The sequence below is a fragment of the Syngnathus floridae genome, unplaced genomic scaffold (genome assembly GCF_059516105.1).
Source record: "Syngnathus floridae isolate MCC-2025c unplaced genomic scaffold, RoL_Sflo_1.0 HiC_scaffold_32, whole genome shotgun sequence".
Classification (NCBI taxonomy): Eukaryota; Metazoa; Chordata; class Actinopteri; order Syngnathiformes; family Syngnathidae; genus Syngnathus; species Syngnathus floridae.
In genome coordinates, this window is record NW_028284061.1 from 297,458 (window position 1) to 369,546 (window position 72,089).

Genomic DNA, 72,089 nt, shown 5'->3' on the forward strand with positions numbered 1-72,089 from the left:
GTTGTTCAGTGCGGCATGGTGTTGTTCAGTGCGGCATGGTGTTGTTCAGTGCGGCATGGTGTTGTTCAGTGCGGCATGGTGTTGTTCAGTGCGGAATGGTGTTGTTCAGTGCGGCATGGTGTTGTTCAGTCCGGGATGGTGTTGTTCAATGCGGGATCGTGTTGTTCAGTGCGGGGTGGTGTTGTTCAGTGCGGGATGGTGTTGTTCAGTGCGGCATGGTGTTGTTCAATGCGGCATGGTGTTGTTCAGTGCGGGATGGTGTTGTTCATTGCGGCATGGTGTTGTTCTTGTTTAAATTGGGCACCATCATGTGGTGAAATTTGGAATTGCATCACATCCAATTTTGCCTGGGAACAAACAGATTAAATAAATCTTAGTTTTGAATAAGCCACTCCTTCTCAAACAAGTTTGTGTCTATGCCTAGTATTTAAACAAAATCATAATTTAAACGACTTCTTTCCTTCATTCACTTTGGAAATTTGGAATTGCAGCAAATCGAATTTTGCCAGGGAACAAAAATAGATCAATTAAACTAAATAAGTCTTCTTCCCATTAAATAAATTAAAAAAGTCTGTCTTGTAACCAGTCCTTTTCAAACAAGTAAAGTCTGCCCATTTTGTGCCGTCGATTTTGTGTTAATGCCTAGTATTTATACAAAATCATAATTTAAAGGACTTCATTCCTTCATTCACTTTGGAAATTTGGAACTGCAGCACATCAAATTTTGCCTGGGAAGAAAAGTAGATTAAATAAATTTAATAAGTCTTACTACTTCCCATTAAATAAATTAAATACGTCTTACTTGTTCCCACTCCTTTTCAAAAAAGTAGTTTAAAACGAGGTCCCTTCACTCAACCTTTAACCCTATTTATTCACCTTCTAGGCTAAGTGTTAAAGGCTAAGTGTTAAAGGCTAAGTGTTAAAGGCTAAGTGTTAGAGGCTAAGTGCCAGAGGCTAGGCGCCAGAGGCGAGTTTTTGTGGGCTGAAGTTTTAGTGGGGTTAGTGTGAATACAATCCAAAAGAATACAACAGAATACAATACAATAGAATATAATACATAGATTAAATTCAATAGCTCTTACTACTTCCCATTAAATAAATTAAATACGTCTTACTTGTTCCCAATCCTTTTCAAAAAAGTAGTTTAAAACGAGGGCCCTTCACTCAACCTTTAACCTCAACCCCGCACGTCACATTGTGTTGTATCTGTGAATGTTGGTTGTGGCCAAATGATAGTTTTCTTTCATTCGTTTAGGTTCCACGGTGTTTGTTGGCTATGTTTTCCACTGTCAGAAGGATGAAAATACAAAGTACAACGCTTGGACGTGGGCGAAGACGTCACCGGTGAGTCCTTCCTTCCTATTTATTTACCTTCTAGATGCTAGAGGCTAAGTGTTAGAGGCTAAGTGTTAGAGGCTAAGTGTTAAACACAATACGAACAACACAACGGTACTGCACTGAACAACACGATACCGCACTGAGAAACACGATACTGCACTGAACAACACGATACCGCACTGAACAACACCATGCCGCACTGAACACCATGCCACACTGAACAACACCATCCCGCACTGAACAACACCATGCCGCACTAAACACCATGCCGCACTGAACAACACCATGCCTCACTGAACGACACCATGCCGCACTGAAAGACACCATGCCGCACTGAACGACACCATGCCGCACTGAAAGACACCATCCCGCACTGAACACCATGCCGCACTGAACAACACCATCCTGCACTGAACAACACCATCCCGCACTGAACAACACCATGCCGCACTGAACAACATTATGCCGCACTGAACATTATGCCGCACTGAACAACACCATGCCGCACTGAACAACACCATGCCGCACTGAACATTATGCCGCACTGAACAACACCATGCCGCACTGAACAACACCATGCCGCACTGAACAACACCATGCCGCACTGACCAACATTATGCCGCACTGAACAACACCATGCCGCACTGAACAACACCATCCTGCACTGAACAACACCATTCCGCATTGAACACCATGCCGCACTGAACAACACCATCCCGCACTGAACAACACCATCCCGCACTGAACAACACCATGCCGCACTGAACAACATTATGCCGCACTGAACAACATTATGCCGCACTGAACAACACCATGCCGCACTGAACAACACCATGCCGCACTGAACAACACCATGCCGCACTGAACAACATTATAACGCACTGAACAACACCATCCCGCACTGAACAACACCATGCCGCACTAAACAACATTATGCCGCACTGAACAACATTATGCCGAAATGAACAACACCATGCCGCACTGAACAACACCATGCCGCACTGAACAACACCATCCTGCACTGAACAACACCATCCCGCACTGAACAACACCATGCCGCACTGAACAACACCATGCCGCACTGAACAACACCATGCCGCAATGAACAACACCATCCCGCACTGAACAACATTATGCCGCACTGAACAACATTATGCCGCACTGAACAACATTATGCCGCACTGAACAACATTATGCCGCACTGAACAACATTATGCCACACTGAACAACACCATGCCGCACTGAACAACACCATGCCGCACTGAACAACACCATGCCGCACTGAACAACACCATGCCGCACTGAACAACACGATCCCGCATTGAACAACACCATGCCGCACTGAACAACACCATCCTGCACTGAACAACACCATCCCGCACTGAACAACACCATGCCGCACTGAACAACATTATGGCGCACTGAACAACATTATGCCGCACTGAACAACACCATGCCGCACTGAACAACACCATGCCGCACTGAACAACACCATGCCGCAATGAACAACACCATCCCGCACTGAACAACACCATGCCGCACTGAGCAACACCATGCCGCACTGAACAACACCATCCCGCACTGAACAACACCATGCCGCACTGAACAACACCATTCCGCACTGAACAACACCATGCCGCACTGAACAACATTACGCTGCACTGAACAACACCATGCCGCACTGAACAACATTATAACGCACTGAACAACACCATCCCGCACTGAACAACACCATGCCGCACTAAACAACATTATGCCGCACTGAACAACACCATGCCGCACTGAACAACACCATCCTGCACTGAACAACACCATTCTGCATTGAACACCATGCCGCACTGAACAACACCATCCCGCACTGAACAACACCATCCCGCACTGAACAACACCATGCCGCACTGAACAACATTATGCCGCACTGAACAACATTATGCCGCACTGAACAACACCATGCCGCACTGAACAACACCATGCCGCACTGAACAACACCATGCCGCACTGAACAACATTATAACGCACTGAACAAAACCATCCCGCACTGAACAACACCATGCCGCACTAAACAACATTATGCCGCACTGAACAACATTATGCCGAAATGAACAACACCATGCCGCACTGAACAACACCATGCCGCACTGAACAACACCATCCTGCACTGAACAACACCATCCCGCACTGAACAACACCATGCCGCATTGAACAACACCATCCTGCACTGAACAACACCATCCTGCACTGAACAACACCATGCCGCACTGAACAACACCATGCCGCACTGAACAACACCATGCCGCACTGAACAACACCATGCCGCACTGAACAACATTATGCCGCACTGAACAACATTATGTCGCACTGAACAACACCATGCCGCACTGAACAACACCATGCCGCACTGAACAACATTATGCCGCACTGAAAAACACCATGCCGCACTGAACAACACCATCCCGCACTGAACAACACCATGCCGCATTGAACAACACCATGCCGCACTGAACAACACCATGCTGCACTGAACAACATTATGCTGCACTGAACAACACGATCCTGCATTGAACAACACCATGCCGCACTGAACAACACCATCCTGCACTGAACAACACCATCCTGCACTGAACAACACCACCCCGCACTGAACAACACGATCCCGCATTGAACACCATCCCGCACTGAACAACACCATGCCGCACTGAACAACACCATTCCGCACTGAACACCATGCCGCACTGAACAACACCATGCCGCACTGAACAACACCATGCCGCACTGAACAACACCATGCCGCACTGAACAACATTATGCCGCACTGAACAACACCATGCCGCACTGAACAACACCATCCCGCACTGAACAACACCATGCCGCATTGAACAACACCATGCCGCACTGAACAACACCATCCTGCACTGAACAACACCATCCCGCACTAAACAACACCATGCCGCACTGAACAACATTATGGCGCACTGGACAACATTATGCCGCACTGAACAACACCATGCCGCACTGAACAACACCATGCCGCACTGAACAACACCATGCCGCACTGAACAACACCATGCCGCACTGAACAACATTATGCCGCACTGAACAACACCATGCCGCACTGAACAACACCATGCCGCACTGAACAACACGATCCCGCATTGAACAACACCATCCTGCACTGAACAACACCATGCCGCACTGAACAACACCATGCCGCACTGAACAACACCATTCCGCACTGAACAACACCATGCCGCACTGAACGACACCATCCTGCACTGAACAACACCATCCCGCACTGAACAACACCATGCCGCATTAAACAACACCATGCCGCACTGAACAACACCATCCTGCACTGAACAACACCATGCCGCACTGAACAACACCATGCCGCACTGAACAACACCATGCCGCACTGAACAACATTATGCCGCACTGAACAACATTATGTCGCACTAAACAACATTATGTCGCACTGAACAACACCATGCCGCACTGAACAACACCATGCTGCACTGAACAACATTATGCCGCACTGAACAACACGATCCCGCATTGAACAACACCATCCCGCAGTGAACAACACCATGCCGCATTGAACAACACCATGCCGCACTGAACAACACCATGCTGCACTGAACAACATTATGCTGCACTGAACAACACGATCCTGCATTGAACAACACCATGCCGCACTGAACAACACCATCCTGCACTGAACAACACCATGCCGCACTGAACAACACCATGCCGCACTGAACAACATTATGCCGCACTGAAAAACACCATGCCGCACTGAACAACACCATCCCGCACTGAACAACACCATGCCGCATTGAACAACACCATGCCGCACTGAACAACACCATGCTGCACTGAACAACATTATGCTGCACTGAACAACACGATCCTGCATTGAACAACACCATGCCGCACTGAACAACACCATCCTGCACTCAACAACACCATCCTGCACTGAACAACACCACCCTGCACTGAACAACACGATCCCGCATTGAACAACACCATCCCGCACTGAACAACACCATGCCGCACTGAACAACACCATTCCGCACTGAACAACACCATGCCGCACTGAACAACACCATGCCGCACTGAACAACACCATGCCGCACTGAACAACACCATGCCGCACTGAACAACATTATGCCGCACTGAACAACACCATGCCGCACTGAACAACACCATCCCGCACTGAACAACACCATGCCGCATTGAACAACACCATGCCGCACTGAACAACACCATCCTGCACTGAACAACACCATCCCGCACTAAACAACACCATGCCGCACTGAACAACATTATGGCGCACTGGACAACATTATGCCGCACTGAACAACACCATGCCGCACTGAACAACACCATGCCGCACTGAACAACACCATGCCGCACTGAACAACACCATGCCGCACTGAACAACATTATGCCGCACTGAACAACACCATGCCGCACTGAACAACACCATGCCGCACTGAACAACACGATCCCGCATTGAACAACACCATCCTGCACTGAACAACACCATGCCGCACTGAACAACACCATGCCGCACTGAACAACACCATGCTGCACTGAACAACATTATGCCGCACTGAACAACACGATCCCGCATTGAACAACACCATCCCGCAGTGAACAACACCATGCCGCATTGAACAACACCATGCCGCACTGAACAACACCATGCTGCACTGAACAACATTATGCTGCACTGAACAACACGATCCTGCATTGAACAACACCATGCCGCACTGAACAACACCATCCTGCACTGAACAACACCTTTCCACACTGAACAACACCATGCCGCACTGAACAACATTATGCCGCACTGAACAACACCATGCCGCACTGAACAACACCATGCCGCACTGAACAACACCATGCCGCACTGAACAACATTATGCCGCACTGAACAACATTATGCCGCACTGAACAACACCATGCCGCACTGAACAACACCATGCCGCACTGAACAACACCATGCCGCACTGAACAACACGACGTCGCACTGAACAACACGACGCCGCACAGAACAACACGACGCCGCACAGAATAACACAATACCGCACAGAACAACACAATACCGCACAAACAGTTTTAGATAATATTACGTCGCAATCATGTGACGCGGACATGACGTCAATAGGCGGAACTCACGGCAAAATTATAATCCGTGGGCGTGGCTTGCAACAGGAAGTAGGAAAGCGGCAGTTCTGGCAAACAAGACACAGCTGTTAGTAACACGATGACTAACAAGGCAAATATTTTTGTTTTCAGCTTGCAACTTGACCGTCTAGAGCGTACAAGGTAATTACAACTGTTTTTTTTTAGCCCTGAAAAGCAAGGGAGTGTGGCGTTTGGGAGGAATGTCGAACTCGGCGTCTGCTTCCAGCCACAGACGCCAAATTTCGACGATTATTTCGACTGGTCAACGGTTGTAAATTATTGCGTTGACTAAAAACTTTATTTAACTCTACTCTTAACTTTGCCGTTTCAGATATGCGGGTATTACACCGCGGAAATGACGTCAATAGGCTGAACTCTCGCCAAAATTCAAATCTGTGGGCGCAATGGCCTTGAGCGAGACACCGGATACAAACACGACGATTATCAACAGAAATATCTTTATTTTCCGCTTGCAAGTGGACCGTCTAGAGCGTACACGGTAAGTACAACTCATTGTGTTTAAAAAGATTTACGTTTGTGTAGTTTGCGTTGCGTTGTATCTGTGAATGTTGGTTGAGGCTAAATGTTAATGTTTAATTTCATTCCTTTAGGTTCCACGGTGTTTGTTGGCTGTATGTTTTCCACTGCAAGAAGAGGCTCGTATCATTGACCAGCAGGAGCTACAATGGTGAGTACCCCTTTCGTCTTCCATTTATGTTAAACACTTCCTATTTCATGTCTAACAGTACTCGATTTAACAAATAACCATAAATAAATACAGTGTGGGCAGTCACGTTAACATATGTGATTATCCTGCCTAATATGTTTATCACAAATATGTCACTAATCACTAATATGTTTATTTGTTTATCACAACACCTTTGGACCTTCAGCAATCGATTATTTACCTTCATCTACATAGAGACAGAACGATGGTGTCTTAAACATCTCATTCATTTCACCAAATAACTTCACGCAGGTGGATAACGGCCGTCTCGGTCACGCTATGTTGCGTGATGCAGTTTTGAAGAACCAAATGCATTTATTCAATGAATAAGTCAAGCTAGTTCTATGTTTATGATGTTGTAAGTTACGGTACCGATTGAAGTTGAGTTCGAAGCCAGTGGAAAACAGCGCTGCGTTTGTGCTCTCCAGGTACAAATGTTGTGATCTCTGACTGACGACCGGGCGAGACTCGAGTAAGAGATGTCCAAACGAGCTCCGGCAGGGCGGGCCAAGGCGGAGCGAACGGACGCCCTTCAGGCCGCCAATGACGAGCTGAGAACCAAACTGATGGACGTCCAGTTAGAACTTCAGCAGGAGAAGAACAAGGTGAAAACCTCAACAGACAGACACTGCCTGCCTCCCTGCCTGCCTCCCTGCCTGCCTCCCTGCCTGCCTCCCTCCCTCCCAGTTTTCCCGATGTAGATTAGACATGCGTGTGCCATGACTGTGTCAGCCTACATCAACAAATGCACCGAGGACGTCAGCACCACTAAGAATATCATCACCCGGGGCAAGCAACGACCCTGGATGACTGAGGAGGTACGTCAAACGCTACGAGCGCGGAACTCTGCCTTCAAGTCTGGCGACAAGGAGACACTGAGGACAGCGAGAGCCAACTTGAACCGTGCCATCAGGATAGCGAAGCGAGACCGCAGTCGAAAATTTCAGGATCGTTTCCACGACGTCAAAAACATCAGGAGTATGTGGCAAGGCATACGGGCGATTACAGACTACAACTCACCCTCCCCCCCCCCGGTGGGTGTAGTTGATGCTGACTTTCTAAATGGTCTAAATAACTTCTTTGGGAGGTTCGAGGCACTAAACGGCACTCCAGCAGTTAAAACTGTCCCCCATCAGGAAGAGGAGGTACTCTGCCTTGACTCCGCCGATGTGTTGAAGACCCTGAGGAGAGTCAACCCCTGTAAGGCCCCTGGCCCCGACAACATTCCTGGGCGTGTGTTCAGGGAATGTGCAAGTCATCTGGCTGGGGTCATCACAGACATTTTTAACACCTCGCTGGGCCAAGCCACAGTGCCGGCGTGCTTTAAGACTGCCTCCATCATTCCGGTGCCGAAGAAACCTCAAATCACCTCATTTAATGATTACCGGCCTGTTGCACTGACTCCGGTTATGATGAAGTGCTTCGAAAGGCTGCTTAAAGGTCACATCGTTTCCAGACTCCCCCTATTATTTGACCCGTTCCAGTTTGCCGACCGGCAAAACCGCTCCACTCAGGACGCCATCTCCTCCGTTCTTCACCTGAGCCTGGCTCACCTGGAGGAGAAGAACACCCATGTGCGGAGGCTGTTCCTGGACTTCAGCTCAGCGTTTAACACCATCATCCCACAGCATCTGGTAGGAAAATTGGAACACCTGGGCTTCAACACCCCCCTTCGCAACTGGCTGCTAGACTTCCTCACCAACAGACCTCAGTCAGTCCGGGTCGGACAGAACACCTCTGATGTCATCACCCTCAGCACAGGCTCCCTTCAGGGCTGCGTCCTGAGCCCCCTGCTGTGCACCCTGATGACACACGACTGCGTCCTCAGGTTCACCACCAATCACATCGTGAAGTCAGCAGACGACACAACGGTGGTGGGGCTCATCAGAGACAACAACGACCTGGACTACAGAGAGGAGGTGGAGCAGCTGGTGGGCTGGTGCAGAGAAAACAGCCTGATCCTGAATGAGGAGAAGATGAAGGAGATCATCGTCGACTTCAGGAAAAAACAGCCTCACCACGCTCCACTGATCATCAACAGCTCAGCTGTGGAGGTGGTCAGCACCACCAAATTCCTGGGGGTCCACATCACAGAAGACCTCACCTGGACTATGAACACTACGGCACTGGTCAAGAGGGCACAGAAGCGCTTGTACTTCCTGCGGAGGATGAGGAGAGCCCACCTGCCCCCACCCATCATGAGGACGTTCTACAGGAGCACCATAGAGAGCATTCTGACAAGCTGTCTCTCTGTGTGGTGTGGAGGCTGCACCGCCTCCGATTGGAAGAACGTGAGGAGAGTGGTGAGGACAGCAGAGAGGATCATAGGGGCTCCTCTTCCCTCCATTCAGGACATTTCATCTCAGCGCTGCATGTCCCGTGCCCGTAACATCATCAATGACCCATCACACCCCCACCATGGACTGTTCTCCCTGCTGCCCTCTGGGAAGAGGTTTGCAGCATCCGCTGCAGGTCCACCAGGTTCTGCAACAGCTTTTTCCCTGCTGTCATCAGACTGTTGAACACTAGAACTGTTGAGCTCTAAACTGAACTCTGCATCACACATTCACAGAACTGTACTTTATGACACTACGGACCTCTATCTTGCACTATCTCGCACTACCAACTTTACTGAACTTGTATAAACCCTTTAAATAGAAGTTTAATACATGGTTTAGCATTCCTCTGCACACTCTTGAATACTGTTTTGCCTACTTGCACTATTGCATAATTATCACTGCTGCACTTTATACTTATTTTTAATATATATATATATATATATAGTATATATGTATATATATATATTTTCATAGGGTATGTTACTTCTATTCAACTGCAATATCACTACTTTGTTGTAAGACGTATGCAACGGAATTTCGTTTTGTATGCACCATGTGCAGACAAGATGACAATAAAGTTTGTCTAAGTCTAAGTCTAAGTCATGTCAGGTCAGCTGTCTGGAGAGAGAGAGAAGTCAGGACCTGCGGGCGGAGCACCACCGTGCCACCGCCGCCATGACGGAACTCAAAAGCAAACTCCATGAGGAGAAGCAGAAAGAGTTAGCCATTACCAGGGAGACATTACTGCGGCAGCATGAAATGGAGCTGATGAGAGTGATCAAAATCAAAGATGGAGAGATCCAGCGACTGAATGCCTTGGTCCTCAGCCTGAGGGACGGCTCCATGGACAAGGTGATCCGCTCTATCCGTGTCTGACTATCCGCACGCCACGTCGGGCTTCGATGCGGCCGCTACCGTATTGTGTAGCTTGTCCCCAGTAAGCGTCGCGGCGCTCCGTTGCGGTCTCAACGGCCCGGTGTGGCGCAATGTCTGCTCAGGTGAGGAGGGGGGGCGCTTTGCTGGCGGAGGTGGAGGAGACGCGGCGGTGTCGGGAGACCGAGCGGTGTCGCCTCCACCAGGAGCGCGGAAGAAGCCCTGGCAGCGGCCCAGCAGGCCTGGCAGTCCCGAGCGGCCGAGCTCCGATCGGCTCATCACCAGCATCGGGAGGAGCTGAGCCGAACCAAGAGAGACTGCGAGAGGGAGATCCGCCGACTGGTAGGACTGATCAGATGCGCGGTGCGTGGCTATGTTCCCAATTTCGTTGTATACCTGCAGTGCAATGACACCTAAGGCATTCTATTCTATTCTATTTCACAAGAAGAAAATGTCCGGTTGCCCGCTTCGCTTTTGTCACAGCAAAGGTGTTCTAGTCGATTCAAGAAAAAAATTGGCCGGTTGCTCTCTTTGTTTTTGTCACAATTCTGGCAAATGAGTTTGCCCGCCTGCCTGAGCGCTCCCCGTTTGTACATCCAGACGGATGAGATCAAGCTGAAAGACAGAGCGGTTAGTGTTTTGGATGAAGCCCTGGGGCCGGCCACGTCCACCGCCTTCAGCTGCAGACTCAGGCTGCCGAGCAGCAGATCGCTGCCCTGAGGGATTCCCAAAGGGCGGGCCTAAACTACCCTGGAAGTGGGGTCAACGCCGCTACTAGCAATCCTCTTCATTGCGTAAGCCACCTCATCACACACTTGCAGTACGCATGACTTAGTTCGTTGCTGGAGGAAGGTAGCACAAAAACAGTTTTGAACTTTGAACGAGTGCTTGTGTGTGTGTGTTGCGGGGCGTTTTCAGTCTCAGGAGGATCGGGACACGCGACGGTTTCATCTGAAAATCGCTGAGCTCAGCGCAGTCATCAGGAAACTGGAGGATCGAAACGCCCTGCTTTCTGAAGAGCGCAATGAACTGGTAATTTATTGACGGCACGCTTGAAGGTTTGCGCTACGTTTGATGCGCGCCATCCAGCGAGGCACCCATTGCGCTTGCTTATTAGTTGAGCGGCGCGGCGAGTCGGTTGCCTGGTAGATGTCTTTTATTGGGAGCCAAAGCCACGATTCCGTCCAAACCGATGCAAAAGGAATGGATACGTTCTGGCCCGCGTGTTGTGCGTCTTTCACATCCCGCACTTCATGCTTGCAGCTAAAGCGACTGAGAGAAACAGAAAGCCAGTTTCTCCCACTCCTGTACAAAAACAAACGCCTGAGCAGGAAGAATGAAGAACTCTCGCTGGTGCTGTGTCGCCTTGAAAACAAAGTGCGCTTTGTCACCCAGGAGAACGAGGAGATGGCAAGCTTGGTAAGTCGACGCGGACAACGGCGGCGTGCCAACAGAGTCCACTGCATTTGTGTTCCACAGAGAAGGCCTAGTTCGCTCAATGACCTGGACCGCGGTTGCGGCCAGCAGGACGGTGAAATGGAGTTCCTTCAAGTTGTGGAGCAGCGGCACATCATCGACGACTTGTCCAAGGTCTTCAGGCAGGCGACTCGGTGCACGTACGGCAGCGCCGCGCTCGCTCGCTGTCGCCAGGAAACCTTTTCCGTCCAAAGCTTGGCCGGCGGCCGCCATCCAAAAAATTGGCCCCTTAAATTCCGACCTTTCAAGCAGGAGCATTGTGCGCACGCGTTTGAACACGCTTTAGACTTGTTTTGCCGTTTTCAGCAGCTCAAAGCTCCCGTTTTGTCAGCGCCTTTGCCACTCGCTGTGCGCTGAAAACGACGGACTTGCCCGGCTGCTCAGCCCGTCAACCATGAGCCGCGAGCGCGACGTCATTGTCCGTAGGCAGCTAGTGGCAAAATGCACCCTGTTAGAGTTGCGCTCGCTCCAACTTATTTTGCAAGAACCACACGGGAGACAAGTAAGTTCTTTTGGACACCTGCAGGTGGAGAGTCCATCCGTTGTACGAATGAAGTCTGACTCTCGGCTCCTGCACGAGCATTTTAATTAAGAGAAACAGGGTGGGTGTAAGAGTGGATTGAATAGAGGAAGCCCTTGACCTCTAGTCAAAACATAGCAAGGGGTGTTTTACGACTTTGTGTAGGAAGGGATAAGCGATAGGGATAAATAAGGGATAAATAATATTATTTATTACAGGTCGCAGTCAAAGTCAAAGCAACACAATGATACGATAAAGATAATCTGGAAAACCCTGACACACCCTGTAGTTGTCACTTTTGGAAAAGACGAGCGTCCCTCCAATCATCGCCGGTGACGTGTTTTTCAGGCTCTGGAGACAGGAGCTCATGTCAGAAATGTCATTGTGAGTCGCGTTTGTTTCTGCGCCGGAGCCGTTCGTTCCCTTTGCATCCAAAGAATCTCAAAGGCGGATTATTTGTGTCGACAGGAGAGAGATTTGCTGCTACGATACCGACGTCGAGAATCTCTGAGGAGGAACAAAGCGTGAGGTCCTGCAAGGTGAGTCTGTTTGTTTGCGGCTGCTTGGTGTTGCGCAAGATGAAATGGCCTTTTTCTCGCTATCGTTCCTCTCGTCGATTCATCGTGAGGTGTCGCTTCAGTTTGTTCAGAGAGATGTTTGCTTCCGCGCCCGCAGGTCATCGAAACATTTTACGGCTACGACGAAGACGTGTTGGTGGACTCGGACGGATCGTCCTTGTCTTTTCACACCGACAGAACCCCCGACACGGAACCCGAAGAGGTAGCCCGCCATTTCTGCCAGCGTATTGGCACCAAACATTCCTCTTCAGCCTGGAATCGGACTCGTCTTTGCGTCGCGGGTGCTTTGTCGCCGGTCTGACTGATTCTGGTACTAGTGCTGTGTTGCATTGGTGTGTGCATGAAGAGGCGGAGCTTCGCTACCGCCAGCTGACGCAAGAATATCAAGCGCTGCAACGAGCCTACGCTCTGCTAGCCCAGACCAGCGAAAGGGGACTACGACGCCGAGAAGGAGATCAAGGTGGCGCCCCTTCCCGCAACCCCCGGCCGGGTCGCAGCCTCCCCGTTCTCACCCAGCCTCGGGTGTTCTCTGGTCTGAAAGGAGGAGGAGGAGCCTCCCTCCTCCTCCTTTCAGACCAGAGAAAAGCTGATGGTAGAAATGGGTCACTATCAAAGCAGAGTAGCAGATCTGGAGTCAGCGCTGAAGCAACAAGGACAGGTAAGCTCATCAATGAGCACACCTTTTTCTCAGACAAAATAGCTACATTCTTCAGTCACTCATCCGTCTGGCATTACTGGACCAACGCCCCCCCCCCCCCCCCCCCGAACGTGGCTGGGAAAATGCGGAGAAAAGCAAATGTCATTTTCCAGTCAACCAAAGAATTTGTGGATGAAAATGACACAACATTCCAAAGCTGTCCACGCGTTTGTCTCTTCTAGAATGTCAAGTGGGTGGAGGAGAAGCAGCTGCTGCGTCAGAGCAATCAGCAGTTGGCCGAAAAGGTGACGGAAAGAAAGGCGCTGGGCGGAGTCGCTTGGCGTCACACCTGTCGGGAAGCCCCGCAGATGAGGTCTGACTGTCTTTTCAGGTCAGGCGGATGGAGGCGGAAGAAGCGCGTCTGAAAGAGCACATCCAGGATATCCGAGATCAAAACGAACTGCTTGAGTTCCGCATCCTGGAGCTGGAGGTGGGAAGACTCGCACAAGCGTGTTGAGGCCAGAGATGTGACGGACGGACGGACGGACGGACGGATGCATGCCTCTGCCTTTCAGGAGAGGGAGTGGCGCTCCCCCGTCTTGAAGTTTCTGCAAGTCCGTTTCCCAGACGGCCTCAGCCCTTTGCAGATCTACTGCGAGGCCGAGGGCGTGAGCGTACGTAAGGCGTCCCTCGCAACCCTAACCTTAACCCGAGGTCCCAGAACACCTTACATTGCTCCTTGCGCCTTTCCCCCGGACATCGTCATCAGTGATCTGATGAAGAAGCTGGACATCCTGGGCTATAACGCCGTAAGTGTATGTCGAACTCCTTATGTTCGCACTCCACGAGACTCGGCGGCTCAAATGTGACTTTTGGAAGGCTTTGCGCTGAAAGAAGCTTGTTGACGCTGTGCCTTTGGGCTCTTGCAGAATCTCACCAACGAGGAGCAGGTGGTCGTGATTCACGCCAGGACCCTTCTCACCCTAGCCGAGAAGGTAACGCGCACGTCCACGCACGCTCTCGCATTCTGCTTATGTGACAGCAGCCTTTCCTCAGTGGTTAGAATACATCAAAGTGACCAAGTCAGCACTTCAACAGAAGATGTTGGACATTGAAAGTGAGAAGGTAGACAGACACGCGACATCAGCCAAGGGGAACTCCGGCAATGTGCCCCAACAATTCTGACCTTGAGCTGTGCTAGGATATGTTCTGCAAGCAGAAGGGCTACCTGGATGAAGAGTTGGACTTCAGGAAGTGTTCCATGGACCAGGCTCATAAGGTAAGCCGCCCTCAAATCTCCCGCCGGACCACTGATGGACGAGGATTGCGGCCCAGAGGATCCTGGAGCTGGAGGCCATGTTGTACGAGGCGCTACCGCAGCGGGACTGCCCCGCCACGGACGGCGAAAAAGCCAGCCACGCTGGCGTGAATGACGTGCTGACGGCGGATCAGAGAGAAGAGCTTAGGAGCGCCGTGGACCAATGGAAGCGAGCCCTGATGTGCGAGTTGAGGGAGCGCGACGCTTGCATCCTCCAAGAGAGAATGGATCTGCTGCACAGCGCGCAACAGGTAAGGGCCCAAAGCCAGCCCGGCACTTACTTGCACGCTTACTGGCTTTTGAATGCCACTTTCCATTTGTCCGTCCTAGAGGAACAAAGAGCTGAAAGAATTCATCGAAGCTCAGAAGAGACAAATCAAACAATTGGAGGAGAAGTTTCTGTTTCTCTTTCTATTCTTCTCCTTGGCCTTCATTCTGTGGCCCTAACACCAGCTGGTGAGTGAGCTCCAGCGGCACCGCACTCGACACCTCCGATACACTGCCAGCCGGTCTCAGACGTTGGCAGACGCTCCGATGCCAACGTATACCCCCCGCCACGGTGACAGAGGCACCGCGTCACACCGGCGCTCATCCAATCAGAAGGCAGGAAAAGCAAATTCACATGCAGGGCACTTTTGAACCAGAAGAGAGCGCCACAAAAAACGGTTGTTGCCCCAAACGCGCACTAAAAAGGGTCAGAATAACAAGAGTCCCACTGGCCAGCCGGGGCCACCCGTCCAGCTGTTTCTTCAGGGGGGAAAAAAATTGGAGTCACCGGTGAGTACATTTTGCATTTAGCTCTGCTTTTCTGCTTCTGTCTTCAAGTGTGTGGCATCCTGCGATCAAAGAGTCAGCCAACCCCAAAGCGGTTGACCTCAACGTCCCACCACCATGCCTACCAGAGCAGGTGACGTGATGCTTTGGACATCCTTCCGTCTCAGATGCCCAAAAGTACTCTTTGCCACATCTGCGGCAATACGGTGTCTTTTCAAAGGTGCAAATAAATCCAGCGTGGGCGGAACACGCACGTCTTCGGTTTTTCCCGCTTTGTTTGTGTGACAGCTGTTGTGAAAATTTTATACAAATAAAGTTGTATAGTACAGGTTTGGCCAAGCCGCAACTCCCGAACCGCATGCGGCTCTTTTATGTTCATATCAACATTTGTGTGTGTGTGTGTGTGGGGGGGGGGGGGGGGGGGGGGTTGTGCGTGTTGGCTTCACTTGAGTTCAATTTGGTATTTTGGTCAAAAGCGCATGTGGTGAAATTCCACAAAGTAGGATGGGCAAACACATTTCTTTAAACTATGAGTGTCAATTGGGCTCTCGAAATGGCAGGGAAAAGATGCACAGCAAAACGAAAATACGTAGATGAACACAGGACGTTTTAATCAGAGTGGGAAAGTTTCTATTTTTTGTTGAACGTGATGGCAAACCATTCTGCCTGATATGTCAGACCTCAGCGCATTTCAAAGATTCAAATCTTCAGCGCCATGCACTTCAGCTCACTCCATGCTAACATTGATCAGGCGTCGAACCCGCATCATCATGCTTAAGAGGTGGCCATGCTAACCAGTGCGCCATTATGTCAACGCATAATAACTAAGTCTACTGGTCAAAACAGCGGTTACTATATGACGTCGCTACGTCGTGGTCACGTGACGCAGACAAGACGTCAATGGACGTGGGCAGAGTTAACTTGTTTAAAAGGGAGTAGGCAGAAGAAATATTTAATTTATTTAAATCTATTTTGAGTGCACACCATTATGCCAATGCATAACAACTGTAAATCTACTAAACAAAACAGCGGTTGCTATATGACATCTGCCACGTCGTGGTCACGTGACATACGTGACGTCGATGGGCGTAACTTTCGCCGGAATTCAAATCCGCGGGGAGAGTTAACTTGTTTAAAAGAGAGTGGGCAGAAGAATTATTTAATTTATTTAAATCTATTTGGTGTGTGCGCCATTATGTCAATGCATAACAACTGTAAGTCTACTAAACAAAACAGCGGTTGCTATTTGACGTCTGCCACGTCGTGGTCACGTGACGCGGACGTGACGTCGACGCCTACTTTACATCCCACCGATCACAGGACTCCTCGGCTGCATAACCGTGCCCCCTTCCCAACCAATCGGATTTGCTATACGCGAAAACGACGCCAATGGAAAGAGCTTCCGCCCAAATTTAAATCCGTGGGCGTGGCTCGCAGCAGGAAGTAGGAAAATGGCGGCGATGTTGACAAAGACACAGCGGATGGTAACATACGACTAACAAGAGAAATATTTTTATTTTCTGCTTGCAACTGGACCGTCCAGAGCGTACACGGTAAGTACAACTCATCGTTTTTAAAAAGAAGTACTTTTGTTGCCCTGAAAAGCGAGTGAGCGTGGCGTTTGTGGGGGACGTCGAATTTCGACGATTCTTTCTGGTCAACGGTTGTAAATGATTGTGTTGATTAAAAAAGAAAACTTGATGTAACTCTACTTTTAACTGCCGTTTCAGATAGATTTGGAATTGCATCACATCCAATTTTGCCTAGAGCGTACACGGTAAGTAACACTCGTTGTGTTTAAGGAGATTTACGTTTGTAATAGCAGAAGTGTAGCCGCGTTGCGTTGTACGTGTGAATGTTGGTCCGGGCGAAATGTTAATGTTTAATTTCATTCCTTTAGGTTCCACGGTGTTTGTTGGCTGCAAGTTTTCCACTGCAAGAAGAGGCTCATATCATTGACCAGGAGCGAGCTACAATGGTGAGTAGCCATAACATTTATGTTAAACACTTCCTATTTCATGTCTAACAGTACTTGATTTAACAAATAACCATAAATAAATACAGTGTGGGCACTGAAGTTAACATATGTGATTATACTGCCTAATCTGTCACCGAGTAGATTGTTGCAAAGTAATATAAGATCCAAAGTTGTAATTCAGAATAGTTTTCAAAAGAAGGCCATTAGAATTATATACAAGTCTGATTACCCTGAACAAGCTATTAATTAAATCACAAATTCTTCAATTCAAAGATTTGGTAGATTATCAGACAAATAATGTCTAACAGTAATTGATTTAACACATCACGATAAGTAGATTGAGTGTGGGCACTCTCAAGTTAACATATGTGATTATACTGCCTAATCTGTTACAGAGTATGTTGTTGCCAAGTAATGTAGAATAGATCCAAAGTAGTAATCCAGAATAGTTTTGAAGAGGCCATTAGAATGATAAACAAATCTGATTACCTTGAACATAATAACAAGCTAAGTGTTTAATATGTCCTATGAAGTCAAAATTGGGCACCATCATGTGGTGAAATTTGGAATTGCATCACATCCAATTTTGCCTGGGAACAAACAGATTACATAAATCTTAGTTTTGAATAAGCCACTCCTTCTCAAACAAGTAAACTCTGCCCATTTTGCGCAGTAGATGTTCTGTTAATATCTAGTATTTATACAAAGTCATAATTTAAATTGCTTTCAACCTTCATTCATCGGTTCAACCAACATTACTCGCTCTTATTACCAACTTGTATTGATTTAACTAAGCGTTTAATACTTCCTATCAGGTCTCAAATCGAGATTTGGCAAAATACAATTTCAGCAAATCCAATTTTGCCAGGGAACAAAAATAGATTAAATAAACTAAATAAGTCCTCTTCCCATTAAATAAATCAGAAAAGTCTGTCTTGTAACCAGTCCTCTTCAAACAAGTAAAGTCTGCCCATTTTGTGCCGTAGATTTTGTGTCTATGCCTAGTATTTAAACAAAATCATAATTTAAACGACTTCTTTCCTTCATTCACTTTGGAAATTTGGAATTGCAGCAAATCGAATTTTGGCAGGGAACAAAAATAGATCAATTAAACTAAATAAGTCTTCTTCCCATTAAATAAATTAAAAAAGTCTGTCTTGTAACCAGTCCTTTTCAAACAAGTAAAGTCTGCCCATTTTGTGCCGTCGATTTTGTGTTAATGCCTAGTATTTATACAAAATCATAATTTAAAGGACTTCATTCCTTCATTCACTTTGGAAATTTGGAATTGCAGCACATCAAATTTTGCCTGGGAAGAAAAGTAGATTAAATAAATTTAATAAGTCTTACTACTTCCCATTAAATAAATTAAATACGTCTTACTTGTTCCCACTCCTTTTCAAAACAGTAGTTTAAAACGAGGGCCCTTCACTCAATCTTTAACCCCAACCCCGCACGTTGTGTTGTATCTGTGAATGTTGGTTGTGGCCAAATGATAGTTTTCTTTCATTCGTTTAGGTTCCAAGAAAACTTGATGTAACTCTACTTTTAACTGCCGTTTCAGATAAGCGGGTATTACGTCGCAGTCATGTGCCGCGGATATGACGTAATTGCCCGAACCTCCGCCAAAATTCAAATCTGTTGGCGCGATGGCCGTGAGCCACTGAGCAGCGACGATTATCAACAGAAATATCTTTATTTTCTGCTTGCAACTGGACCGTCTAGAGCGTACACGGTAAGTAACACTCATTGTGTTTAAGGAGATTTACGTTTGTAATAGCAGAAGTGTAGCCGCGTTGCGTTGTACGTGTGAAAATTGGTCGAGGCGAAATGTTAATGTTTAATTTCATTCCTTTAGGTTCCACGGTGTTTGTTGGCTGCAAGTTTTCCACTGCAAGAAGAGGCTCGTATCATTGACCAGGAGCGAGCTACAATGGTGAGTAGCCATAACATTTATGTTAAACACTTCCTATTTCATGTCTAACAGTACTTGATTTAACAAATAACCATAAATAAATACAGTGTGGGCACTGAAGTTAACATATGTGATTATACTGCCTAATCTGTCACGGAGTAGATTGTTGCAAAGTAATATAAGATCCAAAGTTGTAATTCAGAATAGTTTTCAAAAGAAGGCCATTAGAATTATATACAAGTCTGATTACCCTGAACAAGCTATTAATTAAATCACAAATTCTTCAATTCAAAGATTTGGTAGATTATCAGACAAATAATGTCTAACAGTAATTGATTTAACACATCACGATAAGTAGATTGAGTGTGGGCACTCTCAAGTTAACATATGTGATTATACTGCCTAATCTGTTACAGAGTATGTTGTTGCCAAGTAATGTAGAATAGATCCAAAGTAGTAATCCAGAATAGTTTTGAAGAGGCCATTAGAATGATAAACAAATCTGATTACCTTGAACATAATAACAAGCTAAGTGTTTAATATGTCCTATGAAGTCAAAATTGGGCACCATCATGTGGTGAAATTTGGAATTGCATCACATCCAATTTTGCCTGGGAACAAACAGATTACATAAATCTTAGTTTTGAATAAGCCACTCCTTCTCAAACAAGTAAACTCTGCCCATTTTGCGCAGTAGATGTTCTGTTAATATCTAGTATTTATACAAAGTCATAATTTAAATTGCTTTCAACCTTCATTCATCGGTTCAACCAACATTACTCGCTCTTATTACCAACTTGTATTGATTTAACTAAGCGTTTAATACTTCCTATCAGGTCTCAAATCGAGATTTGGCAAAATACAATTTCAGCAAATCCAATTTTGCCAGGGAACAAAAATAGATTAAATAAACTAAATAAGTCCTCTTCCCATTAAATAAATCAGAAAAGTCTGTCTTGTAACCAGTCCTCTTCAAACAAGTAAAGTCTGCCCATTTTGTGCCGTAGATTTTGTGTCTATGCCTAGTATTTAAACAAAATCATAATTTAAACGACTTCTTTCCTTCATTCACTTTGGAAATTTGGAATTGCAGCAAATCGAATTTTGGCAGGGAACAAAAATAGATCAATTAAACTAAATAAGTCTTCTTCCCATTAAATAAATTAAAAAAGTCTGTCTTGTAACCAGTCCTTTTCAAACAAGTAAAGTCTGCCCATTTTGTGCCGTCGATTTTGTGTTAATGCCTAGTATTTATACAAAATCATAATTTAAAGGACTTCATTCCTTCATTCACTTTGGAAATTTGGAATTGCAGCACATCAAATTTTGCCTGGGAAGAAAAGTAGATTAAATAAATTTAATAAGTCTTACTACTTCCCATTAAATAAATTAAATACGTCTTACTTGTTCCCACTCCTTTTCAAAACAGTAGTTTAAAACGAGGGCCCTTCACTCAATCTTTAACCTCAACCCCGCACGTTGTGTTGTATCTGTGAATGTTGGTTGTGGCCAAATGATAGTTTTCTTTCATTCGTTTAGGTTCCAAGAAAACTTGATGTAACTCTACTTTTAACTGCCGTTTCAGATAAGCGGGTATTACGTCGCAGTCAAATGCCGCGGATATGACGTAATTGCCCGAACCTCCGCCAAAATTCAAATCTGTTGGCGCGATGGCCGTGAGCCACTGAGCAGCGACGATTATCAACAGAAATATCTTTATTTTCTGCTTGCAACTGGACCGTCTAGAGCGTACACGGTAAGTAACACTCATTGTGTTTAAGGAGATTTACGTTTGTAATAGCAGAAGTGTAGCCGCGTTGCGTTGTACGTGTGAAAATTGGTCGAGGCGAAATGTTAATGTTTAATTTCATTCCTTTAGGTTCCACGGTGTTTGTTGGCTGCAAGTTTTCCACTGCAAGAAGAGGCTCGTATCATTGACCAGGAGCGAGCTACAATGGTGAGTAGCCATAACATTTATGTTAAACACTTCCTATTTCATGTCTAACAGTACTTGATTTAACAAATAACCATAAATAAATACAGTGTGGGCACTGAAGTTAACATATGTGATTATACTGCCTAATCTGTCACGGAGTAGATTGTTGCAAAGTAATATAAGATCCAAAGTTGTAATTCAGAATAGTTTTCAAAAGAAGGCCATTAGAATTATATACAAGTCTGATTACCCTGAACAAGCTATTAATTAAATCACAAATTCTTCAATTCAAAGATTTGGTAGATTATCAGACAAATAATGTCTAACAGTAATTGATTTAACACATCACGATAAGTAGATTGAGTGTGGGCACTCTCAAGTTAACATATGTGATTATACTGCCTAATCTGTTACAGAGTATGTTGTTGCCAAGTAATGTAGAATAGATCCAAAGTAGTAATCCAGAATAGTTTTGAAGAGGCCATTAGAATGATAAACAAATCTGATTACCTTGAACATAATAACAAGCTAAGTGTTTAATATGTCCTATGAAGTCAAAATTGGGCACCATCATGTGGTGAAATTTGGAATTGCATCACATCCAATTTTGCCTGGGAACAAACAGATTACATAAATCTTAGTTTTGAATAAGCCACTCCTTCTCAAACAAGTAAACTCTGCCCATTTTGCGCAGTAGATGTTCTGTTAATATCTAGTATTTATACAAAGTCATAATTTAAATTGCTTTCAACCTTCATTCATCGGTTCAACCAACATTACTCGCTCTTATTACCAACTTGTATTGATTTAACTAAGCGTTTAATACTTCCTATCAGGTCTCAAATCGAGATTTGGCAAAATACAATTTCAGCAAATCCAATTTTGCCAGGGAACAAAAATAGATTAAATAAACTAAATAAGTCCTCTTCCCATTAAATAAATCAGAAAAGTCTGTCTTGTAACCAGTCCTCTTCAAACAAGTAAAGTCTGCCCATTTTGTGCCGTAGATTTTGTGTCTATGCCTAGTATTTAAACAAAATCATAATTTAAACGACTTCTTTCCTTCATTCACTTTGGAAATTTGGAATTGCAGCAAATCGAATTTTGGCAGGGAACAAAAATAGATCAATTAAACTAAATAAGTCTTCTTCCCATTAAATAAATTAAAAAAGTCTGTCTTGTAACCAGTCCTTTTCAAACAAGTAAAGTCTGCCCATTTTGTGCCGTCGATTTTGTGTTAATGCCTAGTATTTATACAAAATCATAATTTAAAGGACTTCATTCCTTCATTCACTTTGGAAATTTGGAATTGCAGCACATCAAATTTTGCCTGGGAAGAAAAGTAGATTAAATAAATTTAATAAGTCTTACTACTTCCCATTAAATAAATTAAATACGTCTTACTTGTTCCCACTCCTTTTCAAAACAGTAGTTTAAAACGAGGGCCCTTCACTCAATCTTTAACCCCAACCCCGCACGTTGTGTTGTATCTGTGAATGTTGGTTGTGGCCAAATGATAGTTTTCTTTCATTCGTTTAGGTTCCAAGAAAACTTGATGTAACTCTACTTTTAACTGCCGTTTCAGATAAGCGGGTATTACGTCGCAGTCATGTGCCGTGGATATGACGTAATTGCCCGAACCTCCGCCAAAATTCAAATCTGTTGGCGCGATGGCCGTGAGCCACTGAGCAGCGACGATTATCAACAGAAATATCTTTATTTTCTGCTTGCAACTGGACCGTCTAGAGCGTACACGGTAAGTAACACTCATTGTGTTTAAGGAGATTTACGTTTGTAATAGCAGAAGTGTAGCCGCGTTGCGTTGTACGTGTGAAAATTGGTCGAGGCGAAATGTTAATGTTTAATTTCATTCCTTTAGGTTCCACGGTGTTTGTTGGCTGCAAGTTTTCCACTGCAAGAAGAGGCTCGTATCATTGACCAGGAGCGAGCTACAATGGTGAGTAGCCATAACATTTATGTTAAACACTTCCTATTTCATGTCTAACAGTACTTGATTTAACAAATAACCATAAATAAATACAGTGTGGGCACTGAAGTTAACATATGTGATTATACTGCCTAATCTGTCACGGAGTAGATTGTTGCAAAGTAATATAAGATCCAAAGTTGTAATTCAGAATAGTTTTCAAAAGAAGGCCATTAGAATTATATACAAGTCTGATTACCCTTAACATAACAACAAGCTATTAATTAAATCACAAATTCTTCAATTCAAAGATTTGGTAGATTATCAGACAAATAATGTTTAACAGTAATTGATTTAACACATCACGATAAGTAGATTGAGTGTGGGCACTCTCAAGTTAACAGATATGATTATACTGCCTAATCTGTTACAGAGTATGTTGTTGCCAAGTAATGTAGAATAGATCCAAAGTAGTAATCCAGAATAGTTTTGAAGAGGCCATTAGAATAATAAACAAATCTGATTACCTTGAACATAATAACAAGCTAAGTGTTTAATATGTCCTATGAAGTCAAAATTGGGCACCATCATGTGGTGAAATTTGGAATTGCATCACATCCAATTTTGCCTGGGAACAAACAGATTAAATAAATCTTAGTTTTGAATAAGCCACTCCTTCTCAAACAAGTAAACTCTGCCCATTTCGCGCAGTAGATGTTCTGTTAATATCTAGTATTTATACAAAGTCATAATTTAAATTGCTTTCAACCTTCATTCATCGGTTCAACCAACATTACTCGCTCTTATTACCAACTTGTATTGATTTAACTAAGCGTTTAATACTTCCTATCAGGTCTCAAGGCAAGATTTGGCAAAATACAATTTCAGCAAATCCAATTTTGCCAGGGAACAAAAATAGATTAAATAAACTAAATAAGTCTTCTTCCCATTAAATAAATCAGAAAAGTCTGTCTTGTAACCAGTCCTCTTCAAACAAGTAAAGTCTGCCCATTTTGTGCCGTAGATTTTGTGTCTATGCCTAGTATTTAAACAAAATCATAATTTAAACGACTTCTTTCCTTCATTCACTTTGGAAATTTGGAATTGCAGCAAATCGAATTTTGCCAGGGAACAAAAATAGATCAATTAAACTAAATAAGTCTTCTTCCCATTAAATAAATTAAAAAAGTCTGTCTTGTAACCAGTCCTTTTCAAACAAGTAAAGTCTGCCCATTTTGTGCCGTCGATTTTGTGTTAATGCCTAGTATTTATACAAAATCATAATTTAAAGGACTTCATTCCTTCATTCACTTTGGAAATTTGGAATTGCAGCACATCAAATTTTGCCTGGGAAGAAAAGTAGATTAAATAAATTTAATAAGTCTTACTACTTCCCATTAAATAAATTAAATACGTCTTACTTGTTCCCACTCCTTTACAAAAAAGTAGTTTAAAACGAGGTCCCTTCACTCAACCTTTAACCCTATTTATTCACCTTCTAGGCTAAGTGTTAAAGGCTAAGTGTTAAAGGCTAAGTGTTAGAGGCTAAGTGCCAGAGGCTAGGCGCCAGAGGCGAGTTTTTGTGGGCTGAAGTTTTAGTGGGGTTAGTGTGAATACAATCCAAAAGAATACAACAGAATACAATACAATAGAATATAATACATAGATTAAATTCAATAGCTCTTACTACTTCCCATTAAATAAATTAAATACGTCTTACTTGTTCCCAATCCTTTTCAAAAAAGTAGTTTAAAACGAGGGCCCTTCACTCAACCTTTAACCTCAACCCCGCACGTCACATTGTGTTGTATCTGTGAATGTTGGTTGTGGCCAAATGATAGTTTTCTTTCATTCGTTTAGGTTCCACGGTGTTTGTTGGCTATGTTTTCCACTGTCAGAAGGATGAAAATACAAAGTACAACGCTTGGACGTGGGCGAAGACGTCACCGGTGAGTCCTTCCTTCCTATTTATTTACCTTCTAGATGCTAGAGGCTAAGTGTTAGAGGCTAAGTGTTAGAGGCTAAGTGTTAAACACAATACGAACAACACAACGATACTGCACTGAACAACACGATACCGCACTGAGAAACACGATACCGCACTGAACAACACGATACCGCACTGAACAACACCATGCCGCACTGAACACCATGCCACACTGAACAACACCATCCCGCACTGAAAAACACCATGCCGCACTAAACAACACCATGCCGCACTGAACAACACCATGCCTCACTGAACGACACCATGCCGCACTGAAAGACACCATGCCGCACTGAACGACACCATGCCGCACTGAAAGACACCATCCCGCACTGAACACCATGCCGCACTGAACAACACCATCCTGCACTGAACAACACCATCCCGCACTGAACAACACCATGCCGCACTGAACAACATTATGCCGCACTGAACATTATGCCGCACTGAACAACACCATGCCGCACTGAACAACACCATGCCGCACTGAACAACATTATGCCGCACTGAACAACACCATGCCGCACTGAACAACACCATGCCGCACTGAACAACACCATGCCGCACTGAACAACATTATGCCGCACTGAACAACACCATGCCGCACTGAACAACACCATCCTGCACTGAACAACACCATTCCGCATTGAACACCATGCCGCACTGAACAACACCATCCCGCACTGAACAACACCATCCCGCACTGAACAACACCATGCCGCACTGAACAACATTATGCCGCACTGAACAACATTATGCCGCACTGAACAACACCATGCCGCACTGAACAACACCATGCCGCACTGAACAACACCATGCCGCACTGAACAACATTATAACGCACTGAACAACACCATCCCGCACTGAACAACACCATGCCGCACTAAACAACATTATGCCGCACTGAACAACATTATGCCGAAATGAACAACACCATGCCGCACTGAACAACACCATGCCGCACTGAACAACACCATCCTGCACTGAACAACACCATCCCGCACTGAACAACACCATGCCGCACTGAACAACACCATGCCGCACTGAACAACACCATGCCGCACTGAACAACACCATGCCGCACTGAACAACACCATGCCGCAATGAACAACACCATCCCGCACTGAACAACATTATGCCGCACTGAACAACATTATGCCGCACTGAACAACACCATGCCGCACTGAACAACACCATGCCGCACTGAACAACACCATCCTGCACTGAACAACACCATCCCGCACTGAACAACACCATGCCGCACTGAACAACATTATGGCGCACTGAACAACATTATGCCGCACTGAACAACACCATGCCGCACTGAACAACACCATGCCGCACTGAACAACACCATGCCGCAATGAACAACACCATCCCGCACTGAACAACACCATGCCGCACTGAGCAACACCATGCCGCACTGAACAACACCATCCTGCACTGAACAACACCATGCCGCACTGAACAACACCATTCCGCACTGAACAACACCATGCCGCACTGAACAACATTACGCCGCACTGAACAACACCATGCCGCACTGAACAACACCATGCCGCACTGAACAACACCATGCCGCATTGAACAACACCATGCCGCATTGAACAACACCATGCCGCACTGAACAACACCATCCTGCACTGAACAACACCATGCCGCATTGAACAACACCATGCCGCACTGAACAACACCATCCTGCACTGAACAACACCATCCCGCACTGAACAACACCATCCCGCATTGAACAACACCATCCTGCACTGAACAACACCATGCCGCACTGAACAACACCATGCCGCACTGAACAACACCATTCCGCACTGAACAACACCATGCCGCACTGAACAACACCATCCTGCACTGAACAACACCATCCCGCACTGAACAACACCATGCCGCATTGAACAACACCATCCTGCACTGAACAACACCATCCTGCACTGAACAACACCATGCCGCACTGAACAACACCATGCCGCACTGAACAACACCATGCCGCACTGAACAACACCATGCCGCACTGAACAACATTATGTCGCACTGAACAACACCATGCCGCACTGAACAACACCATGCCGCACTGAACAACATTATGCCGCACTGAAAAACACCATGCCGCACTGAACAACACCATCCCGCACTGAACAACACCATGCCGCATTGAACAACACCATGCCGCACTGAACAACACCATGCTGCACTGAACAACATTATGCTGCACTGAACAACACGATCCTGCATTGAACAACACCATGCCGCACTGAACAACACCATCCTGCACTGAACAACACCATCCTGCACTGAACAACACCACCCCGCACTGAACAACACGATCCCGCATTGAACACCATCCCGCACTGAACAACACCATGCCGCACTGAACAACACCATTCCGCACTGAACAACACCATGCCGCACTGAACAACACCATGCCGCACTGAACAACACCATGCCGCACTGAACAACACCATGCCGCACTGAACAACATTATGCCGCACTGAACAACACCATGCCGCACTGAACAACACCATCCCGCACTGAACAACACCATGCCGCATTGAACAACACCATGCCGCACTGAACAACACCATCCTGCACTGAACAACACCATCCCGCACTAAACAACACCATGCCGCACTGAACAACATTATGGCGCACTGGACAACATTATGCCGCACTGAACAACACCATGCCGCACTGAACAACACCATGCCGCACTGAACAACACCATGCCGCACTGAAGAACACCATGCCGCACTGAACAACATTATGCCGCACTGAACAACACCATGCCGCACTGAACAACACCATGCCGCACTGAACAACACGATCCCGCATTGAACAACACCATCCTGCACTGAACAACACCATGCCGCACTGAACAACACCATGCCGCACTGAACAACACCATTCCGCACTGAACAACACCATGCCGCACTGAACGACACCATCCTGCACTGAACAACACCATCCCGCACTGAACAACACCATGCCGCATTAAACAACACCATGCCGCACTGAACAACACCATCCTGCACTGAACAACACCATGCCGCACTGAACAACACCATGCCGCACTGAACAACACCATGCCGCACTGAACAACATTATGCCGCACTGAACAACATTATGCCGCACTAAACAACATTATGTCGCACTGAACAACACCATGCCGCACTGAACAACACCATGCTGCACTGAACAACATTATGCCGCACTGAACAACACGATCCCGCATTGAACAACACCATCCCGCAGTGAACAACACCATGCCGCATTGAACAACACCATGCCGCACTGAACAACACCATGCTGCACTGAACAACATTATGCTGCACTGAACAACACGATCCTGCATTGAACAACACCATGCCGCACTGAACAACACCATCCTGCACTGAACAACACCATGCCGCACTGAACAACACCATGCCGCACTGAACAAACCAGTCCTCTTCAAACAAGTAAAGTCTGCCCATTTTGTGCCGTAGATTTTGTGTCTATGCCTAGTATTTAAACAAAATCATAATTTAAACGACTTCTTTCCTTCATTCACTTTGGAAATTTGGAATTGCAGCAAATCGAATTTTGCCAGGGAACAAAAATAGATCAATTAAACTAAATAAGTCTTCTTCCCATTAAATAAATTAAAAAAGTCTGTCTTGTAACCAGTCCTTTTCAAACAAGTAAAGTCTGCCCATTTTGTGCCGTCGATTTTGTGTTAATGCCTAGTATTTATACAAAATCATAATTTAAAGGACTTCATTCCTTCATTCACTTTGGAAATTTGGAATTGCAGCACATCAAATTTTGCCTGGGAAGAAAAGTAGATTAAATAAATTTAATAAGTCTTACTACTTCCCATTAAATAAATTAAATACGTCTTACTTGTTCCCACTCCTTTACAAAAAAGTAGTTTAAAACGAGGTCCCTTCACTCAACCTTTAACCCTATTTATTCACCTTCTAGGCTAAGTGTTAAAGGCTAAGTGTTAAAGGCTAAGTGTTAGAGGCTAAGTGCCAGAGGCTAGGCGCCAGAGGCGAGTTTTTGTGGGCTGAAGTTTTAGTGGGGTTAGTGTGAATACAATCCAAAAGAATACAACAGAATACAATACAATAGAATATAATACATAGATTAAATTCAATAGCTCTTACTACTTCCCATTAAATAAATTAAATACGTCTTACTTGTTCCCAATCCTTTTCAAAAAAGTAGTTTAAAACGAGGGCCCTTCACTCAACCTTTAACCTCAACCCCGCACGTCACATTGTGTTGTATCTGTGAATGTTGGTTGTGGCCAAATGATAGTTTTCTTTCATTCGTTTAGGTTCCACGGTGTTTGTTGGCTATGTTTTCCACTGTCAGAAGGATGAAAATACAAAGTACAACGCTTGGACGTGGGCGAAGACGTCACCGGTGAGTCCTTCCTTCCTATTTATTTACCTTCTAGATGCTAGAGGCTAAGTGTTAGAGGCTAAGTGTTAGAGGCTAAGTGTTAAACACAATACGAACAACACAACGATACTGCACTGAACAACACGATACCGCACTGAGAAACACGATACCGCACTGAACAACACGATACCGCACTGAACAACACCATGCCGCACTGAACACCATGCCACACTGAACAACACCATCCCGCACTGAACAACACCATGCTGCACTAAACAACACCATGCCGCACTGAACAACACCATGCCTCACTGAACGACACCATGCCGCACTGAAAGACACCATGCCGCACTGAACGACACCATGCCGCACTGAAAGACACCATCCCGCACTGAACACCATGCCGCACTGAACAACACCATCCTGCACTGAACAACACCATCCCGCACTGAACAACACCATGCCGCACTGAACAACATTATGCCGCACTGAACATTATGCCGCACTGAACAACACCATGCCGCACTGAACAACACCATGCCGCACTGAACAACATTATGCCGCACTGAACAACACCATGCCGCACTGAACAACACCATGCCGCACTGAACAACACCATGCCGCACTGAACAACATTATGCCGCACTGAACAACACCATGCCGCACTGAACAACACCATCCTGCACTGAACAACACCATTCCGCATTGAACACCATGCCGCACTGAACAACACCATCCCGCACTGAACAACACCATCCCGCACTGAACAACACCATGCCGCACTGAACAACATTATGCCGCACTGAACAACATTATGCCGCACTGAACAACACCATGCCGCACTGAACAACACCATGCCGCACTGAACAACACCATGCCGCACTGAACAACATTATAACGCACTGAACAACACCATCCCGCACTGAACAACACCATGCCGCACTAAACATTATGCCGCACTGAACAACATTATGCCGAAATGAACAACACCATGCCGCACTGAACAACACCATGCCGCACTGAACAACACCATCCTGCACTGAACAACACCATCCCGCACTGAACAACACCATGCCGCACTGAACAACACCATGCCGCACTGAACAACATTATGGCGCACTGAACAACATTATGCCGCACTGAACAACACCATGCCGCACTGAACAACACCATGCCGCACTGAACAACACCATGCCGCATTGAACAACACCATGCCGCACTGAACAACACCATCCTGCACTGAACAACACCATGCCGCACTGAACAACACCATGCCGCACTGAACAACATTATGCCGCACTGAAAAACACCATGCCGCACTGAACAACACCATCCCGCACTGAACAACACCATGCCGCATTGAACAACACCATGCCGCACTGAACAACACCATGCTGCACTGAACAACATTATGCTGCACTGAACAACACGATCCTGCATTGAACAACACCATGCCGCACTGAACAACACCATCCTGCACTGAACAACACCATCCTGCACTGAACAACACCACCCCGCACTGAACAACACGATCCCGCATTGAACAACACCATCCCGCACTGAACAACACCATGCCACACTGAACAACACCATTCCGCACTGAACAACACCATGCCGCACTGAACAACACCATGCCGCACTGAACAACACCATGCCGCACTGAACAACACCATGCCGCACTGAACAACATTATGCCGCACTGAACAACACCATGCCGCACTGAACAACACCATCCCGCACTGAACAACACCATGCCGCATTGAACAACACCATGCCGCACTGAACAACACCATCCTGCACTGAACAACACCATCCCGCACTAAACAACACCATGCCGCACTGAACAACATTATGGCGCACTGGACAATATTATGCCGCACTGAACAACACCATGCCGCACTGAACAACACCATGCCGCACTGAACAACACCATGCCGCACTGAACAACACCATGCCGCACTGAACAACATTATGCCGCACTGAACAACACCATGCCGCACTGGACAACACCATGCCGCACTGAACAACACGATCCCGCATTGAACAACACCATCCTGCACTGAACAACACCATGCCGCACTGAACAACACCATGCCGCACTGAACAACACCATTCCGCACTGAACAACACCATGCCGCACTGAACAACACCATCCTGCACTGAACAACACCATCCCGCACTGAACAACACCATGCCGCATTGAACAACACCATGCCGCACTGAACAACACCATCCTGCATTGAACAACACCATGCCGCACTGAACAACACCATGCCGCACTGAACAACACCATGCCGCACTGAACAACATTATGCCGCACTGAACAACATTATGCCGCACTAAACAACATTATGTCGCACTGAACAACACCATGCCGCACTGAACAACACCATGCTGCACTGAACAACATTATGCCGCACTGAACAACACGATCCCGCATTGAACAACACCATCCCGCAGTGAACAACACCATGCCGCATTGAACAACACCATGCCGCACTGAACAACACCATGCTGCACTGAACAACATTATGCTGCACTGAACAACACGATCCTGCATTGAACAACACCATGCCGCACTGAACAACACCTTTCCACACTGAACAACACCATGCCGCACTGAACAACATTATGCCGCACTGAACAACACCATGCCGCACTGAACAACACCATGCCGCACTGAACAACACCATGCCGCACTGAACAACACCATGCCGCAATGAACAACACCATCCCGCACTGAACAACACCATGCCGCATTGAACAACACCATGCCGCACTGAACAACACCATCCCGCACTGAACAACACCACCCCGCACTGAACAACACGATCCCGCATTGAACAACACCATCCCGGACTGAACAACACCATGCCGCACTGAACAACACCATTCCGCACTGAACAACACCATGCCGCACTGAACAACACCATGCCGCACTGAACAACACCATGCCGCACTGAACAACACCATGCCGCACTGAACAACATTATGCCGCACTGAACAACACCATGCCGCACTGAACAACACCATCCCGCACTGAACAACACCATGCCGCATTGAACAACACCATGCCGCACTGAACAACACCATCCTGCACTGAACAACACCATCCCGCACTGAACAACACCATGCCGCACTGAACAACATTATGGCGCACTGAACAACATTATGCCGCACTGAACAACACCATGCCGCACTGAACAACACCATGCCGCACTGAACAACACCATGCCGCACTGAACAACATTATGCCGCACTGAACAACATTATGCCGCACTGAACAACACCATGCCGCACTGAACAACACCATGCCGCACTGAACAACACCATGCCGCACTGAACAACACGACGTCGCACTGAACACGACGCCGCACAGAACAACACGACGCCGCACAGAATAACACAATACCGCACAGAACAACACAATACCGCACAAACAGTTTTAGATAATATTACGTCGCAGTCATGTGACGCGGACATGACGTCAATAGGCGGAACTCACGGCAAAATTATAATCCGTGGGCGTGGCTTGCAACAGGAAGTAGGAAAGCGGCAGTTCTGGCAAACAAGACACAGCTGTTAGTAACACGATGACTAACAAGGCAAATATTTTTGTTTTCAGCTTGCAACTTGACCGTCTAGAGCGTACAAGGTAATTACAACTGTTTTTTTTTAGCCCTGAAAAGCAAGGGAGTGTGGCGTTTGGGAGGAATGTCGAACTCGGCGTCTGCTTCCAGCCACAGACGCCAAATTTCGACGATTATTTCGACTGGTCAACGGTTGTAAATTATTGCGTTGACTAAAAACTTTATTTAACTCTACTCTTAACTTTGCCGTTTCAGATATGCGGGTATTACACCGCGGAAATGACGTCAATAGGCTGAACTCTCGCCAAAATTCAAATCTGTGGGCGCAATGGCCTTGAGCGAGACACCGGATACAAACACGACGATTATCAACAGAAATATCTTTATTTTCCGCTTGCAAGTGGACCGTCTAGAGCGTACACGGTAAGTACAACTCATTGTGTTTAAAAAGATTTACGTTTGTGTAGTTTGCGTTGCGTTGTATCTGTGAATGTTGGTTGAGGCTAAATGTTAATGTTTAATTTCATTCCTTTAGGTTCCACGGTGTTTGTTGGCTGTATGTTTTCCACTGCAAGAAGAGGCTCGTATCATTGACCAGCAGGAGCTACAATGGTGAGTACCCCTTTCGTCTTCCATTTATGTTAAACACTTCCTATTTCATGTCTAACAGTACTCGATTTAACAAATAACCATAAATAAATACAGTGTGGGCAGTCACGTTAACATATGTGATTATCCTGCCTAATATGTTTATCACAAATATGTCACTAATCACTAATATGTTTATTTGTTTATCACAACACCTTTGGACCTTCAGCAATCGATTATTTCCCTTCATCTACATAGAGACAGAACGATGGTGTCTTAAACATCTCATTCATTTCACCAAATAACTTCACGCAGGTGGATAACGGCCGTCTCGGTCACGCTATGTTGCGTGATGCAGTTTTGAAGAACCAAATGCATTTATTCAATGAATAAGTCAAGCTAGTTCTATGTTTATGATGTTGTAAGTTACGGTACCGATTGAAGTTGAGTTCGAAGCCAGTGGAAAACAGCGCTGCGTTTGTGCTCTCCAGGTACAAATGTTGTGATCTCTGACTGACGACCGGGCGAGACTCGAGTAAGAGATGTCCAAACGAGCTCCGGCAGGGCGGGCCAAGGCGGAGCGAACGGACGCCCTTCAGGCCGCCAATGACGAGCTGAGAACCAAACTGATGGACGTCCAGTTAGAACTTCAGCAGGAGAAGAACAAGGTGAAAACCTCAACAGACAGACACTGCCTGCCTCCCTGCCTGCCTCCCTGCCTGCCTCCCTGCCTGCCTCCCTCCCTCCCAGTTTTCCCGATGTAGATTAGACATGCGTGTGCCATGACTGTGTCAGCCTACATCAACAAATGCACCGAGGACGTCAGCACCACTAAGAATATCATCACCCGGGGCAACCAACGACCCTGGATGACTGAGGAGGTACGTCAAACGCTACGAGCGCGGAACTCTGCCTTCAAGTCTGGCGACAAGGAGACACTGAGGACAGCGAGAGCCAACTTGAACCGTGCCATCAGGATAGCGAAGCGAGACCGCAGTCGAAAATTTCAGGATCGTTTCCACGACGTCAAAAACATCAGGAGTATGTGGCAAGGCATACGGGCGATTACAGACTACAACTCACCCTCCCCCCCCCCCCCCGGTGGGTGTAGTTGATGCTGACTTTCTAAATGGTCTAAATAACTTCTTTGGGAGGTTCGAGGCACTAAACGGCACTCCAGCAGTTAAAACTGTCCCCCATCAGGAAGAGGAGGTACTCTGCCTTGACTCCGCCGATGTGTTGAAGACCCTGAGGAGAGTCAACCCCTGTAAGGCCCCTGGCCCCGACAACATTCCTGGGCGTGTGTTCAGGGAATGTGCAAGTCATCTGGCTGGGGTCATCACAGACATTTTTAACACCTCGCTGGGCCAAGCCACAGTGCCGGCGTGCTTTAAGACTGCCTCCATCATTCCGGTGCCGAAGAAACCTCAAATCACCTCATTTAATGATTACCGGCCTGTTGCACTGACTCCGGTTATGATGAAGTGCTTCGAAAGGCTGCTTAAAGGTCACATCGTTTCCAGACTCCCCCTATTATTTGACCCGTTCCAGTTTGCCGACCGGCAAAACCGCTCCACTCAGGACGCCATCTCCTCCGTTCTTCACCTGAGCCTGGCTCACCTGGAGGAGAAGAACACCCATGTGCGGAGGCTGTTCCTGGACTTCAGCTCAGCGTTTAACACCATCATCCCACAGCATCTGGTAGGAAAATTGGAACACCTGGGCTTCAACACCCCCCTTCGCAACTGGCTGCTAGACTTCCTCACCAACAGACCTCAGTCAGTCCGGGTCGGACAGAACACCTCTGATGTCATCACCCTCAGCACAGGCTCCCTTCAGGGCTGCGTCCTGAGCCCCCTGCTGTGCACCCTGATGACACACGACTGCGTCCTCAGGTTCACCACCAATCACATCGTGAAGTCAGCAGACGACACAACGGTGGTGGGGCTCATCAGAGACAACAACGACCTGGACTACAGAGAGGAGGTGGAGCAGCTGGTGGGCTGGTGCAGAGAAAACAGCCTGATCCTGAATGAGGAGAAGATGAAGGAGATCATCGTCGACTTCAGGAAAAAACAGCCTCACCACGCTCCACTGATCATCAACAGCTCAGCTGTGGAGGTGGTCAGCACCACCAAATTCCTGGGGGTCCACATCACAGAAGACCTCACCTGGACTATGAACACTACGGCACTGGTCAAGAGGGCACAGAAGCGCTTGTACTTCCTGCGGAGGATGAGGAGAGCCCACCTGCCCCCACCCATCATGAGGACGTTCTACAGGAGCACCATAGAGAGCATTCTGACAAGCTGTCTCTCTGTGTGGTGTGGAGGCTGCACCGCCTCCGATTGGAAGAACGTGAGGAGAGTGGTGAGGACAGCAGAGAGGATCATAGGGGCTCCTCTTCCCTCCATTCAGGACATTTCATCTCAGCGCTGCATGTCCCGTGCCCGTAACATCATCAATGACCCATCACACCCCCACCATGGACTGTTCTCCCTGCTGCCCTCTGGGAAGAGGTTTGCAGCATCCGCTGCAGGTCCACCAGGTTCTGCAACAGCTTTTTCCCTGCTGTCATCAGACTGTTGAACACTAGAACTGTTGAGCTCTAAACTGAACTCTGCATCACACATTCACAGAACTGTACTTTATGACACTACGGACCTCTATCTTGCACTATCTCGCACTACCAACTTTACTGAACTTGTATAAACCCTTTAAATAGAAGTTTAATACATGGTTTAGCATTCCTCTGCACACTCTTGAATACTGTTTTGCCTACTTGCACTATTGCATAATTATCACTGCTGCACTTTATACTTATTTTTAATATATATATATATATATATAGTATATATGTATATATATATATTTTCATAGGGTATGTTACTTCTATTCAACTGCAATATCACTACTTTGTTGTAAGACGTATGCAACGGAATTTCGTTTTGTATGCACCATGTGCAGACAAGATGACAATAAAGTTTGTCTAAGTCTAAGTCATGTCAGGTCAGCTGTCTGGAGAGAGAGAGAAGTCAGGACCTGCGGGCGGAGCACCACCGTGCCACCGCCGCCATGACGGAACTCAAAAGCAAACTCCATGAGGAGAAGCAGAAAGAGTTAGCCATTACCAGGGAGACATTACTGCGGCAGCATGAAATGGAGCTGATGAGAGTGATCAAAATCAAAGATGGAGAGATCCAGCGACTGAATGCCTTGGTCCTCAGCCTGAGGGACGGCTCCATGGACAAGGTGATCCGCTCTATCCGTGTCTGACTATCCGCACGCCACGTCGGGCTTCGATGCGGCCGCTACCGTATTGTGTAGCTTGTCCCCAGTAAGCGTCGCGGCGCTCCGTTGCGGTCTCAACGGCCCGGTGTGGCGCAATGTCTGCTCAGGTGAGGAGGGGGGGCGCTTTGCTGGCGGAGGTGGAGGAGACGCGGCGGTGTCGGGAGACCGAGCGGTGTCGCCTCCACCAGGAGCGCGGAAGAAGCCCTGGCAGCGGCCCAGCAGGCCTGGCAGTCCCGAGCGGCCGAGCTCCGATCGGCTCATCACCAGCATCGGGAGGAGCTGAGCCGAACCAAGAGAGACTGCGAGAGGGAGATCCGCCGACTGGTAGGACTGATCAGATGCGCGGTGCGTGGCTATGTTCCCAATTTCGTTGTATACCTGCAGTGCAATGACACCTAAGGCATTCTATTCTATTCTATTTCACAAGAAGAAAATGTCCGGTTGCTCGCTTCGCTTTAGTCACAGCAAAGGTGTTCTAGTCGATTCAAGAAAAAAATTGGCCGGTTGCTCTCTTTGTTTTTGTCACAATTCTGGCAAATGAGTTTGCCCGCCTGCCTGAGCGCTCCCCGTTTGTACATCCAGACGGATGAGATCAAGCTGAAAGACAGAGCGGTTAGTGTTTTGGATGAAGCCCTGGGGCCGGCCACGTCCACCGCCTTCAGCTGCAGACTCAGGCTGCCGAGCAGCAGATCGCTGCCCTGAGGGATTCCCAAAGGGCGGGCCTAAACTACCCTGGAAGTGGGGTCAACGCCGCTACTAGCAATCCTCTTCATTGCGTAAGGCACCTCATCACACACTTGCAGTACGCATGACTTAGTTCGTTGCTGGAGGAAGGTAGCACAAAAACAGTTTTGAACTTTGAACGAGTGCTTGTGTGTGTGTGTTGCGGGGCGTTTTCAGTCTCAGGAGGATCGGGACACGCGACGGTTTCATCTGAAAATCGCTGAGCTCAGCGCAGTCATCAGGAAACTGGAGGATCGAAACGCCCTGCTTTCTGAAGAGCGCAATGAACTGGTAATTTATTGACGGCACGCTTGAAGGTTTGCGCTACGTTTGATGCGCGCCATCCAGCGAGGCACCCATTGCGCTTGCTTATTAGTTGAGCGGCGCGGCGAGTCGGTTGCCTGGTAGATGTCTTTTATTGGGAGCCAAAGCCACGATTCCGTTCAAACCGATGCAAAAGGAATGGATACGTTCTGGCCCGCGTGTTGTGCGTCTTTCACATCCCGCACTTCATGCTTGCAGCTAAAGCGACTGAGAGAAACAGAAAGCTAGTTTCTGCCACTCCTGTACAAAAACAAACGCCTGAGCAGGAAGAATGAAGAACTCTCGCTGGTGCTGTGTCGCCTTGAAAACAAAGTGCGCTTTGTCACCCAGGAGAACGAGGAGATGGCAAGCTTGGTAAGTCGACGCGGACAACGGCGGCGTGCCAACAGAGTCCACTGCATTTGTGTTCCACAGAGAAGGCCTAGTTCGCTCAATGACCTGGACCGCGGTTGCGGCCAGCAGGACGGTGAAATGGAGTTCCTTCAAGTTGTGGAGCAGCGGCACATCATCGACGACTTGTCCAAGGTCTTCAGGCAGGCGACTCGGTGCACGTACGGCAGCGCCGCGCTCGCTCGCTGTCGCCAGGAAACCTTTTCCGTCCAAAGCTTGGCCGGCGGCCGCCATCCAAAAAATTGGCCCCTTAAATTCCGACCTTTCAAGCAGGAGCATTGTGCGCACGCGTTTGAACACGCTTTAGACTTGTTTTGCCGTTTTCAGCAGCTCAAAGCTCCCGTTTTGTCAGCGCCTTTGCCACTCGCTGTGCGCTGAAAACGACGGACTTGCCCGGCTGCTCAGCCCGTCAACCATGAGCCGCGAGCGCGACGTCATTGTCCGTAGGCAGCTAGTGGCAAAATGCACCCTGTTAGAGTTGCGCTCGCTCCAACTTATTTTGCAAGAACCACACGGGAGACAAGTAAGTTCTTTTGGACACCTGCAGGTGGAGAGTCCATCCGTTGTACGAATGAAGTCTGACTCTCGGCTCCTGCACGAGCATTTTAATTAAGAGAAACAGGGTGGGTGTAAGAGTGGATTGAATAGAGGAAGCCCTTGACCTCTAGTCAAAACATAGCAAGGGGTGTTTTACGACTTTGTGTAGGAAGGGATAAGCGATAGGGATAAATAAGGGATAAATAATATTATTTATTACAGGTCGCAGTCAAAGTCAAAGCAACACAATGATACGATAAAGATAATCTGGAAAACCCCGACACACCCTGTAGTTGTCACTTTTGGAAAAGACGAGCGTCCCTCCAATCATCGCCGGTGACGTGTTTTTCAGGCTCTGGAGACAGGAGCTCATGTCAGAAATGTCATTGTGAGTCGCGTTTGTTTCTGCGCCGGAGCCGTTCGTTCCCTTTGCATCCAAAGAATCTCAAAGGCGGATTATTTGTGTCGACAGGAGAGAGATTTGCTGCTACGATACCGACGTCGAGAATCTCTGAGGAGGAACAAAGCGTGAGGTCCTGCAAGGTGAGTCTGTTTGTTTGCGGCTGCTTGGTGTTGCGCAAGATGAAATGGCCTTTTTCTCGCTATCGTTCCTCTCGTCGATTCATCGTGAGGTGTCGCTTCAGTTTGTTCAGAGAGATGTTTGCTTCCGCGCCCGCAGGTCATCGAAACATTTTACGGCTACGACGAAGACGTGTTGGTGGACTCGGACGGATCGTCCTTGTCTTTTCACACCGACAGAACCCCCGACACGGAACCCGAAGAGGTAGCCCGCCATTTCTGCCAGCGTATTGGCACCAAACATTCCTCTTCAGCCTGGAATCGGACTCGTCTTTGCGTCGCGGGTGCTTTGTCGCCGGTCTGACTGATTCTGGTACTAGTGCTGTGTTGCATTGGTGTGTGCATGAAGAGGCGGAGCTTCGCTACCGCCAGCTGACGCAAGAATATCAAGCGCTGCAACGAGCCTACGCTCTGCTAGCCCAGACCAGCGAAAGGGGACTACGACGCCGAGAAGGAGATCAAGGTGGCGCCCCTTCCCGCAACCCCCGGCCGGGTCGCAGCCTCCCCGTTCTCACCCAGCCTCGGGTGTTCTCTGGTCTGAAAGGAGGAGGAGGAGCCTCCCTCCTCCTCCTTTCAGACCAGAGAAAAGCTGATGGTAGAAATGGGTCACTATCAAAGCAGAGTAGCAGATCTGGAGTCAGCGCTGAAGCAACAAGGACAGGTAAGCTCATCAATGAGCACACCTTTTTCTCAGACAAAATAGCTACATTCTTCAGTCACTCATCCGTCTGGCATTACTGGAACAACCCCCCCCCCCCCCCCCCCCCCCCTCCCGAACGTGGCTGGGAAAATGCGGAGAAAAGCAAATGTCATTTTCCAGTCAACCAAAGAATTTGTGGATGAAAATGACACAACATTCCAAAGCTGTCCACGCGTTTGTCTCTTCTAGAATGTCAAGTGGGTGGAGGAGAAGCAGCTGCTGCGTCAGAGCAATCAGCAGTTGGCCGAAAAGGTGACGGAAAGAAAGGCGCTGGGCGGAGTCGCTTGGCGTCACACCTGTCGGGAAGCCCCGCAGATGAGGTCTGACTGTCTTTTCAGGTCAGGCGGATGGAGGCGGAAGAAGCGCGTCTGAAAGAGCACATCCAGGATATCCGAGACCAAAACGAACTGCTTGAGTTCCGCATCCTGGAGCTGGAGGTGGGAAGACTCGCACAAGCGTGTTGAGGCCAGAGATGTGACGGACGGACGGACGGACGGACGGACGGATGCATGCCTCTGCCTTTCAGGAGAGGGAGTGGCGCTCCCCCGTCTTGAAGTTTCTGCAAGTCCGTTTCCCAGACGGCCTCAGCCCTTTGCAGATCTACTGCGAGGCCGAGGGCGTGAGCGTACGTAAGGCGTCCCTCGCAACCCTAACCTTAACCCGAGGTCCCAGAACACCTTACATTGCTCCTTGCGCCTTTCCCCCGGACATCGTCATCAGTGATCTGATGAAGAAGCTGGACATCCTGGGCTATAACGCCGTAAGTGTATGTCGAACTCCTTATGTTCGCACTCCACGAGACTCGGCGGCTCAAATGTGACTTTTGGAAGGCTTTGCGCTGAAAGAAGCTTGTTGACGCTGTGCCTTTGGGCTCTTGCAGAATCTCACCAACGAGGAGCAGGTGGTCGTGATTCACGCCAGGACCCTTCTCACCCTAGCCGAGAAGGTAACGCGCACGTCCACGCACGCTCTCGCATTCTGCTTATGTGACAGCAGCCTTTCCTCAGTGGTTAGAATACATCAAAGTGACCAAGTCAGCACTTCAACAGAAGATGTTGGACATTGAAAGTGAGAAGGTAGACAGACTTATTTCCAATTTTAGGACCGTCCGTCTTAAATATAATCAATCTGTCTGTTTCCTCTGGGATAGTGCCAATAGCCTTTAAAACCGCTATTATTAAACCACTACTTAAGCGAGCAAATCTTGACCCGGACTGTCTCAGTAATTATAGGCCAGTTTCAAACCTCCCATTCATAGCAAAACTTCTCGAAAAAGTAGTAGCGCAGCAGCTTATTGATTACATGGTCACTAATAATCGATATGACTCCTTTCAGTCTGGTTTTAGAGCTAATCATTCTACAGAGACAGCACTTGCTAAAGTGACTAATGATCTCCTCATAGCTATGGATTCAAATACGTCGTCTGTATTGTTACTACTCGATCTTAGTGCTGCCTTTGACACTGTAGACTTTGATATTTTATTAGGGCGTCTTAAAAGTTGTGTTGGTATCTCAGGGTCAGCACTCAGCTGGTTCAATTCCTATCTATCAGGCAGGACGCACCGAGTGGTCCATGGTAATACGTCCTCTGAGCTTTATAATGTTACGTGTGGTGTTCCACAGGGATCGGTACTCGGACCGATTTTATTTAATATTTATATGATTCCGCTTGGGGACATAATACGTAAATATAATATTAGCTTTCAATGCTACGCGGATGACACCCAATTATATATGCCGTTATCGATGACAGATCCACGGGACTGTTGTAATCTCGAGGCGTGCCTTGCGGAGATCAAGCAATGGATGTCTCTCAACTTCCTTCGTCTTAACCCAGATAAAACTGAGATGTTGATAATTGGTCCTACTCGTTATCAACACTTATTTAAGGAAACCACTATAACTATAGATAACCGGACTATCACTCAGAGTGATACGGTAACTAATCTCGGGGTAATATTTGACCAAACGCTCTCCTTTCAAAAACACATTAAGAATATAACCAGGATTGCGTTTTTTCACCTTCGTAATATTGCTAAGATTCGTCCTATCCTCTCGACCGGGGATGCGGAAACCATTATACATGCGTTCGTTACGTCGCGCCTGGACTACTGTAATGTATTATTCTCTGGTCTTCCTAAGTCCAGTATCAAAAGTCTACAGTTAGTGCAAAATGCCGCTGCGAGGATGCTCTCACGGTCAAGAAAATTTGATCACATTACCCCAATATTAGCCAAATTACATTGGCTCCCGGTCCATTTAAGATGTGACTTCAAGGTTCTTCTACTAACCTATAAATCACTGCATGGCTTAGCGCCTTCATATCTCGTCGACCTAGTCGTTCCTTATGTTCCGTCTCGTAACCTTCGTTCGCAAAACGCTAGTCTTTTAGTTATACCTAGGGCCAAGAAAATGTCTGCAGGGTCTAGAGCATTCTCTATTCGGGCTCCAGAGCTTTGGAATGCCCTACCAATGGATATTAGAACTACTACCTCAGTAGAAACATTTAAGACACGTTTAAAGACACATTTCTATGAGATGGCCTTTAACTAACTTGTGATGGCCGATTTGGCCGGAGTTTGTTTTGTTCTCTCTGCCCACCCCCTCCCCGGCTGGGGAGGGGGTTAGGTGGCTCAAAAGCTGATCGCGGTTAGCTGGATTCTCGGGGACCAATTCAAGATGAAGGAACTGCAGCTCAACCCCCTTGAAGACACGGCCAGGACAACCGAGGGCACCTCCGACATCCATTTTTTCATTGATTTTCATATTATGTATTACTTTTGCACTCTCTGCATCCATTATAACCTGGTGATCCTGAAAGGGGGATCCTTCCATCTGTGGTCCCTTCTCAAGGTTTCTCATTTTCCCCTGGCAGGGGTTTTTTGAGTTTTTCCTTGCCCTTTTGGGAGCTTATGATCAGGGGATGCTTTGAGAATAATTGTCAATTTTTGGCTATGTGAAGCCCTTTGAGACTGTTTGTGATTTAGGGCTATACAAATAAACTTGACTTGACTTGACTTGACAGACACGCGACATCAGCCAAGGGGAACTCCGGCAATGTGCCCCAACAATTCTGACCTTGAGCTGTGCTAGGATATGTTCTGCAAGCAGAAGGGCTACCTGGATGAAGAGTTGGACTTCAGGAAGTGTTCCATGGACCAGGCTCATAAGGTAAGCCGCCCTCAAATCTCCCGCCGGACCACTGATGGACGAGGATTGCGGCCCAGAGGATCCTGGAGCTGGAGGCCATGTTGTACGAGGCGCTACCGCAGCGGGACTGCCCCGCCACGGACGGCGAAAAAGCCAGCCACGCTGGCGTGAATGACGTGCTGACGGCGGATCAGAGAGAAGAGCTTAGGAGCGCCGTGGACCAATGGAAGCGAGCCCTGATGTGCGAGTTGAGGGAGCGCGACGCTTGCATCCTCCAAGAGAGAATGGATCTGCTGCACAGCGCGCAACAGGTAAGGGCCCAAAGCCAGCCCGGCACTTACTTGCACGCTTACTGGCTTTTGAATGCCACTTTCCATTTGTCCGTCCTAGAGGAACAAAGAGCTGAAAGAATTCATCGAAGCTCAGAAGAGACAAATCAAACAATTGGAGGAGAAGTTTCTGTTTCTCTTTCTATTCTTCTCCTTGGCCTTCATTCTGTGGCCCTAACACCAGCTGGTGAGTGAGCTCCAGCGGCACCGCACTCGACACCTCCGATACACTGCCAGCCGGTCTCAGACGTTGGCAGACGCTCCGATGCCAACGTATACCCCCCGCCACGGTGACAGAGGCACCGCGTCACACCGGCGCTCATCCAATCAGAAGGCAGGAAAAGCAAATTCACATGCAGGGCACTTTTGAACCAGAAGAGAGCGCCACAAAAAACGGTTGTTGCCCCAAACGCGCACTAAAAAGGGTCAGAATAACAAGAGTCCCACTGGCCAGCCGGGGCCACCCGTCCAGCTGTTTCTTCAGGGGGGAAAAAAATTGGAGTCACCGGTGAGTACATTTTGCATTTAGCTCTGCTTTTCTGCTTCTGTCTTCAAGTGTGTGGCATCCTGCGATCAAAGAGTCAGCCAACCCCAAAGCGGTTGACCTCAACGTCCCACCACCATGCCTACCAGAGCAGGTGACGTGATGCTTTGGACATCCTTCCGTCTCAGATGCCCAAAAGTACTCTTTGCCACATCTGCGGCAATACGGTGTCTTTTCAAAGGTGCAAATAAATCCAGCGTGGGCGGAACACGCACGTCTTCGGTTTTTCCCGCTTTGTTTGTGTGACAGCTGTTGTGAAAATTTTATACAAATAAAGTTGTATAGTACAGGTTTGGCCAAGCCGCAACTCCCGAACCGCATGCGGCTCTTTTATGTTCATATCAACATTTGTGTGTGTGTGTGTGGGGGGGGGGGGGGGGGGGGGGGTTGTGCGTGTTGGCTTCACTTGAGTTCAATTTGGTATTTTGGTCAAAAGCGCATGTGGTGAAATTCCACAAAGTAGGATGGGCAAACACATTTCTTTAAACTATGAGTGTCAATTGGGCTCTCGAAATGGCAGGGAAAAGATGCACAGCAAAACGAAAATACGTAGATGAACACAGGACGTTTTAATCAGAGTGGGAAAGTTTCTATTTTTTGTTGAACGTGATGGCAAACCATTCTGCCTGATATGTCAGACCTCAGCGCATTTCAAAGATTCAAATCTTCAGCGCCATGCACTTCAGCTCACTCCATGCTAACATTGATCAGGCGTCGAACCCGCATCATCATGCTTAAGAGGTGGCCATGCTAACCAGTGCGCCATTATGTCAACGCATAATAACTAAGTCGACTGGTCAAAACAGCGGTTACTATATGACGTCGCTACGTCGTGGTCACGTGACGCAGACAAGACGTCAATGGACGTGGGCAGAGTTAACTTGTTTAAAAGGGAGTAGGCAGAAGAAATATTTAATTTATTTAAATCTATTTTGAGTGCACACCATTATGCCAATGCATAACAACTGTAAATCTACTAAACAAAACAGCGGTTGCTATATGACATCTGCCACGTCGTGGTCACGTGACATACGTGACGTCGATGGGCGTAACTTTCGCCGGAATTCAAATCCGCGGGGAGAGTTAACTTGTTTAAAAGAGAGTGGGCAGAAGAATTATTTAATTTATTTAAATCTATTTGGTGTGTGCGCCATTATGTCAATGCATAACAACTGTAAGTCTACTAAACAAAACAGCGGTTGCTATTTGACGTCTGCCACGTCGTGGTCACGTGACGCGGACGTGACGTCGACGCCTACTTTACATCCCACCGATCACAGGACTCCTCGGCTGCATAACCGTGCCCCCTTCCCAACCAATCGGATTTGCTATACGCGAAAACGACGCCAATGGAAAGAGCTTCCGCCCAAATTTAAATCCGTGGGCGTGGCTCGCAGCAGGAAGTAGGAAAATGGCGGCGATGTTGACAAAGACACAGCGGATGGTAACATACGACTAACAAGAGAAATATTTTTATTTTCTGCTTGCAACTGGACCGTCCAGAGCGTACACGGTAAGTACAACTCATCGTTTTTAAAAAGAAGTACTTTTGTTGCCCTGAAAAGCGAGTGAGCGTGGCGTTTGTGGGGGACGTCGAATTTCGACGATTCTTTCTGGTCAACGGTTGTAAATGATTGTGTTGATTAAAAAAGAAAACTTGATGTAACTCTACTTTTAACTGCCGTTTCAGATAGATTTGGAATTGCATCACATCCAATTTTGCCTAGAGCGTACACGGTAAGTAACACTCGTTGTGTTTAAGGAGATTTACGTTTGTAATAGCAGAAGTGTAGCCGCGTTGCGTTGTACGTGTGAATGTTGGTCCGGGCGAAATGTTAATGTTTAATTTCATTCCTTTAGGTTCCACGGTGTTTGTTGGCTGCAAGTTTTCCACTGCAAGAAGAGGCTCGTATCATTGACCAGGAGCGAGCTACAATGGTGAGTAGCCATAACATTTATGTTAAACACTTCCTATTTCATGTCTAACAGTACTTGATTTAACAAATAACCATAAATAAATACAGTGTGGGCACTGAAGTTAACATATGTGATTATACTGCCTAATCTGTCACCGAGTAGATTGTTGCAAAGTAATATAAGATCCAAAGTTGTAATTCAGAATAGTTTTCAAAAGAAGGCCATTAGAATTATATACAAGTCTGATTACCCTGAACAAGCTATTAATTAAATCACAAATTCTTCAATTCAAAGATTTGGTAGATTATCAGACAAATAATGTCTAACAGTAATTGATTTAACACATCACGATAAGTAGATTGAGTGTGGGCACTCTCAAGTTAACATATGTGATTATACTGCCTAATCTGTTACAGAGTATGTTGTTGCCAAGTAATGTAGAATAGATCCAAAGTAGTAATCCAGAATAGTTTTGAAGAGGCCATTAGAATGATAAACAAATCTGATTACCTTGAACATAATAACAAGCTAAGTGTTTAATATGTCCTATGAAGTCAAAATTGGGCACCATCATGTGGTGAAATTTGGAATTGCATCACATCCAATTTTGCCTGGGAACAAACAGATTACATAAATCTTAGTTTTGAATAAGCCACTCCTTCTCAAACAAGTAAACTCTGCCCATTTTGCGCAGTAGATGTTCTGTTAATATCTAGTATTTATACAAAGTCATAATTTAAATTGCTTTCAACCTTCATTCATCGGTTCAACCAACATTACTCGCTCTTATTACCAACTTGTATTGATTTAACTAAGCGTTTAATACTTCCTATCAGGTCTCAAATCGAGATTTGGCAAAATACAATTTCAGCAAATCCAATTTTGCCAGGGAACAAAAATAGATTAAATAAACTAAATAAGTCCTCTTCCCATTAAATAAATCAGAAAAGTCTGTCTTGTAACCAGTCCTCTTCAAACAAGTAAAGTCTGCCCATTTTGTGCCGTAGATTTTGTGTCTATACCTAGTATTTAAACAAAATCATAATTTAAACGACTTCTTTCCTTCATTCACTTTGGAAATTTGGAATTGCAGCAAATCGAATTTTGGCAGGGAACAAAAATAGATCAATTAAACTAAATAAGTCTTCTTCCCATTAAATAAATTAAAAAAGTCTGTCTTGTAACCAGTCCTTTTCAAACAAGTAAAGTCTGCCCATTTTGTGCCGTCGATTTTGTGTTAATGCCTAGTATTTATACAAAATCATAATTTAAAGGACTTCATTCCTTCATTCACTTTGGAAATTTGGAATTGCAGCACATCAAATTTTGCCTGGGAAGAAAAGTAGATTAAATAAATTTAATAAGTCTTACTACTTCCCATTAAATAAATTAAATACGTCTTACTTGTTCCCACTCCTTTTCAAAACAGTAGTTTAAAACGAGGGCCCTTCACTCAATCTTTAACCTCAACCCCGCACGTTGTGTTGTATCTGTGAATGTTGGTTGTGGCCAAATGATAGTTTTCTTTCATTCGTTTAGGTTCCAAGAAAACTTGATGTAACTCTACTTTTAACTGCCGTTTCAGATAAGCGGGTATTACGTCGCAGTCAAATGCCGCGGATATGACGTAATTGCCCGAACCTCCGCCAAAATTCAAATCTGTTGGCGCGATGGCCGTGAGCCACTGAGCAGCGACGATTATCAACAGAAATATCTTTATTTTCTGCTTGCAACTGGACCGTCTAGAGCGTACACGGTAAGTAACACTCATTGTGTTTAAGGAGATTTACGTTTGTAATAGCAGAAGTGTAGCCGCGTTGCGTTGTACGTGTGAAAATTGGTCGAGGCGAAATGTTAATGTTTAATTTCATTCCTTTAGGTTCCACGGTGTTTGTTGGCTGCAAGTTTTCCACTGCAAGAAGAGGCTCGTATCATTGACCAGGAGCGAGCTACAATGGTGAGTAGCCATAACATTTATGTTAAACACTTCCTATTTCATGTCTAACAGTACTTGATTTAACAAATAACCATAAATAAATACAGTGTGGGCACTGAAGTTAACATATGTGATTATACTGCCTAATCTGTCACGGAGTAGATTGTTGCAAAGTAATATAAGATCCAAAGTTGTAATTCAGAATAGTTTTCAAAAGAAGGCCATTAGAATTATATACAAGTCTGATTACCCTGAACAAGCTATTAATTAAATCACAAATTCTTCAATTCAAAGATTTGGTAGATTATCAGACAAATAATGTCTAACAGTAATTGATTTAACACATCACGATAAGTAGATTGAGTGTGGGCACTCTCAAGTTAACATATGTGATTATACTGCCTAATCTGTTACAGAGTATGTTGTTGCCAAGTAATGTAGAATAGATCCAAAGTAGTAATCCAGAATAGTTTTGAAGAGGCCATTAGAATGATAAACAAATCTGATTACCTTGAACATAATAACAAGCTAAGTGTTTAATATGTCCTATGAAGTCAAAATTGGGCACCATCATGTGGTGAAATTTGGAATTGCATCACATCCAATTTTGCCTGGGAACAAACAGATTACATAAATCTTAGTTTTGAATAAGCCACTCCTTCTCAAACAAGTAAACTCTGCCCATTTTGCGCAGTAGATGTTCTGTTAATATCTAGTATTTATACAAAGTCATAATTTAAATTGCTTTCAACCTTCATTCATCGGTTCAACCAACATTACTCGCTCTTATTACCAACTTGTATTGATTTAACTAAGCGTTTAATACTTCCTATCAGGTCTCAAATCGAGATTTGGCAAAATACAATTTCAGCAAATCCAATTTTGCCAGGGAACAAAAATAGATTAAATAAACTAAATAAGTCCTCTTCCCATTAAATAAATCAGAAAAGTCTGTCTTGTAACCAGTCCTCTTCAAACAAGTAAAGTCTGCCCATTTTGTGCCGTAGATTTTGTGTCTATGCCTAGTATTTAAACAAAATCATAATTTAAACGACTTCTTTCCTTCATTCACTTTGGAAATTTGGAATTGCAGCAAATCGAATTTTGGCAGGGAACAAAAATAGATCAATTAAACTAAATAAGTCTTCTTCCCATTAAATAAATTAAAAAAGTCTGTCTTGTAACCAGTCCTTTTCAAACAAGTAAAGTCTGCCCATTTTGTGCCGTCGATTTTGTGTTAATGCCTAGTATTTATACAAAATCATAATTTAAAGGACTTCATTCCTTCATTCACTTTGGAAATTTGGAATTGCAGCACATCAAATTTTGCCTGGGAAGAAAAGTAGATTAAATAAATTTAATAAGTCTTACTACTTCCCATTAAATAAATTAAATACGTCTTACTTGTTCCCACTCCTTTTCAAAACAGTAGTTTAAAACGAGGGCCCTTCACTCAATCTTTAACCCCAACCCCGCACGTTGTGTTGTATCTGTGAATGTTGGTTGTGGCCAAATGATAGTTTTCTTTCATTCGTTTAGGTTCCAAGAAAACTTGATGTAACTCTACTTTTAACTGCCGTTTCAGATAAGCGGGTATTACGTCGCAGTCATGTGCCGTGGATATGACGTAATTGCCCGAACCTCCGCCAAAATTCAAATCTGTTGGCGCGATGGCCGTGAGCCACTGAGCAGCGACGATTATCAACAGAAATATCTTTATTTTCTGCTTGCAACTGGACCGTCTAGAGCGTACACGGTAAGTAACACTCATTGTGTTTAAGGAGATTTACGTTTGTAATAGCAGAAGTGTAGCCGCGTTGCGTTGTACGTGTGAAAATTGGTCGAGGCGAAATGTTAATGTTTAATTTCATTCCTTTAGGTTCCACGGTGTTTGTTGGCTGCAAGTTTTCCACTGCAAGAAGAGGCTCGTATCATTGACCAGGAGCGAGCTACAATGGTGAGTAGCCATAACATTTATGTTAAACACTTCCTATTTCATGTCTAACAGTACTTGATTTAACAAATAACCATAAATAAATACAGTGTGGGCACTGAAGTTAACATATGTGATTATACTGCCTAATCTGTCACGGAGTAGATTGTTGCAAAGTAATATAAGATCCAAAGTTGTAATTCAGAATAGTTTTCAAAAGAAGGCCATTAGAATTATATACAAGTCTGATTACCCTTAACATAACAACAAGCTATTAATTAAATCACAAATTCTTCAATTCAAAGATTTGGTAGATTATCAGACAAATAATGTCTAACAGTAATTGATTTAACACATCACGATAAGTAGATTGAGTGTGGGCACTCTCAAGTTAACAGATATGATTATACTGCCTAATCTGTTACAGAGTATGTTGTTGCCAAGTAATGTAGAATAGATCCAAAGTAGTAATCCAGAATAGTTTTGAAGAGGCCATTAGAATAATAAACAAATCTGATTACCTTGAACATAATAACAAGCTAAGTGTTTAATATGTCCTATGAAGTCAAAATTGGGCACCATCATGTGGTGAAATTTGGAATTGCATCACATCCAATTTTGCCTGGGAACAAACAGATTAAATAAATCTTAGTTTTGAATAAGCCACTCCTTCTCAAACAAGTAAACTCTGCCCATTTCGCGCAGTAGATGTTCTGTTAATATCTAGTATTTATACAAAGTCATAATTTAAATTGCTTTCAACCTTCATTCATCGGTTCAACCAACATTACTCGCTCTTATTACCAACTTGTATTGATTTAACTAAGCGTTTAATACTTCCTATCAGGTCTCAAGGCAAGATTTGGCAAAATACAATTTCAGCAAATCCAATTTTGCCAGGGAACAAAAATAGATTAAATAAACTAAATAAGTCTTCTTCCCATTAAATAAATCAGAAAAGTCTGTCTTGTAACCAGTCCTCTTCAAACAAGTAAAGTCTGCCCATTTTGTGCCGTAGATTTTGTGTCTATGCCTAGTATTTAAACAAAATCATAATTTAAACGACTTCTTTCCTTCATTCACTTTGGAAATTTGGAATTGCAGCAAATCGAATTTTGCCAGGGAACAAAAATAGATCAATTAAACTAAATAAGTCTTCTTCCCATTAAATAAATTAAAAAAGTCTGTCTTGTAACCAGTCCTTTTCAAACAAGTAAAGTCTGCCCATTTTGTGCCGTCGATTTTGTGTTAATGCCTAGTATTTATACAAAATCATAATTTAAAGGACTTCATTCCTTCATTCACTTTGGAAATTTGGAATTGCAGCACATCAAATTTTGCCTGGGAAGAAAAGTAGATTAAATAAATTTAATAAGTCTTACTACTTCCCATTAAATAAATTAAATACGTCTTACTTGTTCCCACTCCTTTACAAAAAAGTAGTTTAAAACGAGGTCCCTTCACTCAACCTTTAACCCTATTTATTCACCTTCTAGGCTAAGTGTTAAAGGCTAAGTGTTAAAGGCTAAGTGTTAAAGGCTAAGTGTTAGAGGCTAAGTGCCAGAGGCTAGGCGCCAGAGGCGAGTTTTTGTGGGCTGAAGTTTTAGTGGGGTTAGTGTGAATACAATCCAAAAGAATACAACAGAATACAATACAATAGAATATAATACATAGATTAAATTCAATAGCTCTTACTACTTCCCATTAAATAAATTAAATACGTCTTACTTGTTCCCAATCCTTTTCAAAAAAGTAGTTTAAAACGAGGGCCCTTCACTCAACCTTTAACCTCAACCCCGCACGTCACATTGTGTTGTATCTGTGAATGTTGGTTGTGGCCAAATGATAGTTTTCTTTCATTCGTTTAGGTTCCACGGTGTTTGTTGGCTATGTTTTCCACTGTCAGAAGGATGAAAATACAAAGTACAACGCTTGGACGTGGGCGAAGACGTCACCGGTGAGTCCTTCCTTCCTATGTATTTACCTTCTAGATGCTAGAGGCTAAGTGTTAGAGGCTAAGTGTTAGAGGCTAAGTGTTAAACACAATACGAACAACACAACGATACTGCACTGAACAACACGATACCGCACTGAGAAACACGATACCGCACTGAACAACACGATACCGCACTGAACAACACCATGCCGCACTGAACACCATGCCACACTGAACAACACCATCCCGCACTGAACAACACCATGCCGCACTAAACAACACCATGCCGCACTGAACAACACCATGCCTCACTGAACGACACCATGCCGCACTGAAAGACACCATGCCGCACTGAACGACACCATGCCGCACTGAAAGACACCATCCCGCACTGAACACCATGCCGCACTGAACAACACCATCCCGCACTGAACAACACCATCCCGCACTGAACAACACCATGCCGCACTGAACAACATTATGCCGCACTGAACATTATGCCGCACTGAACAACACCATGCCGCACTGAACAACACCATGCCGCACTGAACAACATTATGCCGCACTGAACAACACCATGCCGCACTGAACAACACCATGCCGCACTGAACAACACCATGCCGCACTGAACAACATTATGCCGCACTGAACAACACCATGCCGCACTGAACAACACCATCCTGCACTGAACAACACCATTCCGCATTGAACACCATGCCGCACTGAACAACACCATCCCGCACTGAACCATACCATGCCGCACTGAACAACACCATGCCGCACTGAACAACATTATGCCGCACTGAACAACATTATGCCGCACTGAACAACACCATGCCGCACTGAACAACACCATGCCGCACTGAACAACACCATGCCGCACTGAACAACATTATAACGCACTGAACAACACCATCCCGCACTGAACAACACCATGCCGCACTAAACAACATTATGCCGCACTGAACAACATTATGCCGCACTGAACAACACCATGCCGCACTGAACAACACCATCCTGCACTGAACAACACCATCCTGCACTGAACAACACCATCCCGCACTGAACAACACCATGCCGCACTGAACAACACCATGCCGCAATGAACAACACCATGCCGCAATGAACAACACCATCCCGCACTGAACAACATTATGCCGCACTGAACAACATTATGCCGCACTGAACAACACCATGCCGCACTGAACAACACCATCCTGCACTGAACAACACCATCCCGCACTGAACAACACCATCCCGCACTGAACAACACCATGCCGCACTGAACAACATTATGCCGCACTGAACAACACCATGCCGCACTGAACAACACCATGCCGCACTGAACAACACCATGCCGCAATGAACAACACCATCCCGCACTGAACAACACCATGCCGCACTGAGCAACACCATGCCGCACTGAACAACACCATCCTGCACTGAACAACACCATGCCGCACTGAACAACACCATTCCGCACTGAACAACACCATGCCGCACTGAACAACATTACGCTGCACTGAACAACACCATGCCGCACTGAACAACACCATGCCGCACTGAACAACACCATGCCGCATTGAACAACACCATGCCGCATTGAACAACACCATGCCGCACTGAACAACACCATCCTGCACTGAACAACACCATGCCGCATTGAACAACACCATGCCGCACTGAACAACACCATCCTGCACTGAACAACACCATCCCGCACTGAACAACACCATCCCGCATTGAACAACACCATCCTGCACTGAACAACACCATGCCGCACTGAACAACACCATGCCGCACTGAACAACACCATTCCGCACTGAACAACACCATGCCGCACTGAACAACACCATCCTGCACTGAACAACACCATCCCGCACTGAACAACACCATGCCGCATTGAACAACACCATGCCGCATTGAACAACACCATGCCGCACTGAACAACACCATGCCGCACTGAACAACACCATGCCGCACTGAACAACACCATGCCGCACTGAACAACACCATGCCGCACTGAACAACATTATGCCGCACTGAACAACATTATGTCGCACTGAACAACACCATGCCGCACTGAACAACACCATGCCGCACTGAACAACATTATGCCGCACTGAAAAACACCATGCCGCACTGAACAACACCATCCCGCACTGAACAACACCATGCCGCACTGAACAACACCATGCCGCACTGAACAACACCATGCTGCACTGAACAACATTATGCTGCACTGAACAACACGATCCTGCATTGAACAACACCATGCCGCACTGAACAACACCATCCTGCACTGAACAACACCATCCTGCACTGAACAACACGATCCCGCATTGAACAACACCATCCCGCACTGAACAACACCATCCCGCACTGAACAACACCATGCCGCACTGAACAACACCATGCCGCACTGAACAACACCATGCCGCACTGAACAACACCATGCCGCACTGAACAACACCATGCCGCACTGAACAACACCATGCCGCACTGAACAACATTATGCCGCACTGAACAACACCATGCCGCACTGAACAACACCATCCCGCACTGAACAACACCATGTTGCATTGAACAACACCATGCCGCACTGAACAACACCATCCTGCACTGAACAACACCATCCCTCACTAAACAACACCATGCCGCACTGAACAACATTATGGCGCACTGGACAACATTATGCCGCACTGAACAACACCATGCCGCACTGAACAACACCATGCCGCACTGAACAACACCATGCCGCACTGAACAACACCATGCCGCACTGAACAACATTATGCCGCACTGAACAACACCATGCCGCACTGAACAACACCATGCCGCACTGAACAACACGATCCCGCATTGAACAACACCATCCTGCACTGAACAACACCATGCCGCACTGAACAACACCATGCCGCACTGAACAACACCATTCCGCACTGAACAACACCATGCCGCACTGAACAACACCATCCTGCACTGAACAACACCATTCCGCACTGAACAACACCATGCCGCATTGAACAACACCATGCCGCACTGAACAACACCATCCTGCACTGAACAACACCATGCCGCACTGAACAACACCATGCCGCACTGAACAACACCATGCCGCACTGAACAACATTATGCCGCACTGAACAACATTATGCCGCACTAAACAACATTATGTCGCACTGAACAACACCATGCCGCACTGAACAACACCATGCTGCACTGAACAACATTATGCCGCACTGAACAACACGATCCCGCATTGAACAACACCATCCCGCAGTGAACAACACCATGCCGCATTGAACAACACCATGCCGCACTGAACAACACCATGCTGCACTGAACAACATTATGCTGCACTGAACAACACGATCCTGCATTGAACAACACCATGCCGCACTGAACAACACCATCCTGCACTGAACAACACCTTTCCACACTGAACAACACCATGCCGCACTGAACAACATTATGCCGCACTGAACAACACCATGCCGCACTGAACAACACCATGCCGCACTGAACAACACCATGCCGCACTGAACAACACCATGCCGCAATGAACAACACCATCCCGCACTGAACAACAGCATGCCGCATTGAACAACACCATGCCGCACTGAACAACACCATCCCGCACTGAACAACACCACCCCGCACTGAACAACACGATCCCGCATTGAACAACACCATCCCGGACTGAACAACACCATGCCGCACTGAACAACACCATTCCGCACTGAACAACACCATGCCGTACTGAACAACACCATGCCGCACTGAACAACACCATGCCGCACTGAACAACACCATGCCGCACTGAACAACACCATGCCGCACTGAACAACATTATGCCGCACTGAACAACACCATGCCGCACTGAACAACACCATCCCGCACTGAACAACATTATGCCGCACTGAACAACATTATGCCGCACTGAACAACACCATGCCGCACTGAACAACACCATGCCGCACTGAACAACACCATGCCGCACTGAACAACACGACGTCGCACTGAACAACACGACGCCGCACAGAACAACACGACGCCGCACAGAATAACACAATACCGCACAGAACAACACAATACCGCACAAACAGTTTTAGATAATATTACGTCGCAATCATGTGACGCGGACATGACGTCAATAGGCGGAACTCACGGCAAAATTATAATCCGTGGGCGTGGCTTGCAACAGGAAGTAGGAAAGCGGCAGTTCTGGCAAATAGTAACACGATGACTAACAAGGCAAATATTTTTGTTTTCAGCTTGCAACTTGACCGTCTAGAGCGTACAAGGTAATTACAACTGTTTTTTTTTAGCCCTGAAAAGCAAGGGAGTGTGGCGTTTGGGAGGAATGTCGAACTCGGCGTCTGCTTCCAGCCACAGACGCCAAATTTCGACGATTATTTCGACTGGTCAACGGTTGTAAATTATTGCGTTGACTAAAAACTTTATTTAACTCTACTCTTAACTTTGCCGTTTCAGATATGCGGGTATTACACCGCGGAAATGACGTCAATAGGCTGAACTCTCGCCAAAATTCAAATCTGTGGGCGCAATGGCCTTGAGCGAGACACCGGATACAAACACGACGATTATCAACAGAAATATCTTTATTTTCCGCTTGCAAGTGGACCGTCTAGAGCGTACACGGTAAGTACAACTCATTGTGTTTAAAAAGATTTACGTTTGTGTAGTTTGCGTTGCGTTGTATCTGTGAATGTTGGTTGAGGCTAAATGTTAATGTTTAATTTCATTCCTTTAGGTTCCACGGTGTTTGTTGGCTGTATGTTTTCCACTGCAAGAAGAGGCTCGTATCATTGACCAGCAGGAGCTACAATGGTGAGTACCCCTTTCGTCTTCCATTTATGTTAAACACTTCCTATTTCATGTCTAACAGTACTCGATTTAACAAATAACCATAAATAAATACAGTGTGGGCAGTCACGTTAACATATGTGATTATCCTGCCTAATATGTTTATCACAAATATGTCACTAATCACTAATATGTTTATTTGTTTATCACAACACCTTTGGACCTTCAGCAATCGATTATTTACCTTCATCTACATAGAGACAGAACGATGGTGTCTTAAACATCTCATTCATTTCACCAAATAACTTCACGCAGGTGGATAACGGCCGTCTCGGTCACGCTATGTTGCGTGATGCAGTTTTGAAGAACCAAATGCATTTATTCAATGAATAAGTCAAGCTAGTTCTATGTTTATGATGTTGTAAGTTACGGTACCGATTGAAGTTGAGTTCGAAGCCAGTGGAAAACAGCGCTGCGTTTGTGCTCTCCAGGTACAAATGTTGTGATCTCTGACTGACGACCGGGCGAGACTCGAGTAAGAGATGTCCAAACGAGCTCCGGCAGGGCGTGCCAAGGCGGAGCGAACGGACGCCCTTCAGGCCGCCAATGACGAGCTGAGAACCAAACTGATGGACGTCCAGTTAGAACTTCAGCAGGAGAAGAACAAGGTGAAAACCTCAACAGACAGACACTGCCTGCCTCCCTGCCTGCCTCCCTGCCTGCCTCCCTGCCTGCCTCCCTCCCTCCCAGTTTTCCCGATGTAGATTAGACATGCGTGTGCCATGACTGTGTCAGCCTACATCAACAAATGCACCGAGGACGTCAGCACCACTAAGAATATCATCACCCGGGGCAACCAACGACCCTGGATGACTGAGGAGGTACGTCAAACGCTACGAGCGCGGAACTCTGCCTTCAAGTCTGGCGACAAGGAGACACTGAGGACAGCGAGAGCCAACTTGAACCGTGCCATCAGGATAGCGAAGCGAGACCGCAGTCGAAAATTTCAGGATCGTTTCCACGACGTCAAAAACATCAGGAGTATGTGGCAAGGCATACGGGCGATTACAGACTACAACTCACCCTCCCCCCCCCCGGTGGGTGTAGTTGATGCTGACTTTCTAAATGGTCTAAATAACTTCTTTGGGAGGTTCGAGGCACTAAACGGCACTCCAGCAGTTAAAACTGTCCCCCATCAGGAAGAGGAGGTACTCTGCCTTGACTCCGCCGATGTGTTGAAGACCCTGAGGAGAGTCAACCCCTGTAAGGCCCCTGGCCCCGACAACATTCCTGGGCGTGTGTTCAGGGAATGTGCAAGTCATCTGGCTGGGGTCATCACAGACATTTTTAACACCTCGCTGGGCCAAGCCACAGTGCCGGCGTGCTTTAAGACTGCCTCCATCATTCCGGTGCCGAAGAAACCTCAAATCACCTCATTTAATGATTACCGGCCTGTTGCACTGACTCCGGTTATGATGAAGTGCTTCGAAAGGCTGCTTAAAGGTCACATCGTTTCCAGACTCCCCCTATTATTTGACCCGTTCCAGTTTGCCGACCGGCAAAACCGCTCCACTCAGGACGCCATCTCCTCCGTTCTTCACCTGAGCCTGGCTCACCTGGAGGAGAAGAACACCCATGTGCGGAGGCTGTTCCTGGACTTCAGCTCAGCGTTTAACACCATCATCCCACAGCATCTGGTAGGAAAATTGGAACACCTGGGCTTCAACACCCCCCTTCGCAACTGGCTGCTAGACTTCCTCACCAACAGACCTCAGTCAGTCCGGGTCGGACAGAACACCTCTGATGTCATCACCCTCAGCACAGGCTCCCTTCAGGGCTGCGTCCTGAGCCCCCTGCTGTGCACCCTGATGACACACGACTGCGTCCTCAGGTTCACCACCAATCACATCGTGAAGTCAGCAGACGACACAACGGTGGTGGGGCTCATCAGAGACAACAACGACCTGGACTACAGAGAGGAGGTGGAGCAGCTGGTGGGCTGGTGCAGAGAAAACAGCCTGATCCTGAATGAGGAGAAGATGAAGGAGATCATCGTCGACTTCAGGAAAAAACAGCCTCACCACGCTCCACTGATCATCAACAGCTCAGCTGTGGAGGTGGTCAGCACCACCAAATTCCTGGGGGTCCACATCACAGAAGACCTCACCTGGACTATGAACACTACGGCACTGGTCAAGAGGGCACAGAAGCGCTTGTACTTCCTGCGGAGGATGAGGAGAGCCCACCTGCCCCCACCCATCATGAGGACGTTCTACAGGAGCACCATAGAGAGCATTCTGACAAGCTGTCTCTCTGTGTGGTGTGGAGGCTGCACCGCCTCCGATTGGAAGAACGTGAGGAGAGTGGTGAGGACAGCAGAGAGGATCATAGGGGCTCCTCTTCCCTCCATTCAGGACATTTCATCTCAGCGCTGCATGTCCCGTGCCCGTAACATCATCAATGACCCATCACACCCCCACCATGGACTGTTCTCCCTGCTGCCCTCTGGGAAGAGGTTTGCAGCATCCGCTGCAGGTCCACCAGGTTCTGCAACAGCTTTTTCCCTGCTGTCATCAGACTGTTGAACACTAGAACTGTTGAGCTCTAAACTGAACTCTGCATCACACATTCACAGAACTGTACTTTATGACACTACGGACCTCTATCTTGCACTATCTCGCACTACCAACTTTACTGAACTTGTATAAACCCTTTAAATAGAAGTTTAATACATGGTTTAGCATTCCTCTGCACACTCTTGAATACTGTTTTGCCTACTTGCACTATTGCATAATTATCACTGCTGCACTTTATACTTATTTTTAATATATATATATATATATATATAGTATATATGTATATATATATATTTTCATAGGATATGTTACTTCTATTCAACTGCAATATCACTACTTTGTTGTAAGACGTATGCAACGGAATTTCGTTTTGTATGCACCATGTGCAGACAAGATGACAATAAAGTTTGTCTAAGTCTAAGTCATGTCAGGTCAGCTGTCTGGAGAGAGAGAGAAGTCAGGACCTGCGGGCGGAGCACCACCGTGCCACCGCCGCCATGACGGAACTCAAAAGCAAACTCCATGAGGAGAAGCAGAAAGAGTTAGCCATTACCAGGGAGACATTACTGCGGCAGCATGAAATGGAGCTGATGAGAGTGATCAAAATCAAAGATGGAGAGATCCAGCGACTGAATGCCTTGGTCCTCAGCCTGAGGGACGGCTCCATGGACAAGGTGATCCGCTCTATCCGTGTCTGACTATCCGCACGCCACGTCGGGCTTCGATGCGGCCGCTACCGTATTGTGTAGCTTGTCCCCAGTAAGCGTCGCGGCGCTCCGTTGCGGTCTCAACGGCCCGGTGTGGCGCAATGTCTGCTCAGGTGAGGAGGGGGGGCGCTTTGCTGGCGGAGGTGGAGGAGACGCGGCGGTGTCGGGAGACCGAGCGGTGTCGCCTCCACCAGGAGCGCGGAAGAAGCCCTGGCAGCGGCCCAGCAGGCCTGGCAGTCCCGAGCGGCCGAGCTCCGATCGGCTCATCACCAGCATCGGGAGGAGCTGAGCCGAACCAAGAGAGACTGCGAGAGGGAGATCCGCCGACTGGTAGGACTGATCAGATGCGCGGTGCGTGGCTATGTTCCCAATTTCGTTGTATACCTGCAGTGCAATGACACCTAAGGCATTCTATTCTATTCTATTTCACAAGAAGAAAATGTCCGGTTGCTCGCTTCGCTTTAGTCACAGCAAAGGTGTTCTAGTCGATTCAAGAAAAAAATTGGCCGGTTGCTCTCTTTGTTTTTGTCACAATTCTGGCAAATGAGTTTGCCCGCCTGCCTGAGCGCTCCCCGTTTGTACATCCAGACGGATGAGATCAAGCTGAAAGACAGAGCGGTTAGTGTTTTGGATGAAGCCCTGGGGCCGGCCACGTCCACCGCCTTCAGCTGCAGACTCAGGCTGCCGAGCAGCAGATCGCTGCCCTGAGGGATTCCCAAAGGGCGGGCCTAAACTACCCTGGAAGTGGGGTCAACGCCGCTACTAGCAATCCTCTTCATTGCGTAAGGCACCTCATCACACACTTGCAGTACGCATGACTTAGTTCGTTGCTGGAGGAAGGTAGCACAAAAACAGTTTTGAACTTTGAACGAGTGCTTGTGTGTGTGTGTTGCGGGGCGTTTTCAGTCTCAGGAGGATCGGGACACGCGACGGTTTCATCTGAAAATCGCTGAGCTCAGCGCAGTCATCAGGAAACTGGAGGATCGAAACGCCCTGCTTTCTGAAGAGCGCAATGAACTGGTAATTTATTGACGGCACGCTTGAAGGTTTGCGCTACGTTTGATGCGCGCCATCCAGCGAGGCACCCATTGCGCTTGCTTATTAGTTGAGCGGCGCGGCGAGTCGGTTGCCTGGTAGATGTCTTTTATTGGGAGCCAAAGCCACGATTCCGTTCAAACCGATGCAAAAGGAATGGATACGTTCTGGCCCGCGTGTTGTGCGTCTTTCACATCCCGCACTTCATGCTTGCAGCTAAAGCGACTGAGAGAAACAGAAAGCTAGTTTCTGCCACTCCTGTACAAAAACAAACGCCTGAGCAGGAAGAATGAAGAACTCTCGCTGGTGCTGTGTCGCCTTGAAAACAAAGTGCGCTTTGTCACCCAGGAGAACGAGGAGATGGCAAGCTTGGTAAGTCGACGCGGACAACGGCGGCGTGCCAACAGAGTCCACTGCATTTGTGTTCCACAGAGAAGGCCTAGTTCGCTCAATGACCTGGACCGCGGTTGCGGCCAGCAGGACGGTGAAATGGAGTTCCTTCAAGTTGTGGAGCAGCGGCACATCATCGACGACTTGTCCAAGGTCTTCAGGCAGGCGACTCGGTGCACGTACGGCAGCGCCGCGCTCGCTCGCTGTCGCCAGGAAACCTTTTCCGTCCAAAGCTTGGCCGGCGGCCGCCATCCAAAAAATTGGCCCCTTAAATTCCGACCTTTCAAGCAGGAGCATTGTGCGCACGCGTTTGAACACGCTTTAGACTTGTTTTGCCGTTTTCAGCAGCTCAAAGCTCCCGTTTTGTCAGCGCCTTTGCCACTCGCTGTGCGCTGAAAACGACGGACTTGCCCGGCTGCTCAGCCCGTCAACCATGAGCCGCGAGCGCGACGTCATTGTCCGTAGGCAGCTAGTGGCAAAATGCACCCTGTTAGAGTTGCGCTCGCTCCAACTTATTTTGCAAGAACCACACGGGAGACAAGTAAGTTCTTTTGGACACCTGCAGGTGGAGAGTCCATCCGTTGTATACGAATGAAGTCTGACTCTCGGCTCCTGCACGAGCATTTTAATTAAGAGAAACAGGGTGGGTGTAAGAGTGGATTGAATAGAGGAAGCCCTTGACCTCTAGTCAAAACATAGCAAGGGGTGTTTTACGACTTTGTGTAGGAAGGGATAAGCGATAGGGATAAATAAGGGATAAATAATATTATTTATTACAGGTCGCAGTCAAAGTCAAAGCAACACAATGATACGATAAAGATAATCTGGAAAACCCCGACACACCCTGTAGTTGTCACTTTTGGAAAAGACGAGCGTCCCTCCAATCATCGCCGGTGACGTGTTTTTCAGGCTCTGGAGACAGGAGCTCATGTCAGAAATGTCATTGTGAGTCGCGTTTGTTTCTGCGCCGGAGCCGTTCGTTCCCTTTGCATCCAAAGAATCTCAAAGGCGGATTATTTGTGTCGACAGGAGAGAGATTTGCTGCTACGATACCGACGTCGAGAATCTCTGAGGAGGAACAAAGCGTGAGGTCCTGCAAGGTGAGTCTGTTTGTTTGCGGCTGCTTGGTGTTGCGCAAGATGAAATGGCCTTTTTCTCGCTATCGTTCCTCTCGTCGATTCATCGTGAGGTGTCGCTTCAGTTTGTTCAGAGAGATGTTTGCTTCCGCGCCCGCAGGTCATCGAAACATTTTACGGCTACGACGAAGACGTGTTGGTGGACTCGGACGGATCGTCCTTGTCTTTTCACACCGACAGAACCCCCGACACGGAACCCGAAGAGGTAGCCCGCCATTTCTGCCAGCGTATTGGCACCAAACATTCCTCTTCAGCCTGGAATCGGACTCGTCTTTGCGTCGCGGGTGCTTTGTCGCCGGTCTGACTGATTCTGGTACTAGTGCTGTGTTGCATTGGTGTGTGCATGAAGAGGCGGAGCTTCGCTACCGCCAGCTGACGCAAGAATATCAAGCGCTGCAACGAGCCTACGCTCTGCTAGCCCAGACCAGCGAAAGGGGACTACGACGCCGAGAAGGAGATCAAGGTGGCGCCCCTTCCCGCAACCCCCGGCCGGGTCGCAGCCTCCCCGTTCTCACCCAGCCTCGGGTGTTCTCTGGTCTGAAAGGAGGAGGAGGAGCCTCCCTCCTCCTCCTTTCAGACCAGAGAAAAGCTGATGGTAGAAATGGGTCACTATCAAAGCAGAGTAGCAGATCTGGAGTCAGCGCTGAAGCAACAAGGACAGGTAAGCTCATCAATGAGCACACCTTTTTCTCAGACAAAATAGCTACATTCTTCAGTCACTCATCCGTCTGGCATTACTGGACCAACCCCCCCCCCCCCCCCCCCCCCTCCCGAACGTGGCTGGGAAAATGCGGAGAAAAGCAAATGTCATTTTCCAGTCAACCAAAGAATTTGTGGATGAAAATGACACAACATTCCAAAGCTGTCCACGCGTTTGTCTCTTCTAGAATGTCAAGTGGGTGGAGGAGAAGCAGCTGCTGCGTCAGAGCAATCAGCAGTTGGCCGAAAAGGTGACGGAAAGAAAGGCGCTGGGCGGAGTCGCTTGGCGTCACACCTGTCGGGAAGCCCCGCAGATGAGGTCTGACTGTCTTTTCAGGTCAGGCGGATGGAGGCGGAAGAAGCGCGTCTGAAAGAGCACATCCAGGATATCCGAGACCAAAACGAACTGCTTGAGTTCCGCATCCTGGAGCTGGAGGTGGGAAGACTCGCACAAGCGTGTTGAGGCCAGAGATGTGACGGACGGACGGACGGACGGACGGACGGATGCATGCCTCTGCCTTTCAGGAGAGGGAGTGGCGCTCCCCCGTCTTGAAGTTTCTGCAAGTCCGTTTCCCAGACGGCCTCAGCCCTTTGCAGATCTACTGCGAGGCCGAGGGCGTGAGCGTACGTAAGGCGTCCCTCGCAACCCTAACCTTAACCCGAGGTCCCAGAACACCTTACATTGCTCCTTGCGCCTTTCCCCCGGACATCGTCATCAGTGATCTGATGAAGAAGCTGGACATCCTGGGCTATAACGCCGTAAGTGTATGTCGAACTCCTTATGTTCGCACTCCACGAGACTCGGCGGCTCAAATGTGACTTTTGGAAGGCTTTGCGCTGAAAGAAGCTTGTTGACGCTGTGCCTTTGGGCTCTTGCAGAATCTCACCAACGAGGAGCAGGTGGTCGTGATTCACGCCAGGACCCTTCTCACCCTAGCCGAGAAGGTAACGCGCACGTCCACGCACGCTCTCGCATTCTGCTTATGTGACAGCAGCCTTTCCTCAGTGGTTAGAATACATCAAAGTGACCAAGTCAGCACTTCAACAGAAGATGTTGGACATTGAAAGTGAGAAGGTAGACAGACACGCGACATCAGCCAAGGGGAACTCCGGCAATGTGCCCCAACAATTCTGACCTTGAGCTGTGCTAGGATATGTTCTGCAAGCAGAAGGGCTACCTGGATGAAGAGTTGGACTTCAGGAAGTGTTCCATGGACCAGGCTCATAAGGTAAGCCGCCCTCAAATCTCCCGCCGGACCACTGATGGACGAGGATTGCGGCCCAGAGGATCCTGGAGCTGGAGGCCATGTTGTACGAGGCGCTACCGCAGCGGGACTGCCCCGCCACGGACGGCGAAAAAGCCAGCCACGCTGGCGTGAATGACGTGCTGACGGCGGATCAGAGAGAAGAGCTTAGGAGCGCCGTGGACCAATGGAAGCGAGCCCTGATGTGCGAGTTGAGGGAGCGCGACGCTTGCATCCTCCAAGAGAGAATGGATCTGCTGCACAGCGCGCAACAGGTAAGGGCCCAAAGCCAGCCCGGCACTTACTTGCACGCTTACTGGCTTTTGAATGCCACTTTCCATTTGTCCGTCCTAGAGGAACAGAGAGCTGAAAGAATTCATCGAAGCTCAGAAGAGACAAATCAAACAATTGGAGGAGAAGTTTCTGTTTCTCTTTCTATTCTTCTCCTTGGCCTTCATTCTGTGGCCCTAACACCAGCTGGTGAGTGAGCTCCAGCGGCACCGCACTCGACACCTCCGATACACTGCCAGCCGGTCTCAGACGTTGGCAGACGCTCCGATGCCAACGTATACCCCCCGCCACGGTGACAGAGGCACCGCGTCACACCGGCGCTCATCCAATCAGAAGGCAGGAAAAGCAAATTCACATGCAGGGCACTTTTGAACCAGAAGAGAGCGCCACAAAAAACGGTTGTTGCCCCAAACGCGCACTAAAAAGGGTCAGAATAACAAGAGTCCCACTGGCCAGCCGGGGCCACCCGTCCAGCTGTTTCTTCAGGGGGGAAAAAAATTGGAGTCACCGGTGAGTACATTTTGCATTTAGCTCTGCTTTTCTGCTTCTGTCTTCAAGTGTGTGGCATCCTGCGATCAAAGAGTCAGCCAACCCCAAAGCGGTTGACCTCAACGTCCCACCACCATGCCTACCAGAGCAGGTGACGTGATGCTTTGGACATCCTTCCGTCTCAGATGCCCAAAAGTACTCTTTGCCACATCTGCGGCAATACGGTGTCTTTTCAAAGGTGCAAATAAATCCAGCGTGGGCGGAACACGCACGTCTTCGGTTTTTCCCGCTTTGTTTGTGTGACAGCTGTTGTGAAAATTTTATACAAATAAAGTTGTATAGTACAGGTTTGGCCAAGCCGCAACTCCCGAACCGCATGCGGCTCTTTTATGTTCATATCAACATTTGTGTGTGTGTGTGTGTGGGGGGGGGGGGTTGTGCGTGTTGGCTTCACTTGAGTTCAATTTGGTATTTTGGTCAAAAGCGCATGTGGTGAAATTCCACAAAGTAGGATGGGCAAACACATTTCTTTAAACTATGAGTGTCAATTGGGCTCTCGAAATGGCAGGGAAAAGATGCACAGCAAAACGAAAATACGTAGATGAACACAGGACGTTTTAATCAGAGTGGGAAAGTTTCTATTTTTTGTTGAACGTGATGGCAAACCATTCTGCCTGATATGTCAGACCTCAGCGCATTTCAAAGATTCAAATCTTCAGCGCCATGCACTTCAGCTCACTCCATGCTAACATTGATCAGGCGTCGAACCCGCATCATCATGCTTAAGAGGTGGCCATGCTAACCAGTGCGCCATTATGTCAACGCATAATAACTAAGTCTACTGGTCAAAACAGCGGTTACTATATGACGTCGCTACGTCGTGGTCACGTGACGCAGACAAGACGTCAATGGACGTGGGCAGAGTTAACTTGTTTAAAAGGGAGTAGGCAGAAGAAATATTTAATTTATTTAAATCTATTTTGAGTGCACACCATTATGCCAATGCATAACAACTGTAAATCTACTAAACAAAACAGCGGTTGCTATATGACATCTGCCACGTCGTGGTCACGTGACATACGTGACGTCGATGGGCGTAACTTTCGCCGGAATTCAAATCCGCGGGGAGAGTTAACTTGTTTAAAAGAGAGTGGGCAGAAGAATTATTTAATTTATTTAAATCTATTTGGTGTGTGCGCCATTATGTCAATGCATAACAACTGTAAGTCTACTAAACAAAACAGCGGTTGCTATTTGACGTCTGCCACGTCGTGGTCACGTGACGCGGACGTGACGTCGACGCCTACTTTACATCCCACCGATCACAGGACTCCTCGGCTGCATAACCGTGCCCCCTTCCCAACCAATCGGATTTGCTATACGCGAAAACGACGCCAATGGAAAGAGCTTCCGCCCAAATTTAAATCCGTGGGCGTGGCTCGCAGCAGGAAGTAGGAAAATGGCGGCGATGTTGACAAAGACACAGCGGATGGTAACATACGACTAACAAGAGAAATATTTTTATTTTCTGCTTGCAACTGGACCGTCCAGAGCGTACACGGTAAGTACAACTCATCGTTTTTAAAAAGAAGTACTTTTGTTGCCCTGAAAAGCGAGTGAGCGTGGCGTTTGTGGGGGACGTCGAATTTCGACGATTCTTTCTGGTCAACGGTTGTAAATGATTGTGTTGATTAAAAAAGAAAACTTGATGTAACTCTACTTTTAACTGCCGTTTCAGATAGATTTGGAATTGCATCACATCCAATTTTGCCTAGAGCGTACACGGTAAGTAACACTCGTTGTGTTTAAGGAGATTTACGTTTGTAATAGCAGAAGTGTAGCCGCGTTGCGTTGTACGTGTGAATGTTGGTCCGGGCGAAATGTTAATGTTTAATTTCATTCCTTTAGGTTCCACGGTGTTTGTTGGCTGCAAGTTTTCCACTGCAAGAAGAGGCTCATATCATTGACCAGGAGCGAGCTACAATGGTGAGTAGCCATAACATTTATGTTAAACACTTCCTATTTCATGTCTAACAGTACTTGATTTAACAAATAACCATAAATAAATACAGTGTGGGCACTGAAGTTAACATATGTGATTATACTGCCTAATCTGTCACCGAGTAGATTGTTGCAAAGTAATATAAGATCCAAAGTTGTAATTCAGAATAGTTTTCAAAAGAAGGCCATTAGAATTATATACAAGTCTGATTACCCTGAACAAGCTATTAATTAAATCACAAATTCTTCAATTCAAAGATTTGGTAGATTATCAGACAAATAATGTCTAACAGTAATTGATTTAACACATCACGATAAGTAGATTGAGTGTGGGCACTCTCAAGTTAACATATGTGATTATACTGCCTAATCTGTTACAGAGTATGTTGTTGCCAAGTAATGTAGAATAGATCCAAAGTAGTAATCCAGAATAGTTTTGAAGAGGCCATTAGAATGATAAACAAATCTGATTACCTTGAACATAATAACAAGCTAAGTGTTTAATATGTCCTATGAAGTCAAAATTGGGCACCATCATGTGGTGAAATTTGGAATTGCATCACATCCAATTTTGCCTGGGAACAAACAGATTACATAAATCTTAGTTTTGAATAAGCCACTCCTTCTCAAACAAGTAAACTCTGCCCATTTTGCGCAGTAGATGTTCTGTTAATATCTAGTATTTATACAAAGTCATAATTTAAATTGCTTTCAACCTTCATTCATCGGTTCAACCAACATTACTCGCTCTTATTACCAACTTGTATTGATTTAACTAAGCGTTTAATACTTCCTATCAGGTCTCAAATCGAGATTTGGCAAAATACAATTTCAGCAAATCCAATTTTGCCAGGGAACAAAAATAGATTAAATAAACTAAATAAGTCCTCTTCCCATTAAATAAATCAGAAAAGTCTGTCTTGTAACCAGTCCTCTTCAAACAAGTAAAGTCTGCCCATTTTGTGCCGTAGATTTTGTGTCTATGCCTAGTATTTAAACAAAATCATAATTTAAACGACTTCTTTCCTTCATTCACTTTGGAAATTTGGAATTGCAGCAAATCGAATTTTGGCAGGGAACAAAAATAGATCAATTAAACTAAATAAGTCTTCTTCCCATTAAATAAATTAAAAAAGTCTGTCTTGTAACCAGTCCTTTTCAAACAAGTAAAGTCTGCCCATTTTGTGCCGTCGATTTTGTGTTAATGCCTAGTATTCATACAAAATCATAATTTAAAGGACTTCATTCCTTCATTCACTTTGGAAATTTGGAATTGCAGCACATCAAATTTTGCCTGGGAAGAAAAGTAGATTAAATAAATTTAATAAGTCTTACTACTTCCCATTAAATAAATTAAATACGTCTTACTTGTTCCCACTCCTTTTCAAAACAGTAGTTTAAAACGAGGGCCCTTCACTCAATCTTTAACCTCAACCCCGCACGTTGTGTTGTATCTGTGAATGTTGGTTGTGGCCAAATGATAGTTTTCTTTCATTCGTTTAGGTTCCAAGAAAACTTGATGTAACTCTACTTTTAACTGCCGTTTCAGATAAGCGGGTATTACGTCGCAGTCAAATGCCGCGGATATGACGTAATTGCCCGAACCTCCGCCAAAATTCAAATCTGTTGGCGCGATGGCCGTGAGCCACTGAGCAGCGACGATTATCAACAGAAATATCTTTATTTTCTGCTTGCAACTGGACCGTCTAGAGCGTACACGGTAAGTAACACTCATTGTGTTTAAGGAGATTTACGTTTGTAATAGCAGAAGTGTAGCCGCGTTGCGTTGTACGTGTGAAAATTGGTCGAGGCGAAATGTTAATGTTTAATTTCATTCCTTTAGGTTCCACGGTGTTTGTTGGCTGCAAGTTTTCCACTGCAAGAAGAGGCTCGTATCATTGACCAGGAGCGAGCTACAATGGTGAGTAGCCATAACATTTATGTTAAACACTTCCTATTTCATGTCTAACAGTACTTGATTTAACAAATAACCATAAATAAATACAGTGTGGGCACTGAAGTTAACATATGTGATTATACTGCCTAATCTGTCACGGAGTAGATTGTTGCAAAGTAATATAAGATCCAAAGTTGTAATTCAGAATAGTTTTCAAAAGAAGGCCATTAGAATTATATACAAGTCTGATTACCCTGAACAAGCTATTAATTAAATCACAAATTCTTCAATTCAAAGATTTGGTAGATTATCAGACAAATAATGTCTAACAGTAATTGATTTAACACATCACGATAAGTAGATTGAGTGTGGGCACTCTCAAGTTAACATATGTGATTATACTGCCTAATCTGTTACAGAGTATGTTGTTGCCAAGTAATGTAGAATAGATCCAAAGTAGTAATCCAGAATAGTTTTGAAGAGGCCATTAGAATGATAAACAAATCTGATTACCTTGAACATAATAACAAGCTAAGTGTTTAATATGTCCTATGAAGTCAAAATTGGGCACCATCATGTGGTGGAATTTGGAATTGCATCACATCCAATTTTGCCTGGGAACAAACAGATTACATAAATCTTAGTTTTGAATAAGCCACTCCTTCTCAAACAAGTAAACTCTGCCCATTTTGCGCAGTAGATGTTCTGTTAATATCTAGTATTTATACAAAGTCATAATTTAAATTGCTTTCAACCTTCATTCATCGGTTCAACCAACATTACTCGCTCTTATTACCAACTTGTATTGATTTAACTAAGCGTTTAATACTTCCTATCAGGTCTCAAATCGAGATTTGGCAAAATACAATTTCAGCAAATCCAATTTTGCCAGGGAACAAAAATAGATTAAATAAACTAAATAAGTCCTCTTCCCATTAAATAAATCAGAAAAGTCTGTCTTGTAACCAGTCCTCTTCAAACAAGTAAAGTCTGCCCATTTTGTGCCGTAGATTTTGTGTCTATGCCTAGTATTTAAACAAAATCATAATTTAAACGACTTCTTTCCTTCATTCACTTTGGAAATTTGGAATTGCAGCAAATCGAATTTTGGCAGGGAACAAAAATAGATCAATTAAACTAAATAAGTCTTCTTCCCATTAAATAAATTAAAAAAGTCTGTCTTGTAACCAGTCCTTTTCAAACAAGTAAAGTCTGCCCATTTTGTGCCGTCGATTTTGTGTTAATGCCTAGTATTTATACAAAATCATAATTTAAAGGACTTCATTCCTTCATTCACTTTGGAAATTTGGAATTGCAGCACATCAAATTTTGCCTGGGAAGAAAAGTAGATTAAATAAATTTAATAAGTCTTACTACTTCCCATTAAATAAATTAAATACGTCTTACTTGTTCCCACTCCTTTTCAAAACAGTAGTTTAAAACGAGGGCCCTTCACTCAATCTTTAACCCCAACCCCGCACGTTGTGTTGTATCTGTGAATGTTGGTTGTGGCCAAATGATAGTTTTCTTTCATTCGTTTAGGTTCCAAGAAAACTTGATGTAACTCTACTTTTAACTGCCGTTTCAGATAAGCGGGTATTACGTCGCAGTCATGTGCCGTGGATATGACGTAATTGCCCGAACCTCCGCCAAAATTCAAATCTGTTGGCGCGATGGCCGTGAGCCACTGAGCAGCGACGATTATCAACAGAAATATCTTTATTTTCTGCTTGCAACTGGACCGTCTAGAGCGTACACGGTAAGTAACACTCATTGTGTTTAAGGAGATTTACGTTTGTAATAGCAGAAGTGTAGCCGCGTTGCGTTGTACGTGTGAAAATTGGTCGAGGCGAAATGTTAATGTTTAATTTCATTCCTTTAGGTTCCACGGTGTTTGTTGGCTGCAAGTTTTCCACTGCAAGAAGAGGCTCGTATCATTGACCAGGAGCGAGCTACAATGGTGAGTAGCCATAACATTTATGTTAAACACTTCCTATTTCATGTCTAACAGTACTTGATTTAACAAATAACCATAAATAAATACAGTGTGGGCACTGAAGTTAACATATGTGATTATACTGCCTAATCTGTCACAGAGTAGATTGTTGCAAAGTAATATAAGATCCAAAGTTGTAATTCAGAATAGTTTTCAAAAGAAGGCCATTAGAATTATATACAAGTCTGATTACCCTTAACATAACAACAAGCTATTAATTAAATCACAAATTCTTCAATTCAAAGATTTGGTAGATTATCAGACAAATAATGTCTAACAGTAATTGATTTAACACATCACGATAAGTAGATTGAGTGTGGGCACTCTCAAGTTAACAGATATGATTATACTGCCTAATCTGTTACAGAGTATGTTGTTGCCAAGTAATGTAGAATAGATCCAAAGTAGTAATCCAGAATA

At 46.2% G+C, this 72,089-nt stretch overlaps 3 protein-coding genes and 6 long non-coding RNA genes across 9 annotated transcripts; all 9 read left to right on the plus strand.

Annotated features, from left to right (window-relative positions):
- The first annotated feature begins 6,782 nt into the window (after positions 1-6,782).
- LOC148378611 (uncharacterized) lies at positions 6,783-8,776 on the plus strand. Its single transcript, XR_015855750.1, has 3 exons — positions 6,783-7,027; positions 7,140-7,216; positions 7,684-8,776. It is a non-coding gene; the product is annotated as an uncharacterized LOC148378611 (long non-coding RNA).
- A 6,319-nt stretch (positions 8,777-15,095) lies between these two features.
- LOC148378612 (uncharacterized) lies at positions 15,096-16,127 on the plus strand. The gene is made up of 3 exons (XR_015855736.1): positions 15,096-15,247; positions 15,327-15,452; positions 15,822-16,127. It is a non-coding gene; the product is annotated as an uncharacterized LOC148378612 (long non-coding RNA).
- A 17,552-nt stretch (positions 16,128-33,679) lies between these two features.
- Positions 33,680-35,677, plus strand: LOC148378613 (uncharacterized). The gene is made up of 3 exons (XR_015855753.1): positions 33,680-33,924; positions 34,037-34,113; positions 34,581-35,677. It is a non-coding gene; the product is annotated as an uncharacterized LOC148378613 (long non-coding RNA).
- A 3,346-nt stretch (positions 35,678-39,023) lies between these two features.
- LOC148378614 (uncharacterized) lies at positions 39,024-40,388 on the plus strand. The gene is made up of 4 exons (XR_015855752.1): positions 39,024-39,742; positions 39,827-39,897; positions 40,034-40,138; positions 40,283-40,388. It is a non-coding gene; the product is annotated as an uncharacterized LOC148378614 (long non-coding RNA).
- A 457-nt stretch (positions 40,389-40,845) lies between these two features.
- LOC148378615 (janus kinase and microtubule-interacting protein 3-like) lies at positions 40,846-41,799 on the plus strand. Its single transcript, XM_088367764.1, has 5 exons — positions 40,846-40,885; positions 40,972-41,070; positions 41,160-41,393; positions 41,514-41,579; positions 41,641-41,799. Exons 2-5 carry the CDS (start codon positions 40,981-40,983, stop codon positions 41,797-41,799), a joined length of 549 nt encoding a protein of 182 aa, XP_088223890.1. The 5' UTR covers positions 40,846-40,885; positions 40,972-40,980.
- A 2,015-nt stretch (positions 41,800-43,814) lies between these two features.
- On the plus strand, positions 43,815-44,974 carry LOC148378616 (janus kinase and microtubule-interacting protein 3-like). The gene is made up of 3 exons (XM_088367765.1): positions 43,815-44,094; positions 44,174-44,299; positions 44,669-44,974. The coding sequence occupies exons 1-2, from the start codon at positions 43,882-43,884 to the stop codon at positions 44,288-44,290; spliced, it is 330 nt and encodes a 109-aa protein (XP_088223891.1). The 5' UTR covers positions 43,815-43,881; the 3' UTR covers positions 44,291-44,299; positions 44,669-44,974.
- An 11,792-nt stretch (positions 44,975-56,766) lies between these two features.
- On the plus strand, positions 56,767-58,792 carry LOC148378617 (uncharacterized). The gene is made up of 3 exons (XR_015855745.1): positions 56,767-57,043; positions 57,156-57,232; positions 57,700-58,792. It is a non-coding gene; the product is annotated as an uncharacterized LOC148378617 (long non-coding RNA).
- Positions 58,793-62,230: 3,438 nt separating this feature from the next.
- On the plus strand, positions 62,231-63,507 carry LOC148378618 (uncharacterized). Its single transcript, XR_015855746.1, has 4 exons — positions 62,231-62,861; positions 62,946-63,016; positions 63,153-63,257; positions 63,402-63,507. It is a non-coding gene; the product is annotated as an uncharacterized LOC148378618 (long non-coding RNA).
- Positions 63,508-63,895: 388 nt separating this feature from the next.
- Positions 63,896-65,566, plus strand: LOC148378619 (janus kinase and microtubule-interacting protein 3-like). Its single transcript, XM_088367759.1, has 10 exons — positions 63,896-63,916; positions 63,949-64,002; positions 64,089-64,187; positions 64,277-64,374; positions 64,456-64,510; positions 64,631-64,696; positions 64,758-64,826; positions 64,903-64,980; positions 65,037-65,270; positions 65,350-65,566. The coding sequence occupies exons 1-10, from the start codon at positions 63,896-63,898 to the stop codon at positions 65,464-65,466; spliced, it is 891 nt and encodes a 296-aa protein (XP_088223885.1). The 3' UTR covers positions 65,467-65,566.
- The last annotated feature ends 6,523 nt before the right edge of the window (positions 65,567-72,089 follow it).

Excerpts from the sequence above, each read along its gene's own strand:
- LOC148378615 (XM_088367764.1), top strand. The coding sequence starts at position 40,981 with ATGGAGGCGGAAGAAGCGCGTCTGAAAGAGCACATCCAGGATATCCGA. Across the intron at positions 41,071-41,159 it reads TCCGCATCCTGGAGCTGGAG|GAGAGGGAGTGGCGCTCCCC; the intron begins GTGGGAAGACTC and ends TCTGCCTTTCAG. Across the intron at positions 41,394-41,513 it reads ACATCCTGGGCTATAACGCC|AATCTCACCAACGAGGAGCA; the intron begins GTAAGTGTATGT and ends GGGCTCTTGCAG.
- LOC148378616 (XM_088367765.1), top strand. The coding sequence starts at position 43,882 with ATGTTGTACGAGGCGCTACCGCAGCGGGACTGCCCCGCCACGGACGGC. Across the intron at positions 44,095-44,173 it reads TGCTGCACAGCGCGCAACAG|AGGAACAAAGAGCTGAAAGA; the intron begins GTAAGGGCCCAA and ends TGTCCGTCCTAG.
- LOC148378619 (XM_088367759.1), top strand. The coding sequence starts at position 63,896 with ATGACACAACATTCCAAAGCT. Across the intron at positions 63,917-63,948 it reads TGACACAACATTCCAAAGCT|TGGGTGGAGGAGAAGCAGCT; the intron begins GTCCACGCGTTT and ends TAGAATGTCAAG. Across the intron at positions 65,271-65,349 it reads TGCTGCACAGCGCGCAACAG|AGGAACAGAGAGCTGAAAGA; the intron begins GTAAGGGCCCAA and ends TGTCCGTCCTAG.